Below are 57,942 nucleotides of genomic sequence, written 5' to 3'. Positions count from 1 at the left end.
TGTTAACTGCATCTTCAACAAATTAGTTAAATTCATCTGTGTTTTAAAGACAAATATGCTACTGAAACATAAATATTTCAGTTTGACAAAAAATATTGTTGTATAATTGTTTGTATATGTTGAATAGTTGTATAATTAAATTAAGTTGTATTTGAAGACCAACCTCTTCCATGAGGCTTATCATGTAACTCTCATGTGCAAACACAATGACCACACGAGCTGTAGATTTCTTTATCACATGCACAATCCTCTTCAATTCGGCTGGGTCCTTGCCCCAGGGCAAAACCTCTAAGTAGGCCAGGCAACCTCTACCAGACTGAACAAAGTCAGACTGGAAGGATCGGGCAGCATAGAGTCCATAATCATCATCACTGACCAACAGACCTGCCCAGGTCCAGCCAAAGTGGGTTAAAATCTGAATCATAGCACGCACCTAAGTGAATACAGAGTGGAGGGATTAGTGCACAGGCTGGAATAATCTGTCAGTGGAGACCCTGCTAAACTTGTTTCACATTGGACCATGTTTAATTATTGCCATTCAGCTTTGTTATCTGAGACCGAACAACACCATCAGCAACACAAAGAACATGACTGGTGTTACACAAAAGGAATATTTTTTTTTCCAGTGAAGTACAGAGATGTTGTTTCTGGGGAATGTTTAATTGCACATGCTTTCTTTGATTCATTTTCTTCTTGGTTACCTGGAAAGCGTCACTTGGGATGGTTCTAAAGAAGGATGGAAACTTTTGCCGGTCACTCAGGCAGGAACATGTGGCAAAATAACTCACCTGTGAAAGTCACAGACTGTATATACTAAAAACATTGGCTCTTTCAGTTTTTTAAAGTTAATAACTCCATGTCTGCAATTGTGACATTAAATCAAAATGATCCAACATCATTATTGGAAAGTAAGTGAAAAACTTACCATTGGTACTCTGTACAAACCTAAGACACTGGAGATGGCAATAGAACTTGTAGAGGTAGAATCACCCACAATCCCTAGGACTGGGGGGGTTCCTACACAGGTCTTGTCTAATATAAACTGCTCCTCTTGACCACTGACTAAGGACAAGGCTGCAGGGAATCCAATTCTTAGTTTGATGCAGTTATCATAAAGACTGTATCCCAGAGTCAGATTAGGTAAAAGCTTGGAGTTTCTGTTGATCTCATCAATAGCAAAGGCCATGGTCTGAGCATGCCTGAATCCTAGAAAATCAAAACTAATAAAAACATACAGCATGATACAGTAACTGTGCCAATATATACATGTTGCACAGCTGTATGTTTAGCAAACAATCAAGCTAGTTTACAAGCAACAATTATTTTCATTATTAAATATAACAGCAAAAAAGTAAAATGATTATATTATCAAAACACATCTACGAATGGGAGTGACTGTCTGGATTTTCTGCTTTTTGCTGTTTCCCTGACAGACTCACCCGTGGCAGGTAGGCTGTTGTGGCTCTGAGGTGAAAGACAGGTCAGGAAAGACAGAAAATAAGTGGATCTCAAACAGCCCACCTAGAACAACATCTCCAGCCTTGTGCATCCCATTTAGATGAAACTGGCCCTGTATCCGGCAGGAAGAGGAAGAAAGGAGGGAGGACACAGCAGAAGAAAAGTAGGAACACAACAACATGAAATACATCAGTGAGAACAAGTTGAAATCTAAAAATGCCCACATGACTTTCCCCATGTTTCCCCCCTTAGTGAGCCCAGTCATTAAGTGATATTACTATGTCTACTCCTTTTATTGACTTGCTGTGTTGTTTAATCTTGACACCACCCATCAAAGCATAAGTAAAATAAGAGGCAGGGCCTAAAATGCATTTCATTTTATTTTGTATTGAGGCAGAATTTATTTGTGCACTTTAAATAATATTTCACCTGCTTGACAACCTCTCCAACCCAAAGTTCAGTGGATGATCATAATGATAGTGGTCTACTGAAATTTGTATAGCAGTCATATTATGTGTTTATTAGTTTTTTAAATGTCATCTTAAAGGGGCCATATGTAAATTTTCAATGAAATCACTTCTAAATAAATCAAATTTTTTCTCTGTTGCTTGGAACAGCTACTATTCTGCTTTTAATGTGAAGGTATCGGGTTGGGATATGGCAACATGCGCACTCCCCAGCCTCTCTCCGACTCCAGCGACAACACCACAGCAAGGACATGAAGTCCACTAACAGCATAAAACAGCTGTCTCCCAGCACAACACAGACTCCAACACAAGCTCCATAAAGGATAAAAAACACCAATAAAGTTTTATGTGCTGTCGCCTATCAAGCTAAACTAAATCAGATAATGTCGGGTGAAAACAGTCATCATCAGAAAGGCTGACTGTTAGCTCACCGGCTAACTCCGAGGAGTTGCTTGTGTGACACACAGGAATGTGTGGTCACATTATGTGATTTTATTTTGAAAAGTCTGTAATTTCCAGGTGTTTATTGTTGTAGCAGAGCCTAATTTAGTTAATTTGATGTGCATTCATGTTAGGAGCGAAATACCGATTTTTGCCACAAGGGGGCATCACCTCCCTAGCGAGACAGCTTGGTGTGGCTTGCAGCCGACCCTCGTCTTCAGTACGACAGAAGCGAGGAAGAGAAGCACACTACCTGTTGCCTGTCTCATAATTTTCCTGTTATCTACAGGTTAGTAAGTGTCAAAAAATCCATGGGGTTTAAGAATGTTTAAGTGTAATGTATATTTTATTGCCTTGTTGTGCTCCGTTTATCTGAGCCTCTCCTTTGTTGTTTTGAAGTGTCGTGAATAGAACGTAGTCGGGGATGCTAACGCTACTTGGCATGTTAAGCTAGCTTGGCATGTTAAGCTAGCTTGGCTCACCTTGTGTATAACGTGTGTATTGAACTTGATTTTCTCGAGTGCTAATGTAAATGCTCCGTGATTGTATTCAGTTGATTAGGCTCTTGCAAAAAGCAACGGAAATAATGTTTGGTGTTTATAATGCATATTTACTGTTTCATTAAATCTAGTAGTAAAATGCTAACTTGCTTCTCATGTCGTTCACCTGTGGGTTTAGGCTATTGTATTTTGTTAGCTTTATGCTAAACATGTATTATTTCCTAGCAGCCAGGGTAGCTGGAAGCCTTTATGCAACTACTCATTCAGTTATTATAGCTGTGAGCAGCAGGCCCAAGGCATTTGGAGAACAATGTATTTTATTTTATTTCTATATGAAGACTTGTGAAGTGTGGAATGTGTGGAATATTACCATTCTAACAGAAACTGGAATTTTGTTATATTGGTTTGTCATGATGTGACCTTGAAATTGCAAAAAAAGGAGACATGTGGTGTGAAGAATGTAGTTAAAATATACATGTGTATTAAAGTACGACAGAAGCGAGGAAGAGAAGCACACTACCTGTTGCCTGTCTCATAATTTTCCTGTTATCTACAGAAAATCATAATCTGCAAACAGACCTCACGTCCGGGGCCTGTTACACTAACATTGTCCGGTGCAAAATAGCCTACTATAGTTGTAATGTTATGGCTTTCCACATTACTTCACCAGCTAACGCGATACATATTACCAGGGTTGGGGTGTAACGGATTACGGGTAACGGCATTACGTAATCAGGATGCAAAAATAAAGTAACTGTATTCCATTACAGTACAGAAAATAAAGACGTAATTAGATTACAGATACATTTTGTAAAAACGAGGATATTCACAGATATTGCTGTATAGTCAGTAATTGAATGTGGTTATGCCCCCACCACGTCTTGCAGACTCTGTGCTGACTGGTTCCAGCTCGACTGAGTACAGCGTCCGAGACCGTCAGAGGCCAGTTTGACCACTGGGAATACAGTATAAAGGTGGTTTTCTTGCTGGTTTGGTTCTTGTCACCCCGGGGAGCTGAGTCAGCGAATGACTGTGTTACGGCCTGTTCATGTCATATTCACTGGGAGGCTGCTGAATGCAGTTTCATTGCCTGCTCACACGGCGCCGCTCCCCACAATCATTCTCCACCAGGTCCCCGCTCCTGGCCTGAAAACCTCCAGTGCATGATTAAAGGTGTAAATGTAAACACACGATCCTGTGATCTGAGCTCCCAGCATGAACAGAGTAAGCTAACTTTTGTGGTACTTGGATTATGTTACTGATTACACTTTTTAACAAGTTAGTTGGAAATTGTAACGTGTTACATTTTTAAAGTAATCCTCCCAACATATTACTATCCTGTGTATCACTGGTATTGTGTCAAGTGTTTGATTTTAGCCTGCATCAATCACTCAGACCATCCGCCGCTTGGATGGTCTGAGTGACCTCAGCGGCTAGACCAGCCTGAGTCTGCCTCTCCACAATTTTAGGAGAAAAACCTAGAGAGGCTGGTCCAACACCAGCATTGTGCATATGAAGCCTCACCCTTGAGACAGAGCCCCCCAGACCATAGGTACAGGCCAGGGCTCTGTCACTGTAGGCTGCGTCACTTCTACCAGAATGACGAACGACCGTTCCCGCCTCACCTAACTGGAGGGATGAGATGGGGTGGGGGGAACACAAACTTCAGCCCTTCTGGCAATGGCGCGTTTGTAACGCGTCCATCCCCATGGGTGGGCTGTCCTGTGGCTGAATTGAGAACCACAGCGGGCAGTGGGTGTTGGCAAACAGATCCACCTCCGCTCTCCCAAAGCGAGCTCAGATCTGCTGAACCACATTGTTGTGCAGTCTCCACCCGCTCGGTTGGGGGCCAGCCCTCGACATGAGGTCAGCCACCACCGTTCTCCAAGCCTGGGACGTGAAGGGCTTTCAAAGACAGCAGGTGTTCTGATGCCCATGTCTATAGGTTCCCTGCCAGCGCCAACAGAGCCATGGATTGGACTTCGCCCTGTCTGTTGATGTATGCTCTGGAGGAAATGCCCCACCACACTAGAAACACAACCTGGAGTGGATTGTGGATGTGTGGTGTGTGGCCCCCTCGGCTCTCTTCGGGGAGCTCACTGCACTCCCCTGGCAGGTCCCTCCCCATCCAGTGAGAGACTCATCTATGAAGACTGACACGGATGAAGACACCCTGCCGAGCAGCACCCATGCTGCCAAACAGTGAGACCTGATTCGCAGGTCCTCCTGCACTAGTGTTGAAGAAACTTTGCCTCTTGAGGTCCAGATGCAGGCTGGCAAACCAACATTGTAGCCGTCGCATGTGCAGCAAGCCCAGAGGGAGCACCTGAGGCCCAACAGCAGCATCACTGACAGCGCTGCCGCAGCTGTCCCCTGCTACGGCCTGTGGACCACCAAGCGACGCACACAGATACGCTCTTGGAGTGTTGTTGTTGAGCACAATCCCCAGATACTCCGTTCCCTGCGGCGGCTGGGGGGAGCTCTCTTCCCAATTGATCGCAACCCCAGGCTGTTGAGGTGCAAAATCAACTGGGCTGTGTGGAGATCACTCAAGGCTTCAATCTCTCCATGACCATAAGGTCGTGAGTAGAAAGGAACCCTCATGCCCTTCTCGCACAACGATTGCAGTGCGATGTATCTGCTGAGTGTGTGGGGGGCTAGCGAGTAGTTGACGGGGAGCCTAATGTATTTGTAGGCTACCCCCTGAGAGGAGAAGCCTACAAATTCCCTGTTACTGTGTCACCTCGACATGAAATAGGCGTCTTTCAGGTCGATGGCGGTGACGGCTAGCTCAATGAGATGGGGTTGGTGGTGGGGAATTTGCATGATTTGCAAAATGTCCACTAGATAGCAGCAGCATACTAAGACAACGGTTCATCTTCCCATGTATTTTTCAGTTGCACTGTATTTCCTTGGTGGTAGTAGGAATTGTGGCCCATAGAAGGGAGCCAGATCTTATGCCTCCATTCCCTTTTTGAGATGCGGCTCTTTGGCTCCAAAGTGACACTTCATTTAGTACCACCTCTGCTGGTCACTGCCTAAGTTACATTCTTATTTCCTTCAAGAAATAAATCTGATATACATTTAAATAGTTTGTCAAATTGATGGTTGTTTTTTAACAAAAAGGACACCCTATTAATGATGGTATGGTTAACCCCTTGACGCCGATTGACGCAAATTCGCGTCATACCTCTTCCTTGCAGACTGCAAGCCAAGATAGCACATGGATTCCCCCAATGCCTGTTGATGCATATTCGATACGTACCTAGGAACCTTTTGCAAGCCCTGGTTTCTCGTTTATGCCTGTTGTTGCTAATTTGCATTATGCCTACACATACCTGAATTTATATCTTTTCAATGTTCTACACACAAATAAACAATCTTCACTTACTTTAACATCAGCTTGAAACCAAATGAAAACACAAATAATTTTTTTAACAATTTTTTGATTGTAAATAAATTCAGGCGTTAAGGGGTTAAAATCTTTTTCTGTCCAATTTGAAAAGATTAGAACCACGTAAAAGAAGTTAAGTATGTCATGTAAACTGCACTTCAATTAGAAGACACTTAGTTAAAGTTCCCTGTGGAAAGTTTTTGAAGTTTAACTTGGTTTTCTGACACCAAAAAAGGGCTAGAAGCACGCATACTCTTTCTCCCAGAAATGATGGATCTATGAATGTCCCACCCACCACCAGCTTTTTATTGACCATCACGATGGTTAGTTACAGAAAATATTGGACAGATTCAATCATAAGATGTTTGGGCCTTAGCCAGACACAGGCTCAGATGAGGAGTCTGTTGTGCACCAAAATCGGCGACTAGTATTCGTCTCAGAATGGTAAGTGTAGTTAGCATATTTTATATGTTTATGCTTTCAAATTGTTTACATACCAAATCTATATTGCTTGGGTACATTTGAATGGTAGATTTTAGGGACGTGTACAGACCATAGACTGTAAAAGAAGTGGACTAAGCCTTGAGTTTGACCTATTGGCTGACACCATCTAGGGTATTTTTGGAACCAGAAGTGACCATATTTGGATGACAGGGTGGAGCTGAGGAGGAATCCGCATGACAGTTCACTGTGGTAGTGGCTTGTCAATCAAAAGGTATCCTCGCCCTAAAGAATACCCTGCTTTATTGTCTATATCACTTTAAATGGGACCATAATTTACAAAATGAACTTCATGCTGTATCGAAGAAGTCTTGAAACTAGCGATTGAAACCATTAACTCATTAGGAAAGGTTTACTGAGGTAATAAATCAAATGAGGAGTAGGGTCATTGTCTCGTAGCTTTCTGTACAATCAGGCTTCTTTTTGCAACAAGTAAAGTCAAGCTCTGCTGATCATTAGAAAGAATACGTCCGAGGTTCCCTCTTGGTACAAATATCTCCTTCTTCAGTAGAGGAATGTGAAAACACCTCTTAATACACACACTTTGCACGGATACAAGTCAATAAAGTCAAGGTCTCACATTTTATGGAACATAAAGAGAAGAAAAGCACACTTTTTGAGTAGAGGGGATCTTTACGGGACACTTTTTAAGGGGTACGGATGCCATGAGTTGACAGGAATAGCCCCTGATGGCATCTAGACACTGTGTAGGTGGTGAAGGGATGAGGAGAATGGTTGAAGCGGAACTTAGATGAGCTCAGCCCATCTTGATTAGCCTAATTTCCTTGTATTCCTCCAACTTACTTGCTGGCGAGTGTTAATACTCAATAAAAGTAATTTATTTTTTTAAAAGACTGACAGTGTAACATTTGGTATTTGGAAATTCAGGAGCTGAGAGGAGCTTTTTGAATCTGGGGCTAATATACAAAAACTGGTGACTGTCCACATGCGCGCTAGACATTAAGCACATTAAGCCAATTTATTTAGTGCTTGTAGTTTAATCGGGTGTGAGGTTAACTTACAACAGGAAAAGTCACAAAGGCGATTAGCATTTGAAGTGTAAGTGCTTTTAACTTAAAAAACAGTATAAATGATTTAAGTATTCTTACACAAATGGTCCATGTGGTAAGAGATTTAATATTCAAATACACATATTTGACATCAGCCCTGCTTTCTAAATAACTTAACGTTGCTATTAATATTAACATCTCTGCCTGTGTTTTTGTATTCAATAGACAAAACAGATTCATTCTGTCTGAATAAATTAAGGGCAGTTTTTATGACTCGATGCCTCGACCCATGATTGCTTTCTTTGTGTTCCTCTCTGGTCTCATCAGGATTATGTAACATTTGGGTCCAAACAGTGATACCAAGAGACCGAAACTGGAGGCCAGGATGGCAAATACCTCCACAGCATCTGCATATTTGCCTGGTGAGCTGATGTATGCAGGAACAAAGGCCACCCACACAGCACAGAAGATCAGCATGCTGAAAGTGATGAGTTTGGCCTCATTGAAGCTATCTGGAAGATTCCTTGCTATAAATGCAATCAAAAAACTGAGGGTAGCCAGTAAGCCAATATAACCCAATAACACTGCAAAACCAACTGTGGACCCGACTACACACTCGTAAATTATCTTATCATTGTGGTATTGAGTGTTTTTATGGGGAGCTGGTGAGGAAGATACAAGCCAGGCAGTGCAGATTGCTGCCTGAATAGAAGTAAGAACAATAACTGTCCCTCTCTGCTGAACAGCACCAAACCACTTCAGACTGGATCCACCTCCTGGCTTGGAGGCCTTGAACACAGCCAGAACCACCATGGTTTTCACCAGAATGCAGGAGACAGAAAGCACAAAGCTGATCCCAAATGCTGCATGTCTCAGCTGGCATGTCCACAGCCTGGGACGTCCAATAAACAGCAGTGAGCAAAGGAAACATAGTTTAAGTGACCCCAAGAGCAGGAAACTCAGTTCTGAATTGTTGGCTCGTACTACAGGTGTGCTGCGATGATAGATGAAGATCCCTAGGACAACAGCACAGATAAATGTGCCCAGCAATGAGGCAGTTGTCAAGCAGATACCCAGAGGTTCATGGTAGGAGAGGAACTCTGTTTTCTTAGGAACACACTGGTCACGCTGGGAGCTGGACCAGAAGCTCTCTGGACAACTGCTGCACTCAGTGGAGTCTGAGAAAAAGGAGAAAACCTTGAGATACATCTTTATTTTATATCTCCAAACAGCAATGTGTTAAAGTGAATACCAACCAGTCTTATTGCTGATCTTTCCCTCAGAACAAGGAATGCAGTCAAAACAGCACACAGGTTCCCCTTTCTTTCTGGCCATGCGAGTACCTGGAGGACAGCTCTCGCTGCACACTGACCGCGGTGGCTATAAGGTGAAAACACTGCTTTACACTGCTATAATGACTTATACATAGGCCAAAAATTATGTCTGAAAAATCAGAAGCAACCTTTTTTGATTCAAAGTTCCAGAAGATTTTGTCCTCATCAATTGTGAGTTCTTCACCTTTGAAGGCTGACCTCTTAACCTCACCCACTTTCTGAAGTGTAGTTTTTCCATCAGGGAGCCACAGCCAGTTCATGATATCATAGATTGGTAAGGCATCACCATTCTCATCAAATGACACTTGATCACCAAATGGTGTGGTGAAGTTGACCTTTTCCAAGTAATACACAAGCTACAAATATCAGAATAAGGAAAACCCAACAGGACAGATGAAAATGAATTCCTCTGATTACAACAACAATTTCAACAAAGCATTTAATCTGAAGTAAAGTCATATCTGTGTCAAGATAATGTGGTCTCTGGCCTGAAAATAATATACACTGCTATCATCCAGCAGGAGGGAAAAAAAGCTTTGTGCTCTGCTCTTTAAGATTAGTAATCTCATAGCTTTGTATTTTATCCCAACCCATAAATGCTACTCTTCAAGAAATACTAAAGCATATGATTTAGTTGTATACACCAGTGTGAGTGTAAACTGATATTACACCTGCCATGGCTCCAGCCTTTGCAAATTTCCACAGCTGTGCCCACTGAAAGGCCCTCTCCCTGGTTCGCACTGCAGCATTTCATCAAGGGCATAAGCCAGAGCATACACAGCCTTGTACACATTATACTCTGGCCTGAGGTTTGAAATGTCCAAAAACTCAGTCTCACAATTCTCTAGATCTTCCTGTCCAGTGCATAATGCTCCTCCAGCTTCCACCCAACCTGCTGGAGGTGGTGCAAATCTGCACTGAAATGTGTATTCCCAAAACTGTTTCACCTGAAATGCATTAATAAAAATATTATCAGAAATCATCACAGTATATATTGTTCATGCATATTTTATCAGATTGCAAGGTTAAATTCTCACCATGCCATTTCCATAGTCATTGTTGTGTTGGTCAGGACGTATTCGTAAGAGAAATTCCCTGAGACCTGCTATTTCTCCTCTACGGATGGCGATGCCCATTGTGCCACCCAGGTAAGGCATGAGTTGGGGGGTCTGGAACACAGTACCTGCTATCCCAGCTTCACTGGCCATCCACTGCAGACCTGTCACATTCTGACTCACCACCTGCACATACCAAATATATAGTCATACAACCATGCCGCTAAAGTAGTGTCTTTAGTATTCTTCGGAATTATACACAGTTCATGTCTTGTCTTAGACATTCATACACAGGTGCACTCCTGTGTTTACACAGTTTACAAAGGGATTATAGTATGCTAAATTTTTCATAACTGGAGTTCACTGCAATTGGTTTGAGTAGGTGATTTCACTCAAAATTGGTGTTAACTGCATCTTCAACAAATTAGTTAAATTCATCTGTGTTTTAAAGACAAATATGCTACTGAAACATAAATATTTCAGTTTGACAAAAAATATTGCTGTATAATTGTTTGTATATGTTGAATAGTTGTATAATTAAATTAAGTTGTATTTGAAGACCAACCTCTTCCATGAGGCTTATCATGTAACTCTCATGTGCAAACACAATGACCACACGAGCTGTAGATTTCTTCATTACATGCACAATCCTCTTCAATTCGGCTGGGTCATTGCCCCAGGGCAAAACCTCTAAGTAGGCCAGGCAACCTCTACCAGACTGGACAAAGTCAGACTGGAAGGATCGGGCAGCATAGAGTCCATAATCATCATCACTGACCAACAGACCTGCCCAGGTCCAGCCAAAGTGGGTTAGAATCTGAATCATAGCACGCACCTAAGTGAACACAGAGTGGAGGGATTAGTGCACAGGCTGGAATAATCTGTCAGTGGAGACCCTGCTAAACATGTTTCACATTGTACCGTGTTTAATTATTGCCATTCAGGCAATTCACCTCAATGATAAATACATTAATTTTAATTCAGTTAGAAAGAATTTAACAGCTCCCCTGTTTCAGCAGCTTTTCTACTCATGTTCAAAACTTTCTGCACATTAGAAATCTCTCCCACATAGACCTATAGTGTTCTCTGACATTTGCAGAATAATATTTTGATGTATAATATTATGAGAATATAATTGACATCTAATGAAAATGAAGTCATAATATTTTAACAAAACCTACCTGCCACTCTGCCTTGCTTTACCCTGAGTTATTGCTCTGCTGACATGGCAGTTGGTTATGCCCTTTAGACCGTCTGACAGACACAGAGCCCGTCTGGGACTGTAGCTACTCCATGAGACCAGCCCGCTGCACTTCATCAGTGTCTGTGTCGCGGTCAGGTGTGTCATGTTATTCTCTGGCTACTTTGCGGCGGACTGTTAACCGTTTGTGTAGCAAATACACTGATTACTGACTAACAACAATTATATCTAAATGTTTTGATTACAATATTGCCGGTGACTATTCTGCAGTCACAGACAAGCTCTGAAACGCTCTCTCTCTCTCTCTCTCTCTCTCCTGTCGCGCTGACTCTAAGTGCAGGTATGCTGAGTAACGGTGGGGGTCAAGTCACATGAACATCAAACAAAATGTAGCAATATTATTACGTGTAGCCTCCCTTCATTGCGGGCCTGCCAGACAGACTGCTCATGGGGATTGTTGGATATTAATACGGAAAATATCTTTGATGTTGTTTTGAGTTACATTCGGGGCTACAGTCAAAACGTTCGGGCTACCTGGCAACGCCATTGTTGCCATTCAGCTTTGTCATCTGAGAGTAAATAACCTTACTAAAAACACAAACACTGCAAAAACTGAGCTCTCAAAAACAAGAAAAAAAAGCATTAAAATGTGGGAAATATTACTTAAAATAAGCAAAATTATCTGCCAACAGAACAAGAATATTTCACTTGCTGCTTAAGGACAAAAAAACTTGAAACAGGTGAAATTCTCTAACATAAAAGCTGCCTGGTAAGAAGAAATATCTTATTGGACGAAAAACAAGTAAATTTTGCCTTCAATTAAGATAATTAATCTTACCAAGATTTTAGTTTTTACAGTGAAGAACGTGACTCCTATTACACCCACAAAAATAGAATTTTAATTGCGGTACAGGGATGTTCTTTCTGATAAATGTTTAACCGCAAAGGCGTTCTTTTATGCATTTTCATTTTGCTGATTGTCACCTGAAAAGCATCACTTGGGATTGTCCGAAAGAAGGATGGAAACTTTTTCCTATCACTCAGGCAGGAACATGTGGCAAAATAACTCACCTGTGAAAGACACAGACTGTACAATCTAACAACATTGGCTCTTTCATTTTTTTTTTAAAGTTAATTACTCCATGAATTTAAATCAAAATGATTCAAAATAATTATTGGAAAGTAAAGCAAAAAACTTACCATTGGTACTCTGTACAATCCTAAGACACTGGAGATGGCAATAGAACTTGTAGAGATAGAATCACCCACAATCCCTAGGACTGGGGGGTTTCCTACACAGGTCTTGTCTAATATAAACTGCTTCTCTTGACCACTGACTAAAGACAAGGCTGCATGGAATCCAATTCTTAGTTTGATGCAGTTATCATAAAGACTGTATCCCAGAGTCACATTAGGTAGCAGGTTGGAGTTTCTGTTGATCTCATCAATAGCAAAGGCCATGGTCTGAGCCTGCCTGAATCCTAGGACATCAAAACTAATAAAAACATACAGCATGATACAGTAACTGTGCCAATATGTACATGTTGCACAGCTGTATGTTTAGCAAACAATAAAGTTTACAAGCAACTATTATTATAATTATTAAATATAACAGCAAAAAAGTGAAATGTTTAAAATGACATGCAGTATCTGATTATCAAAACACATCTACGAATGGGAGTGATTTCCTGGAGTATCTGCTTTTTGCTGTTTCCCTGACAGACTCACCCGTGGCAGGTAGGCTGTTGTGGCTCTGAGATAAAAGACAGGTCAGGAAAGGTAGAAAAGAAGTGGATCCCAAACAGCCCACCTAGAACAACATCTCCAGCCTTGTGCATCCCATTTAGATGAAACTGTCCCTGTATCCGGCAGGAGGAGGAATAAAGATGGGAGGACACAGCAGAAGAAACATAGGAATACAACAAAATGAAAAAAATGATCAAGAGAAACTTGATATCTAAAAATGCCCACATGACTTTCCCCATGTTTCCCCTCTTTCTGAGCCCAGTCATTAAGTGGTATTACTGTGTCTAACCCTTTTATTGACTTGCTGTGTTGTTTAATCTTGACACCACCCATCAGGGCATAAGCACAATAAAGGGCAGGGCCTAAAATATATTTCATTTGAGAGTTATTTTTAATTGGCGCAGAATTCATTTGAGCACTTTGAATAATTTTTCAACAAGGCCATGTTAGCAACCTCTCCAACCCAAAGTTCAGTGGATGATCATAATGATAGTGGTCTACACAAATTTGTATAGCAGTCATGTTATGTGTTTATTAGTTTATTGACTTTCCTCCTGCCCCATCCCCCCTTTCTGAGCTCCGTCATTAAGTTGTATTCCAATGTCAACCCCTTTTACTGACTTGCTGTGTTGTTTAATTTTGCACACTACCTATCATTACCTGAAGTGATGAGAAGGGAAACAGTTCTCAGAGACCACAGTAACCTCTTAGAAATATACAGCAGTCATCCGTTATTTTCATTTGGTAAATATTCTGACCCTAACTGACAAGTTAGCAGAAGTACTGAGCTCTGTGACATTAAGAAGCCACACAGACATCCAGCTCTCAACGCTCAGCCCATTCAAAAATCGCTTATTTTCAGTTTTGTTAAATTTGGGGTTTTTCTCTTTGGCAGGGGTACCCTAGTAGCTATCTGGGGTTTTAGGGCCCCAACCATGAACCACAACGTCCAGCTGGGGACCTTTCTTACATGTTGTTCTCCCCTCATTTTCTGGCAAATGTTTACTTTAATGGCACACTCCAATGCTTTTACATATCAAGTTCATATCAGACAGGTGAAAAATAATGACAGATGAACCCAATTATCTACATCATTTACTCAGACAAAGTAACTCATAGTTTAATCAGGTAACTTAGATCATGAAAAGTCATAACGGAAATAATTGCATTTGAAGTGTAACTGCTTTGTACTTTAACTACATGCTGAAATAAAAGAATAACCTTTTGTGTTTAGTATTCACAAACCTACAATCCAAGTGGAAAGAGATTTAACATTGAAATACATTTACTTGGCATCAGCCCTGCTTTTTTAATATTAATAATAATTCAATATTGCCATTACTATTAACCTATTGCCTACTGCCTGTGTTTTTGTATTATATAGACAAAAAAGATTAATTTTGTCTTTTGAAATTAAGGGCAGTTTTATGACTCGATGCCTCGACCCATGATTGCTTTCTTTGTGTTCCTCTCTGGTCTCAGCAGGATTATGTAACATTTAGGTCCAAACAGTGCCACCAAGAGACCGAAACTGGAGGCCAGGATGGCAAATACCTCCACAGCATCTGCATATTTGCCTGGTGAGCTGATGTATGCAGGGACAAAGGCCACCCACACAGCACAGAAGATCAGCATGCTGAAAGTGATGTGTTTGGCCTCATTGAAGCTATCTGGAAGATTCCTTGCTATAAATGCAATCAGAAAACTGAGGGTAGCCAGTAAGCCAATATAGCCCAGTAACACTACAAATCCAACTGTGGACCCGACTACACACTCATAAACTATTTTTTCATTGTGGTATTGAGTGTTTTTATGGGGAGCTGGTGAGGAAGATACAAGCCAGGCAGTGCAGATTGCTGCCTGAATAGAAGTAAGAACAATAACTGTCCCTCTCTGCTGCACAGCACCAAACCACTTCAGACTGGATCCACCTCCTGGCTTGGAGGCCTTGAACACAGCCAGAACCACCATGGTTTTCACCAGGATGCATGAGACACAAAGCACAAAGCTGATCCCAAATGCTGCATGTCTCAGCTGGCATGTCCACAGCCTGGGACGTCCAATAAACAGCAGTGAGCAAAGGAAACATAGTTTAAGTGACACCAAGAGCACAAAACTCAGTTCTGAATTGTTGGCTCTTACTATGGGTGTGCTGCGATAATAGATAAAGATCCCTAGTACAACATCACAGATAAATGTGCCCAGTAATGATGTGGATGTCAAGCAAATGCCAAGAGGTTCATGGTAGGAGAGGAACTCTGTTTTCTTCAGAACACAGAGGTCAAGCTGGGGGCTGGACCAGAAGTCCTCAGAACAACTGATGCACTCAGTGGAGTCTATGAAAAAGGAGAATGTCTTGAGACACATCTTTATATCATATCTCCAAACAGCAATGTGTTGAAGTGAATACTAACCAGTCTTATTGCTGATCTTTCCCTCAGAACAAGGAATGCAGTCAAAACAGCACACAGGTTCCCCTTTCTTTCTGGCCATGCGAGTACCTGGAGGACAGCTCTCACTGCACACTGACCGCGGTGGCTATAAGGTGAAAACACTGCTTTACACTGCTATAATGACTTATACAATGGGCAAAAAACATGTGTCAGAAGCAACCTTTTTTGATTCAAAGTTCCAGAAGATTTTGTCCTCATCAATTGTGAGTTCTTCACCTTTGAAGGCCGACCTCTTAACTTCACCCACTTTCTGAAGTTTAGTTCTTCCATCAGGGAGCCACAGCCAGTTCATGATATCATAGATTGGTAAGGCATCACCATTCTCATCAAACGACACTTGATCACCAAATGGTGTGGTGAAGTTGACCTTTTCCAAGTAATACACAAGCTACAAATATCAGAATAAGGGATAGAGGAAAACCAAAGAGGATGGATAAAAAATAATCCTATATAACCATAGTGAACACAGCAGTGCCTAGTGTTAAATAATCACACTGCATACTACAATTCTGAATATATGAAGATATCTCCATATACGTAGTGGCAAGATGTTGTGGTCTCTGACCTGATAATAATTTCCACTGCTATCACTCAGCTTTCTGTTTGGCTCTTTAAGATTAGTAATCTCATAGTTTTGTATAAAATCCTATACCGTAAATGCTACTCTTCAAGAAATACCAAAGCACAGGGGTAAGTGTAAACTGATATCACACCTGCCATGGCTCTAGTCTTTGCAAACTGCCACAGCTGTGCCCACTGAAAGGCCCTCTCCCTGGTTCGCACTGCAGCATTTCATCAAGGGCATTTGCCAGAGCATACACAGCCTTGTACACATTGTACTCTGGCCTGAGGTTTGAAATGTCCAAGAACTTTGTCTCCACATTCTCTAGATCTTCCTGTCCAGTGCATAATGCTCCTCCAGCTTCCACCCAACCTGCTGGAGGTGGTGCAAATCTACACTGAAATGTGTATTCCCAAAACTGCCTCACCTAAAATTCATTAAAAAATGTATGTTAACAGAAATAATCACAACATATTGCTGCTGCAATTTTTCTCAGATTGCAAGGTTAATACTACTCACCATGTTATTTCCATAGTCATTGTTGTGTTGTTTGTCTGGGCGTATTTGTAAGAGGAATTCCCTGAGACCTGCTATTTCTCCTTGACTAATGGCGATGCCCATTGTGCCACCCAGGTAAGGCATGAGGTCAGGGGTCTGGAGCACAGTCGCTGCTGTCCAGGCTTCACTGGCCATCCACTGCAGACCTGTCACATTCTGTCGCACCACCTGTGCATGATACCAAATATGTAAAATTATACTGCCATGCCACTAACATACTCTGTAGTCTGCTGAATTACACACAATTTACACAGTTCATGTCTTTTCTGTGTTTACATAGTATTATGAGCAAAGTGATGCTGCATATTGTCCATATTATCATAACTGGTGTTCAGTGTAATTTGTCTGAGTAAGTGATCTCACAATCAAGCCCCACTAACAGCACCAGTTAAATTAATTTGTCACAAACTAATGTGTTATTCTAGCATAAATTTAGTTTGACAAATAAAGCATTGTATGGTTAGTTCTATTTCAAGCCCAACCTCTTCCATGAGGTTAATCATCTGACCCTCATGTGCAAACACAATGACAACATGAGCTGTAGATTTCTTCATCACATGCACAATCCTCCTCAATTCAGCTGGGTCATTGCCCCAGGGCAAAACCTCTAAGTAGGCCAGGCAACCTCTACCAGACTGAACAAAGTCAGATTGGAAGGATCGGGCAGCATAGAGTCCATAATCATCATCACTGACCAGCAGACCTGCCCAAGTCCAGCCAAAGTGGGTTAGAATCTGAATCATAGCACGCACCTAAGTGAACACAGAGTGGAGGGATTAGTGCACAGGCTGGAATAATCTGTCAGTGGAGACCCTGCTAAACAGGTTTCACAACAGACCATGTTTATTATTGCCTCTCAGCTTTGATATCTGACAACAATCAACTCTATCAATGACACAAAATGTGACTGGTATTACACAAAAGGGATGGAGCGACACATGAGGGCTATGTTCAGGCAGTCAGCTCGAGCTGCACTGCTATATATACACACAGCACTGTAAATATCGTTATATGCTCCAGCTAAGATATTTGCTCATCACTCCCTAATATCTGTATGTAATCTGCTAAGAGTAATGAGGTTGGAGCCTGGATGCCAAACTCTCACTATGTTCTGCTACTGTAATAAACATTTCAAATGTGAGTTCTCTCACTGAAATACACATTTTATTGCAGTACAGGGATGTTCTTTCTGATAAATGTTTAACCGCAAAGGCGTTCTTTAATGGATTTTCATTTTGCTGATTGTCACCTGAAAAGCATCACTTGGGATTGTCCGAAAGAAGGATGGAAACTTTTTCCTGTCACTTAGGCAGGAACATGTGGCAAAATAACTCACCTGTGAAAGACACAGAGTGTACTTCCTAAAAACATTCTTTTTTCTTAAGGTTGATTTTTAAAGTTGGTTACATTCACATTAAAACTGAAATTATATCAAAATGATATGAATTAATTATTAAATGTTATGACGCAAAACTTACCATAGGTACTCTGTACAAACCTAAGACACTGGAGATGGCAATAGAATGGGTAGAGGAAGAATCACCCACAATCCCTAGGACTGGAGGGGTTCCTACACATGTCTCATCTAATATAAAGTGCTCCTCTTGACCACTGACTAAAGACAAGGCTGCACGGAAACCAATTTCTAGTTTGATGCAGTTATCATAAAGACTATATCCCAGAGTCACATTAGGTAGTAGGTTGGAGTTTCTGTTGATCTCATCAATAGCAAAGGCCATGGTCTGAGCCTGCCTGAATCCTAGGACATCAAAACTGAAACATAAAATACCACTGTTTATTATTGAACCGTCCAACATGATACTGTAACGGTGCAAACATGTACATGTTGCACAACTTCATATTTTGCAAACAATGAAGCCAGTTAAATAGCAACAATTAAAATAATAAAATAAAACTGTGCAACAAAGTAAAATGTTTAAAATGGCATAACTACACAATGTAATTCTTCCAGAGTAACATCTGATTATGAAAAATACATTATACTAATGGGAGTGATTTTCCTTAGGTTCTGCTTTTTGCTGTTTCCCTGACAGACTCACCCGTGGCAGGTAGGCTGTTGTGGCTCTGAGGTAAAAGACAGGTCAGGAAAAATAGAAAATAAGTGGAACTCAAACAGCCCACCTAGAACCACATCTCCAGCTTTGTGCATCCCATTTAGATGAAACTGTCCTTGTAACTGGCAGGAGGAGGAATAAAAGAGGGAGGACACAGCAGAAGAAAAGTAGGAACACAACAACATGAAATACATCAGCAAGAACAAGTTGAAAAATGCCCACATGATTTCTCTCCTGTTTGAACCCGTCATGAAGTTTTATTGGTACGTCAAGTCCTTTTATTGACTCTCAGTATCGTTAATCTTGCACACCACACCACATCAAGGCATAAGCAAAAGTAGGGCAGGGTCTAAAATTCATTTCCTTTGAGATTTATTTTGTATTGAGGCATAATTAATTTGTGCTCTTTTATATGTACGTCTACACCTTCCTGTAAAACATCTACTTGCCTTGTTGTAACATACAAATTTTTTCCCCGAATCGCTCTGCAGTTTAAAACCTGAACAGATACACATTTTTTGTACTGAGCCAAATCTGTGTGTGTGACAAGCATCCCAGATAAAACTCACCAAATGCACAAATCAGCACAAAGTTTAATCAAATGTCTACTAGGTGACAGCAGTATAGAAATATAACAGTGAATACAAAAATACAAACATATTTCAAAACTATTTTTTTCTGTATGTCTGGCAGTTGCATAGTCATGGTTTATAGAAGAAGCTTTGTGTTAAAAACTCTTCTTATAACTGTCATCTGTTTTTATGTCAATAGTTTTCCACATGGGCAGGACAGCATATATTAAATGGTGGTGGTATTAAAATTGATGAATTGTTTGATCCTGGATAATGTTCCTGTTTTTAAGGATGTGTAAGAAATTTGACATTGCTGTTTCTACACACTTGACCATCCAATTTTATCTCTTCCAATGGGAGTTATGTTGTTTATCTGAAGATTCACTAACAAATCCCATTCCATTTATATCTTTACTAACAAACACCACACAATTAATAACTTTACTAAGAAAGACCATGACATTTATATATACAAATAACTTCATTGGAATGACAGGTAGACTTGTGAATGGTCTAATGGGGACCGATGATGGGCTTGAAGGTGTCAGGGAACCAAGGGAGTGAGTCTCAAGCTGGGATCCTCACCATCTCCCAACAGGGAACTTCATGCAGCGATTGACTAGGTGGCAGTGGGCTCTTTGGATGTACTGGCTGTGGATGTTGCTGACCAGTGTTCAAGGATATGGTTAAAAGGGTGGATATGGCTCAGATGCGGAAAGACTAGAGTGACTGGAATATACTGCCCTACAAAGGCAAAAGACCTTAACTCACCAGAGTGTAGAACTGAGAAAAATGTATTTAAAGTTGTTTTGTTGTCCAGTCAAATGAATTGTAGGTAGAATATTGTAAATGTTTTTTTAATTAGTAGTTATTTGGTTACATAAAAATGTTGATCTCAAACATGACCTTTGACCCTTATTTGGAAGTTAATACACTCTTTCTTGGCATTGTCTGCAAAATAATAAGAGGTCATGCTAAGGCAAAAGGCATCAACTTCTTACTAACTAATTTGATAGCTCGCTTGGGAGCTGATCCCTATAAAAAAATCAGTTTGATGATAACATCTACATAAAATCTACTAATCTTGGTACAATTAGGGTTAATAGAATATAAACTTAATACTATGTAAATGCTAATTAATAAATAATTAATTATGTGCAGGCCTATTTGAAGGTCATTACTTATTTTATAATCCCATTTTTGTATTGATTTGAAACAAAAAAAAAGTTCAATTTATATTATTTAATGCAAAATGAGTTGACAAGAACAAATGCAAAATGCAGATTTTCTGCTCAAATTCTCTGGGTGAATGCCATAGTAGGATACTCAAGAACAACTCAAGTTATGGATTTAACCTGTTGAACACCAGCGAGTATCTAATGCTCAAAACTCATGTTGTGGATTTAACTTCTCAGAAGATGTTGTTTGTAAGTTGTTTTTTTTATGAGGTAACAAGAAGACCATTTATTTAGTTGTGAGTTGTCACTACTGAACTTGTGTGTCTGTGATTAGGCTACTTAGGAGCTGCTCGTTTGTTTACTCTGTTGTCAGTGTCACCGACTAGGCTGCATTAAAAAAAAAGCATTCATTGCGTATCTGTTATGATTACTTATAGCTGGAAAGCTATCTAGTAATTGTTTGTTTCCAATGCTTTGTTTGCACAGGTGTCATTTACACTGGGGACGCTGGGGACATGTCCTCAAAACTTTTTGAAATGGCTGATTTTGTCCCCCCCACTGTTTAAAAGCATAATTTGTTAAAAAAGTTCTGAACGTACTTATTATAAAACGACCCCAAAACGTGCAGCACCAGTCAGTAACTATAATAACTTCTTGAGACAGTTTCTTTTTGGACAGGTTTTCCGTTCTGTCCCTGTGAACATGACAAAAGAGGAGGGAAGACTAAATCACGCCTACATGTGTGTTGCCTCAGCAGGGATGATATTACAGGAGAAAAGTTGATCTCAACCCCCAAATCTGAGCCCCTATATCCCCACAACTTTTCAACATAAAGTGACGTCCTTGTTTGTTTGCATTCTGATCACATATGGGAGCAGTTTGTTTGCTCCTAGCTTGCGCTAGTTAGATAACAAGTAATTTTAATAGATAGCATAGCCTATCTATGTGTATCTTTCTTGCAGCATAATCGTTTTTACATTGATGTTGTTGTCTGCATGTCAAAGCCATCTCAACCAACATTTTCCCTCGAGAGCAATGGGCCATTCTTAAAAGCTAAATGTAACATTAGTAAAAACAATCACTTTGCTTTATACTTTAGTCAAGCTGTGTTTGTGTTAAAAATGCTTCAATGACATGTATTTATTATACACGGGCATAAAACCACAACTCCAGCATGATAAACTGTAAGTTAACTTCACTTTGAATCAAAACAAAGGCAAAGTACCTTAACAGTAGACCATTCCAGAGCGCATCAAAACAAAGGCAAAGATCAGAATACCCTAACTGATGTTACGGTACTCTGGTCTTTTGAAAGTTACGGCAAAAACAAACCACTATTTTCTCCAATAAATAACAAATTTGACTCAAGATATTTGTTCACATCATTTTCAACCAAATCAAAGTTAAGGTCTTTTGCCTTTGCACAGCAGTATATAGGTAAAATACCTGTCCTGGACAAAATTTGCAGAAGACGGTGGTGAAACCAGAAGGCTGTTTTCAAATCTGCCTGACTCTGTGGTGAAATGTGGGTCCTGTGGAAAAGCATGGTGAATTATTCTACAGTTTATGGACTGAACAGGGTTGGAAGGACTCAAATACGAATTTAAGTGGAAGAAAAATATTGGATGAGAGAGGCCAAGCTGGTCAGTCCTGCTTCATTTGAGATTGAAGAGTGTCTCGAGCTGAGCTGATAGAAGGGGATAGGTCTACCACATGAAGGGTTTGGCTGCATCAGGTGAGGAGGTTAGCTGTCAGGGGCTGATTTAGAGAATTGAATGTGATGGGTAATAATGCTGGTACAGGTATGATGTAAAGGTAGAGAAATGGTAGGCTATACAAGGTGTGAAAAGCTTTGAATCAGCTCCATCCTGAGTACATGAGTTTAGTTGAAGATGGTGGCTGAAAATAGTGGGACCATTGTTGGATATGAATCTGGATCTGGTGCCAAGGATTTGAATTTCTGAAAGGAAAAACATGACAGGACAAGTCTTCCAACCTAAACGACAACATAGGTCGTTTTAACCAACCTCCAAATACAACTCATATGAGTGTATCCTAAAAAATCTCAAAATTTAAAAATACATGATTAGACAAAACCAGCATTAATAATGTATTTTTGACAGTTTTTTATGAACATTTCTTTATTACTACTAGTTTCGTCTGGTGAGGATCACTGTTGAATGCAAAATACAGACTGAATCAGATTAACTTCTTGGAAACAGACACCTATTTCCAGGAAAAAAGCCTAAAATAACATACCCAAAATGAATCAGTAATAACTCCGCAATGATTAGGCATAGATGCATAATTCTAGTCTCTTTTGATAGGTCAGAAGCTTAAAGAGGTGGTATTATGGTTTTTGCCTTTTTCCCTCTCCTTTATTGAGTTATGTATCTTTTTTTGTGCATGTACTAGGTTTGCAAAGTGAAAAAGCCACCCCAAAGGGAGTTCCCATCTCCCACAGAAAACACTGCTCTGAACTGCCTGAAAACAGCTCGTTTGTAGTGCAGCCTTTACTTCCCTTTCTTTTGATGTCACAATGAAAATACGTGTCATAATGCTCGCTGAGCGACTAGACCGACGCCCTCAAAAACACCGGTGAGCTGCAGCACACCTCTCCTCTCCCTTCCAAACACTAGCTACCCTACAAGCAGTCAATGGACATGAAGTTGTTACTGTGATGTAAAGACGGAGCTCAGTTAAAACTTTATCGATGAAAGATACTTTTGTTACAGATTAATAACTCACCACTCTGAAACTCTTGCTCTAGTCCAAATTGCCAATCTGTGGCCTGTACTACGAAGCGGGGTAACTAGCTTATCCAGGTAACTTCAGGAGTAACTTTGTGACGTCAGGTGTAACTTCCCGGTTAACCCGTACTGCGAAAGATGGATAGGTGTTACCTGAGGTCTGTTGCCATGGCAATTTACACTGCATCTCTAAACTGTTCCGAGCAGGTTTTTGTTCGTGGTTAACTCGAGGTTACCCTGCACGTGGACTACACACCACATCTGTACCCAGTGTTAATGATGAGAAGTAGGATATTAATACACACCACTTCATAAAATATGTTTAGATTTCATCCTGATTTGTTCCACTGCGGTTGCAATGAAGTTCTGAACACAACAGCATTACATTCAGACAGCGAGCCCTGCAGCCTAGTGATTTTAGAGAGGAAATCTTAATTAATAGTTTCTTAGATGTAGCCCATCTGTAATCTATAATTGAATTCTCCTAAGTGTTTTCGCATATTTAGATAGATTATTTTACGTGTGGAGCCAGGGTGAGGGGTAATAACCAAGAAAAAAAAATCGTAGATTAATGTAGGAAATTTACAAGAAGAAACCTAACTAACCAATCTTATCCAATCTTATCCACCTTCGTAGTACCGTTTAACTCTAGTGTAGGCAGAGTTTCTCAACCCTGAGTTTGCCTGATAACCCAGAGTTAACTCTGAGTAGGTTCAATTCCCTTCGTAGTACATGCCAAAGGTCGGCAACATGTAGCCTACAGCTGAATCGAAGCTGTTTAGCGTCTTTTTGCCTACCCGCCTTTCTCTGCTTCTGATTGGCTATTACCGGCCTTTCGCTGACCTGCCTTTCTCTGCTTCTGATTGGCTAGTAGTCCTTAACTAGGAACTGCGCATGTGCAACTCCCAACAAAGATCATTTAGAGACAAGATCACTCCATAACTGAAACGAAGCCTTCAACACACAGGGTGAAAAGAGGAGCTGCAGCAATGTGCAGTATGAAAAAAATGGTGTTTTTTGAAAATTAAACGATGTAAAACCTGTTCTGGTACAACCCCTAAATAGGATTTTGAACCTGAAAATGAGCATAATACCAACTCTTTAAGGAATATGAATCATCTGTAAATGAACCTATTTATTTTTCTATGTAGTAGCCTAAGTAAATTTATTTATTTTTAATATTTCTTTATTGCTTCAAGTTTCATTTGTTGAATGCAAAATACAGACTGAATCAGATTCATTGATTGACTTCTAAAGTGAATTCTAATGTTTTGATTTTGTAGTCCCTCGACCCCTGACAGCTTTCTTTGTGTTCCTCTCTGGTCTCAGCAGGATTATGTAACATTTGGGTCCAAACAGTGCCACCAAGAGACCAAAACTGGAGGCCAGGATGGCAAATACCTCCACAGCATCAGCATATTTGCCTGGTGAGCTGATGTATGCAGGGACAAAGGCCACCCACACAGCACAGAAGATCAGCATGCTGAAAGTGATGTGTTTGGCCTCATTGAAACTATCTGGAAGATTCCTTGCTATAAATGCAATCAGAAAACTGAGGGTAGCCAGTAAGCCAATATAGCCCAGTAACACTACAAATCCAACTGTGGACCCGACTACGCACTCATAAATGATCTTATCATTGTGGTATTGAGTGTTTTTATGGGGAGCTGGCGAGGAAGATACAAGCCAGGCAGTGCAGATTGCTGCCTGAATAGAAGTAAGAACAATAACTGTCCCTCTCTGCTGCACAGCACCAAACCACTTCAAACTGGCTCCACCTCCTGGCTTGGAGGCCTTGAACACAGCTAGAACCACCATGGTTTTCACCAGGATGCATGAAACACAAAGCACAAAGCTGATCCCAAATGCTGCGTGTCTCAGCTGGCATGTCCACAGCCTGGGACGTCCGATAAACAGCAGTGAGCAAAGGAAACATAGTTTAAGTGACACCAAGAGCACAAAACTCAGTTCTGAATTGTTGGCTCTTACTATGGGTGTGCTGCGATAATAGATAAAGATCCCTAGTACAACATCACAGATAAATGTGCCCAGTAATGATGTGGATGTCAAGCAAATGCCAAGAGGTTCATGGTAGGAGAGGAACTCTGTTTTCTTCAGAACACATGACAGCAGTATACTATAATGAAACGTACAATCGTCATGCAGGCTTTAGAAATATAACTTTGAATACAAATATACAAACATGTCTTGTATTTATTTCTGTATAATGTCTGGCATTTGCATAGTCATGGTTTATAGAAGAAGCTTTTTGTTAAAAACTTTTAACTGTCTTCTGTTTTGACATCAGGGCAGGACAGCATACTGTATATTAAATGGTGGTGGTATTAAAATTGATGAATTGTTTGATCCTGGATAATGTTTCTGTTTTTAAGGATGTGTAAGAAATTTGACATTGTTGTTTCTACACACTTGACCATCCAATTTTATCTCTTATTTTATCTGTTATGGTGTTTATCTGTAGATTCACTAACAAATCCCATACCATTTATATTTTTACCTACAAACACCACACAATTAATAACTTTAATAAGAAAGACCATAACATTTATATACAAATTACTTAATTCAAATGACTGGTGAAGGGGTAAATGGGGTTGAGTACAAGGGGATGAAAGAAGGGTCTAATGGGGACCGATTATGGGTCTGAAGGCGTCAGGGAACCAAGGGATTGAGACTCAAGCTGGGATCCTCGCCATCCCCCAAAAGGAAACTTCATGTAGCGATTGACTAGGTGGGAGTTGGCTCTTTGGATGTGGTTGCTGTGGATGTAGCTGTAGTAAGCTTGTGATGACCAGTGTCCAAGGATTTTGATGGTTTGGTTAAAAGGGTGGATACGGCTCTGATGTGGAAAGACTGTAATAGTTTTGGTAAAATACCTGTCCGGGACCACATTTGTGCAGACGGTGGTGGAACCAGAAGGCTGTTTTCAAGTCTGCCCGACTTTGTGGAAAAGTGTGATGAATTATTCTACAGTTTATGGACCTGTGGATAGGTTTGGAAGGACTCAAATATGAATTTAGGTGGACGTAAAATATTGGATGAGAGAGGCCAAGATGGTCAGTCCTGCTTCGTTTGAGATTGAAGAGTGTCTGGAGTTGAGACTGATGGAAGAGGATAGGTCTACCACATGAAGGGTTTGACTGCATCAGGTGAGGAGGTTAGCTGTCAGAGGTAAGTGTTTCCAGTAGGTACAAATTCTTTTGATTAGCATACTGATTGACAAATGGAAGATGGGGGAATTGTGGTCAACAGTTCGACAAGAAAGTTAATACTGCTGATGTAAACTTGGATGGTAAACTTTCTTATTTAGAGAATTGAATGTGATAGGTAATAATGCTGGTACAGGTATGATGTAAAGGTAGGGAAATGGTAGGCTATACAAGGTGTGAAAAGCTTTGAATCAGCTCCATCCTGAGTACATGAGTTTAGTTGAAGATGGTGGCTGAAAATAGTGGGGACTGTGTTGAATATGAATCTCGATCTGGCGCCAAGGATTTGAATTTCTGAAAGGAAAAACATGACAGGGCAACAAGTCTTCCAACCTAAACGACAACATAGGTCGTTTTAACCAACCTCCAAATACAACTCATATGAGCATATCCTAAAAAATCTCAAAATGTAAAAATAAATGATCAGACAAAACAAGCATTAGTAATATATTTTTGACAGTTTTTTATGAACATTATTGCTTCAAGTTTTATCTGGTGATGATCACTGTACAAAATACAGACTGAATAAGATTAACCTCTTAGAAACAGACACCTATTTCCAGGAAAAACACCTAAAATAACATACCCAAAATGAATAAGTATTAACTCCGCAATGATTAGGCATAGATGTATAATTCTGGTCTCCTTTGATAGGTCAGCAGCTAAGGAATATGAATCAACTGTAAATGAACCTATTTTTCTATTAAAGACTAAGTGGAGATGCAATAAAGGAAAATATGATATTTTCATCCTCGCCTGGTATCTATATTTTAGCAGCAATATCTCCATCAAAACCATCATCCAACTGATTCTAATGCAACTGAATATCATTTAATACACCTGGAATACACCTGAAACTGCAAATTTGATGACAAGAAACTAATATACAACAGTTATTACATAATTTTTCAAAATCTTTTGGCCATATTTACTGTTTACTTTTATTGGGAGTTCTCTTCAAAACACTATTTCTGTCCATACTACCACATTCCAAATAACATAAAGCTTCCAAAACATTGAAATATTGATAAAAACAGTGATTATTGGTCAATATTCCTATCACCAAAAGCACTCCTGTGCTTTAAAAGCCCACAACTTCAGAACAGAGTGGGCTCTTTCTCTTCGTATTAATCAGACGAATCGTTTGATGTATTTGATGTTTGTAGCTCCTATGGGTCAGCCAGTGGACAGAGATTTGAGTGATACAAGTTACACAGCTGATCAGAGATGGAGCTGAGCTTTCTTTAGAGTGGTCGGACTGTGGATGCGATTATATGAGGGATGTCTGGATGGCAATAACTGCAGCCATGTACAGTGATTTCAGAGCAATTTATGTTGTGAAGTTAATTTATATGCTTGGTGTTGAATGTGTGTTTGGAATGGATAAAAATGGTTGGTTTGACGTTCTGGCTGAGCCTCCTAGCTTCACCGAAGTGTGTGGCATGCATAGACTGACAAAATACTAGGATCAGACATGGATTTCTCATTTGCATTTTGTGTGAAAATGAATTGTCCATGCTTAACAGTTAATTGATAAACTGACCTCTAAAGTAAATTCTAATATTATGATTTTGTAGTCCCTCGACCCATGATAGCTTTCCTTGTGTTCCTGTCTGGTCTCAGCAGGATTATGTAACATTTGGGTCCAAACAGTGCCACCAAGAGGCCGAAACTGGAGGCCAGGATGGCAAATACCTCCACTGCATCTGCATATTTGCCTGGAGAGTTGACATAAGCTGGGACAAAGGCCACCCACACAGCACAGAAGATCAGCATGCTGAAAGTGATGAGTTTGGCCTCATTGAAGTTGTCTGGAAGATTCCTTGCCAGAAATGCCAACAGGAAGCTAAGGATAGCCAGTAAGCCAATGTAACCCAATAATGCTGCAAAACCAACTGTAGACCCTACAGCACACTCATAAACTATCTTGTCATTGTGGTATTGAGTGTTTTTATGAGGCTCTGGTGAGGCAGAGACAATCCAAGCACTGCAGATTGCTGCCTGAATGCAAGTAAGAACAAAAACTGTCCCTCTCTGCTGCACAGCACCAAACCATTTGAGATTGCTTCCACCTCCTGGCTTGGAGGCCTTGAACACAGCCAGAACCACCATGGTTTTCACCAGAATGCATGAGACACAAAGCACAAAGCTGATCCCAAATGCTACATGTCTCAGCTGGCATGTCCACACACTGGGACGTCCAATAAACAGCAGTGAGCAAAGGAAACATAGTTTAAGTGACACCAAGAGCAGGAAACTCAGTTCTGAATTGTTAGTGCGCACCATTGGTGTACGGCGATGATAAGTGAAGATGCCCAGGACAACAACACAGATAAATGTGCCCAGCAAAGAGGTGGATGTCAAACAGATACCCAGAGGCTCATGGTAGGAGAGGAACTCTGTTTTCTTAGGAACACAGTGGTCACGCTGGGGACTGGACCAGAAATCCTCAGGACAAATGATGCACTCCGTGGAGTCTGACAAAAAAGGGACAATAGTGGGATAAATCTTTACAGTACATAATATCCACAAAGTAAATTAAAAATATTGAAAAATGAACATCCACCAGTCTTATTGCTGATCTTTCCCTCAGAACAAGGGATGCAGTCGAAACAGCACACAGGTTCGCCTTTCTTTGTGGCCATGCGAGTACCTGGAGGACAGCTCTCGCTGCACACTGAATGAGGTGGCTAAAGGAAGAAAAATAAATCTGTCACTCTTTAATATAATACACTGCTAAGATCAACAGTCCAAAAAGGCAACAAAAATACAGTCTGAAAATGCAGAAATTACCTCTTTCGACAGAAAGTTCCAGATGATTTTGTCTTCATCAATTGTGAGTTCTTCGCCTTTGAAGGCCGACCGCTTAACCACACCCACATTCTGAAGTTTAGTTCTTCCATCAGGGAGCCACAGCCAGTTCATGATATCATAGATTGGTAAGGCATCACCATTCTCATCAAATGACACTTGATCACCAAATGGTGTGGTGAAGTTGACCTTTTGCAAATAATGTACAAGCTGCAAATGTATGATAGAAATAATAAATTAAAGAAAACAGAAACAGACTCCATCCAAACAGAATTATTTCCTATTTTTCAAATGATTTACAATAGAATTGTGACATTTTATCTTTCTATGCAATTTATTTTATAGCATTAATCAGTCACCCCTGTTCCAAAACAAAATGGGAATGTGTTTTATCTTGCTACTTCTAGTATTAAATATTTTACTTTTGAAAGATAATAATTGAATTGTACCTTTTTTCATAAACTTTTATACTCAAAATTAAATTCAGTAAGTACCTCAAGGTGTAGCACCGGTTTAAAAACAAAAACAATTAGAGTGTAAACTGATATCACACCTGCCATGGCTCCAGGCGTTGCAAAGTGGCACAGCTGTGCCCGCTGAAAGGTCCTCTACCTGGCTCACACTGCAGCATGTCATCAAGGGCATGTGCCAGAGCATACACAGCCTTGTAAACATTGTACTCAGGCCTAAGGTTAGAAAGGTCCAAAAACTCAGTCTCCACATTTTCAATATCTTCTTGTCCAGTGCATAGTGCTCCCCCATCTTCCACCCATCCTGCTGGATCAAATTTACATTGAAATGTGTATTCCCAAAATTGTCTCACCTGAAATATATTAAAAAGTCTGTATTAACAGATATTACAATATATTACTATTGCAATTTTAGAGTGTAAAAAGTGCAATTTTAAAGTGTAAAATTGAACTCTTACCATGTTTTTCCCATTGTTGTTGTTGCCATTTTGGTCAGGACATATTTGTAAGAGGAATTTCCTGAGCCCTGGTATTTCTCCTCGACGGATGGCAATGCCCAGTGTGCCGTTTAGGTATGGCATTAGGCGAGGTGTCTGGAGCACAGTAGCCGTTGTCAAGGATTCACTTGTAATCCACTGTCGGCCTTTCACATCTTGTCTTACCACCTGTGCATTGCATTATTTAACACGTTTCAGACTTCTGTTGAAAAAATACATTGTACTCGTCTACAACAATTCCTCTGTTTGCCTTTTTATTTACTCCCATAAGCATAGATGTAAGAACATTATAAATGAAAATGTGCTTTATTAACCACAGGGTCTGCATACTGGACATCTATGTTAAAAAAGGAGTACTTGCCATCAATTCAGTTAAATAACACTACTAGCACTACGTTTTTTTCTTGTATAAAGGGTGGTTTGGGCTTTCTCAAAAAGCATTCCAACAAGCTTCAGATTGTTGTGAAATTCCCTTTATAATCTAACCAATTTTATCCAAATATTGGAATCATTTTAATATTCCCTTAATTGTTTGGAAATGGTCCTTTCATGCATTTACAGTGATGCAAACCCTCAATTGTATTCATACAACATATTTCAAGCAGTGTTATTGTCAAGCTGACTCTCTGACAAGTTGAAATATTTCACGTATGTACAGTTCACATTATCAAACATTTTTACACAATTTGACCTGAAGATGTCTAGAAGTCTAACTAGAACTCTAGAAGTCTAACTAGAACTGAAATTTGCTGTTATAAATATTTTTTGTAACTTATAGTAACTGACATGATTTTGGAAAGTGATTTCCAGTTTGGACAAACAAATGAACACATCCTGTTACAATTCTTAAAATGATGGATTTCTTATTATATTGTATTTTAATTCCAACCTCTTCCATTAGTTGAATCATGTGGATCTTGTGTGCAAACACCATGACCACACGAGCTGTTGATGTCTTGATCAAATGCACAATCCTTTTGACTTCATTTGGGTCACTGTCCCAGGGCAAAACCTCTAAGTAGGCAAGACAACCTCCACCAGACTGAGCCAGGTCAGACTGGAAGGATTGGGCAACATGGTGTCCATAGTCATCATCACTGACAATAAGGCCTACCCAAGTCCAGCCAAAGCGTTTTAGAATCTGAATCATAGCACGCACCTAAATGGATATATTGGTGTAAAGTCATTAGAGCACAGACTAGTATTCTTTTAAAGTGACATATACAAATAACTTCTAATAATTATAACTTACATACATTGTATTATTTATATACATTTCATAACAGAATCACAGTTAATTAAATACATTAAGAGTTAAGAAAAGGTTTGTTTCATAAAGGACATTTTTAATAACCTTCCTGTACTGCTGTTGAAACATATTTCTTAATTTTGTGTGTCACCTGAAATGAATCACTTGGAATTGTTCTAAAGAAGGATGGAAACCGTTGCCGATCACTCAGGCAAGAACAAGTGGCAAAGTAACTCACCTGTAAAGAAACATTTTAATGCACACAAGTTACCCATCTCATACAAGTCAGAGCCAATGTATTACTTTTAACGATGAAAATATGTGGTACATTAAAAATACAACAATACAAGATACAGAAGAAAAGAAACTTACAATGGGCATTTTGTATAAACCCAGTACATTGGAGGTGGCGATAGAAAATGTTGAGTAGTGATCTCCCACAATCGCAAGGACTGGTGGGGTTCCTAAACAGTTTTGCTGAAGCAGAAACTGCTCTTCCCGACCACTTGCCAATGATAATGCACCACTGAATCCAATAACAAGTGCACCACAGTTATCATAAAGACTGTATCCCAGAGTCACATTAGGTAGCAGATTGGAGTTCTTGTTGATCTCGTCAATAGCAAAAGCCATGGTCATGGCATGCCTGAACCCTGGAGGGTCAAAACTAAACACAACATATGACTATTAATCCCTAAAAAGGAATATGGCTCTGTGAGAACTGGTTAGATAAATACAAAAAAAATCAAAACACATGTTCATAAATATTACACAGTTGCAATAATATAGTATTTAATTTCCATATTTTGACAGTAACACTTAAACTGCCATGTTTCATATGCATTATAGCACAGCCACATTTTCTTCCTTATATAAATACTCAGAGCATACAACATAATCTTATCCATGCTGAAACTTACCCTTTGCAGCTGGGCTGTTGTGGTTCTGAGGTAAATGTCCGCTCAGGAAAGACAGAGGTGTAGTGGACCTCAAACAGCCCACCTAGAACCACGTCGCCAGGCTTGTGCATTTCATTAAGATAAAATTTTCTCCACAATTTACAAGATGTGGCAAGAGAGGCAGACGCAGAGCTTGAGTATAAAGTGAAACAAAAAAAGATATGGTATACACACAAGAGGAAATATGTGTCTAGAAATGCTCCCATAACTGCGGTCCTCCCCTCAGAACTGTTTCTATTCTTCAAACAAGGTTTCCCAATTTTATATGCAGGGCTATGTCATCCCTTTTGCATGCTCACTGACATAAATTTTTGACAACACCCATGAGGGCACAGCCTATGGGGGCAGGACATAATACACATATTAATTTAATAATGTTTAAATAACATATACAACATAATGTAAAATGCATCAAATGCAATTTTATGCACTTTTGGAGTGTTTGTTATGAACCTGCATTTCCTCAGAACTCGGACTGGACTTATGTTTATCATCATGAAGCTCTGGTAGCTCTGAGTAACTGGAGGTACTTCCATCTGACAGAAACGGGTATACTTTATTTTTCAGATTATTTCCATATATACATGTCTCTTGCCTTCCTACATTGCCCGATTACTTTTATTAAAACATAGAATCAACTCTGTAAAGGCAGTTGTGATATGATTCATAGTAAAAAACTGGATTAGCACATGCAGGCAGCACGGATTGTTTGTGCTACAGAGAGAGTTGGAGGTGAGTATAAAGTGTTTTGTAGTGAAAAAGTAGCTGCCTGCTCTGCCAGCTGCCTGCTCTCATTGGCTGGATGTGGATGCTGAGTTGGCAGTGTGAACTAGGATTTAAGCCACGATTTTAAGTCCGATTTGCAAAGTTTGTCTAGTTATGAGACCTTAATTAATATAACACCAACCTAGAACTGTCCCAAGTTGAAAAATCTATTTAATACTATTCTGTAAAAGTATTTATTTGCAGTGCTTGGACATAATATTATAAATAATATAAAATAAAATGTAATTGGACTTACCAAGTTTAAGTTTTAGAGGATTTTATTATATGCTTTAGTATTCTGCGCTAAAAGTGAGTGTGGTTAAAAATGTAAACCTTCAAAGGTCTTCCCCATGGAGAGTGGTTCCCACAAAGGTTGTCCCATCCCATTATTGCTGTTTGCTTATGCAAATGAGCCACTTATAGAAGCAAGTTATGAAACTGGGGAGAAAAAGTAAAATGATATTTTGCTTAAATCCAAAACTCTATACATGATATCGTAATGTATGAGCAATCTAGGTAAGTCACGCTTCTTTGCTTATGCAATTGCACAACCATTTAATTTTTCTCTAATTGTTTGTCTTATTTGGACATAAACATTTTCCTTAAAGGGGTAATATGTAGTTTTCAGTGGCCACTAGCAGTGCGGTTTTAAAATTGCAACCAGGTTTGTGCTTGTACGCGTGCTCGGCTCAAACTCATGAGAAAGCATAATCCGAAATACAACCACTTTCATTCAGAGATCCCGTAATAGATGCGGAAACACCGGCATGCTGCTGTGGCTTTTCACACAGACATGTTCAGGCTCTTTTACTTAAACATTCTTGGCTCAGAGGCAGGAAAAATCAAACCCCTTTTTGGCTTTGTAAAGTTATCTTTCAGCCAGCCAGCCAGCGGACATATTTGCACAATCTTCCCAGAAAATAAAGCAGTGTGAAAACAGCTATATACAGACACACCGGGAGACAGCTTCACACAACATGCTGGAAATTCAAGTAAACTCCCACTGCAACGTTACAATAATATTTTTATCAGCTTGAGGTTGAACTAATCTATGCTTGTTACATGATCATGGCACATTTAATGCATTTAGCCGACGTGAAACATTGACGTTAGCTTGCCTGTCTGCTTTTCAGTAACTAACATTCATACTATTTGTGTATCTGTCACTGGAGGCTCAGCAATGTGAGCACAGCTAAATGTATTGGATGGTAACGTAAAGGTTAGTGAGCTAGACTGAATATTATAATGAGATTGATACCACACTTTATAACTGTTAAACCTCAATAAGTAACGTTACATTAGTAAATAACTTTAGTTCTTCCACTGTGTTGTTTTCCTGTGCGTTATGTTGCATCATTGTATATTATGTGGGTCACATACGTAAGACTGAGATGGTAGAGAAGCTCTAAATTGAACGTTAGGAAGCAAACAGTGTTGGATCAGTGCTAACCTAGCTGACTGCCCCTGCCCTGCATCACAATAGGCTAGTGTAAACAAATCGCTCCACATTTGCTTGTTACATAATTTCTTGCAGGCTAAAATCAACACTTTGACATATTGTGGTACACAGGATAGTAATATGGGTTGCATTAGCTGGTGAAGAAATGTGGAAGTCACAAAGTTACAACTATGGTATTTTGAACTGTATAAAAAAAACTGGCTAGCGTGAGGCGGTGAGCTTGTTGTTACTGTGTTTTCATCCAACATAAACTGATTATCGTTTGGCCTGAGGGGGCTCCAGCACATAAACTTGATTGTTGTTTTTTATCCTTATGTGGAGTTTATGTTGGAGTTTCTGTTGGAGTCTGTGTTGTGCTGGGAGCTGGTTGTTTTATGGTGTTAGTGGACTGCATGTCGTTAGCTGCGGTGTTGTTGCTGTAGTTGGAGAGAGGCTTGGGTTGCCTTCCCATTAATAGCAGAATAGTGGCTGTTCCAAGCAACAGATAAAACAGGCATGTTGTTCATTTCTAAAAGCTACAGCCCATTGACAAAAAGGAAGTAAAAAAGTGATTTAATAATAAGTAATTTCATTTCAAAACTACATATAACCCCTTTTATGTGTCAGACTGCTTCAAATATAAATATTTTCTTAAAAGCATAAGCTCGTTCTGATGTTTTTTTTGTTGCTTTGGGGAAGGCAGTTATTTCAAAATTGAAATAGTTCTTCTTGGAACCACTTTGATCTACAAGAATTACATAAAAGTGGTTTAATTATGGCCTGAGCATGAAAGGTGCAAACTGAAGGAATTCTTGTTCTTTCTTTCTTTCTTTCTTCTGCCAATGAATTGCATTTTTTACAGCCTAAACATGCTCGAACACTCATGAAATGTTGCACACATGTCAGACGAAGTGAACTTTTACATATTATATGCGTCTCAAGCATGGACCCCACTGCAAGTTTCACCGAGGCATATGTAGATGTGACAGATACTGTATCTCATGTCCAGACGTACAACCTCGCGATGCCCTCAAGCAGCATTGGACGGACCCTTGTAGCTCAGCTGACATGGGTCTGAATTGTCTATTACTTTGGACGCTGCACAAAGGCCTTAAATGTCACTTCCTGTGTCCCCCATGTGGTTCGAGAGAAAATCCACTATTTTATTATGGGCCAGTACATGAAGTCTGTAACACCATTTTTTAAATTTAAATCACGTCATGATTGTCACAGAGTGCTTACTTCCCATTGGCAGTAGGTGGTGCTATGAATATAACTGAATATTGGCATGAAGATGTATTCAGGGAGGGATTGTTATCAAGTGTGTAAAGTTTGGTACAGATTTGAGCATGTACAGGGAAGTTACAACAACTTCATGTTTCATGGTGAACCATGGAACTTCGCCACTACACCATGGACACTCCTTTAACGAAAACTTACAAGCATCACAACATACCATCATTAATGTCTTAAGGTGTGTCTGATAGAGATTTGAAGTGGATGTTGCCAGCCTTCTAGGGGTAGTTCATTACAGCAAAGTGGATGGTGTTAGGACTGTTATCAAACATGTAAAATTTGGTACACATGTGAGCTTGTACACAAATTACAACAACTTCCTGTTTCATGGCGAATCATAAATTGTCGATGTCACACTGCGGACACGCCCTTTGATGAAAACTCACCGGTTGTATAATTTTTCATCACTAATGCCCATAGTGACCACAGAGGGAATTTGAAAACTATTAATTCTGTTTGAGGAGTTTGTTAAAATACTGAGCATCTAAATCACCAAAAGTTACCATTATATCCAAAATGGCTGACTTTCTGTTGGGTTTAGGGCATCACTCCAAAAGGCTGTTTTGTATATTTGGACATGATACATCTGCCACAGAAATTTCATATACCTAAGCTGAAGTTAAAAAGCGGACTACGTATTTATTAAGTAAATCACCCCCAACCTTGACATCCTACCTAAGCGGACTTTTTGACTTGTTTATACTAGGCCTACTTGTCACATTTAGCAATGACAGTAATAGTCTTGACCTAGCATCCATATGTGACAACTTGGGAGTGAGAATGTAAAAAATACATATGGTTCATTTTACTGTTAACTGCTGCTTTTATGACTTAGTGGTGCCTCGACCCATGATAGCTTTCTTTGTGTTCATCTCTGGTCTTAACAGGATTATGTAACATTTGGGTCCAAACAGGGCTACCAAGAGGCCAAAACTGGAGGCCAAGATGGCAAATACCTCCACTGCATCTGCATATTTGCCCGGAGAGTTTACATAAGCTGGGACAAAGGCCACCCATACAACACAGAAGATCAGCATACTGAAAGTGATGAGTTTGGCTTCATTGAAGTTGTCTGGAAGATTCCTTGCCAGAAATGCTAACAGGAAGCTAAGGATAGCCAGTAAGCCAATGTAACCCAATAACACTGCAAAACCAATTGTAGACCCTACAACACACTCATAAACTATCTTGTCATTGTGGTATTGAGTGTTTTTATGAGGAGCTGGTGAGGAAGAGACAAGCCAGGCAGTGCAGATCGCTGCCTGGATAGACACAAGAACAATAACTGTCCCTCTCTGCTGCATAGCACCAAACCACTTCAGACTTGCTCCACCTCCCGGCTTGGAGGCCTTGAACACAGCCAGAACCACCATGGTTTTCACCAGGATGCATGAGACACAAAGCACAAAGCTGATCCCAAATGCTGCGTGTCTCAGTTGGCATGTCCACAGTCTGGGACGTCCGATAAACAGTAGTGAGCACAGGAAACATAGTTTTAATGACCCCAAGAGCAGGAAACTCAGTTCTGAATTGTTGGCGCGTACCATGGGTGTGTTATGATTATAGGTATAGATACCCAGGACAACAACACTGATAAATGTGCCCAGCAATGAGGCAGTTGTTAAGCAGATACCCAGAGGCTCATGGTAGGAGAGGAACTCTGTTTTCTTAGGAACACACTGGTCACGCTGGTGGCTGGACCAGAAATCCTCAGGACATGTGGTGCACTCCGTGGAGTCTGACAAAAAAGGGAAGATGGTGAGAAACATTCTTGTTGCACAGTATATAAAAAGTAAAATAAAAATACTGAGAAATGAACACCCACCAGTCATATTGCTGATCTTTCCCTCAGAACAAGGGATGCAGTCAAAACAGCACACAGGTTCCCCTTTCTTTGTGGCCATGCGAGTACCTGGAGGACAGCTCTCGCTGCACACTGACCGCGGTGGCTATAGGGAGAAAAATAAATCTGTCAATTTATATTATTATTATTAACTGCTAAGATTTAGAGTCACAAAAGGAGATGTTTCTAAAAATGCAGAAATAACCTTGTTCAATCCAAAGTTCCAGAAGATTTTGTCTCCATCAATTGTGAGTTCTTCAACTTTGAAGGCTGACCTCTTAACCACACCTACATTCTGAACTTTACTTCTTCCATCAGGGAGCCACAGCCAGTTCATGATATCATAGATTGGTAAGGCATCACCATTCTCATCAAATGACACTTGATCACCAATTGATGTGGTGAAGTTCACCTTTTGCAAATAATGTGCAAGCTAAAAATGGATGATAGACAAAAATAAATAGATTACGAGCGGGAAAGAATCTGTCAAACCAGAGGTTTATATCGCTAAATGACTTGCAAAAATTTTTTTTTAACATTTTTAACTTGTTAAGTTCAATGTACCACTGAAATTAAAGGTCTTTTCAGACAGTAAGCGAAACTCCGCCTGTGTACCCATTTATTTCTGCAGGGTCTCACTTCACTCCCCATGTAAATAGACAGGCTCCGCGAGTAAAATGACAGGAACTTTAAGTGTATTAACCATGGAAAGGCTTCTATGCACTACTGTATCCCTGCTGGTATAACTGTATTTTGTTTAACTGTATTTTCTTTAAAGTGAGCTTAAGTTAAAACTACACATAACATTACCTGATACATACAGTCTTGCCATGCAAAAACCCTCCTGTTTATGTCCCAATAACTGAATACAGTTATTGACGGATATTTTAGGGGATCTGTCTCTCATCCAATGATTTGCACTGCATGTCACATAGAAAAAGGTTCATGACAATTCAACTCTGGCAGTGGGCAGGCATGTCTGAAAAGACAATTAAGCTGTTGTCTTGTCTAACTGGTTTATTGGTGGTGGTCAATCATCACCAAACCAAAATGGGATGTGTTTTATCCTGCTAAAAATTCTGATATGACATATGACTTTTGTAAGGATATAATGAAACCAATACCCAGCTTACCAACATCAAATTGAGTCTTTTTCATAATGTTATATAATCACAAAACTACATTCAGTAAGTACCTCAAGGTGTAGCACCGGTTTAAAAACAAAAACAGTTATGCTGTAAACTGATATCACACCTGCCATGGCTCCAGTCTTTGCAAAGTAGCACAGCTGTGACCATCGAAAGGTCCTCTACCTGGCTCACACTGCAGCATGTCATCAAGGGCATGTGCCAGAGCATACACAGCCTTGTAAACATTGTACTCTGGCCTGAGGTTAGAAAGATCCAAAAACTCCGTCTCCACATTCTCTAGATCTTCCTGTCCAGTGCATAGTGCTCCCCCAGCTTCCACCCATCCTGCTGGAGGTGGTGCAAATCTACATTGAAATGTGGATTCCCAAAACTGCCTCACCTGAAATAAAGTATATGAAGTTTATATTGACAGAAATATAATCATTTATTACTATTATTATTATTTGTTTATTTCTTATAGTAAAATTAAACTGTTACCATGTCACTTCCATAGTCTTCATTGCCATTTTGGTCAGGATGTATTCGTAAAAGGAATTCCCTGAGCCCTGGAATTTCTCCTTGTCGGATGGCAATGCCCAGCGTGCCGCTCAGGTAGGGCATTAGGTGGGGTGTCTGGAGCACAGCAGCTGTTGCCCAAGCTTCGCTTGCAATCCACTGCTGGCCTGTCACATTTTGCCTCATCACCTGTGCATTGAATTATACTGTATAACATATGTTTCAGACTTCTCTTGAAAAAATACATTTGGGCTTTGCATCAAATAGTAATTAATTATGAAACAATTACTATGTCTATTCTTGTCATATAGCACAGATGTAGGGTTTGTATATTGAAATCTTTTTTTTTAAAAAGCAGATACTACTGTGTTTTCCTATAAAATTGAATTGGTTTGGACAAACATAATAATTCATCATGTTACATTTGTTAATATCATGGATTTCTAAATGATATTAAATTTTAATTCAAACCTCCTCCATTAGATGAATAGTGTGGATCTCATGTGCAAACACCATGACCACACGAGCTGTTGATGTTTTTATCAAATGCACAATCCTCTTGATTTCATTTGGGTCACTGTCCCAGGGCAAAACCTCTAAGTAGGCCAAACAACCTACGCCAGACTGAGCCAGGTCAGATTTAAAGGACTGAGCAACATGGTGTCCATAGTCATCATCAGTGACCAGAAGGCCTACCCAATTCCAGCCAAAGTATTTTAGAATCTGAATCACAGCACGTACCTAAATAGATATATTTGTGTGAAGGGATTAGTGGACAGACAAGTACATTCTTTTAAAATTATATGTACTAATAACTTCAATTATTGCATCTTATATAAATTAAATTATTTACATATGTACACAAAGGAATCAAAGTTTATTTATCCCATTAAGAAAAAAGAAGAGGTTTGTTTCACCAGGGACAATTTCTACAGGATTTTTGTACTGCCTGAAACAGATGTATTTTTTCAGCTGTCAACTTGGAAATATGATTCACCTGGAAGGCATCACTTGGGATTGTTCTAAAGAAGGATGGAAACCGTTGCCGATCACTCAGGCAGGAACACGTGGCAAAATAACTCACCTACATAGAAACATACAGTTTAAATTTAAGTTACCCATCTCACTTATGTCAGACCCAGTAAAAACAGTTTAATATTTCACAATGTATCACTTTTAAAGATTACATAAATTTATATACAGTATATAAAAAACAACATTACACCAAATAGAGGATAGGAAACTTACAATGGGCATTTTGTATAAACCTAGTACATTGGAGGTGGCAATAGAAAATGTAGAGTAGGAATCACCCACAATCCCTAGGACTGGTGGGGTCCCTAAACAGTTCTGCTGAAGAAGAAACTGCTCCTCCCGACCACTTGCCAGAGATAACGCGCCACTGAATCCAATAACAAGTGCACCACAGTTATCATAAAGACTGTATCCCAGAGTCACATTAGGTAGCAGATTGGAGTTGTTGTTGATCTCATCTATAGCAAAGGCCATTGTCATGGTATCTCTGAATCCTAGAGTGTCAAAGCTAACACACAAAACATCACTATTAACCACTAAAAAGGAATATGGCACAATGAGAACTGAGCTATACAAAAAATCTACCTAAACCTATGTTGTTTACAGGTTTAACAATTTTCAATAACCTTTCTAAGCAGTGTTATACTATTTTAAACGTATCACTAAAACCTTCATGAAAAGCTACATTACTCATTTTTCATAAGCACAACAGTGACATATTCTTCCTTACCATGAATACTCTGAGCATCCAACATAATTTGAACTGATCCATGCTGACACTTACCCTGTGCAGCTGGGCTGTTGTGGCTCTGAGGTAAATGTTCGCTCAGTGAAGACAGAGGTGTAGTGGACCTCAAACAGCCCACCCAGAACCACATCGCCAGGTTTGTGCATTTCATTAAGATGAAACTTTCGCCATAATTTACAAGATGAGTGAAGAGAGGAAGATGCAGAGCATAAAGAGGTAGAAGCGAAAAACAAGATATTGTACACACACCAGAGAAAATATGCGTTAAGAAAAGCTCCCATAACTACCCTCCTTTCGTCACAACTGTTTCAATTCTTTAAACAAGTGTACTTAAAGACAGCTAGATTTTCAAAGCATCTAAGTGAAAAAATCCCACACCCTCCCTTTAATCCACCCTCCAAAGCCACTCCCCTAAAACACACTTTGGTTGCACAGGCAGAGTGCATGCAGGTAGGTAGGTATACATGCAGGTAGGCATTGCTTATTGCAGTCCTGCAATAGCCACAAAGACCTGATTATGTTTTCTTTTCATCATGGGATGACGGCACTCAGCTCTATGGCTTCCACAGTAATGCTGATGCTCGACAACACCGAACTAGCCTCACGCACATCAGATAGACCATCCTCCATAGCAACTGGGCTCCCCACTCAGTCATCAGGCTCTAGCACCGGTCGACACTAGCCAAAGAAGTGTGGTGGTAGAGTCTAAGATTGCGGCCTGTGACAGCTTGAAGGAGGGTAACAGAGTAAGGGATGCCTGCACATGTGAAATATGCCTGAAATGGTTTAAAGCCCAGTTAATTTATTAAAGGAGAAAATACTAGGGAAGTAATTCAAACCAGCTTCAAACTAGAAACTGCTGGGTTAGAGATCTTCCACCTAAGGCAGTTTCAAGCATCTGGTCCAGACCAAATGAGTGCATAAAAATTTTAAGACAGTGGCACATATGTTTTGTCTACAGAGGAACCTTTCTCAATCTTGAAATTAAGATTCACGTGGGAATGGGAACAGAGGCAGAAGAAAACAATTCTACAGATACTCACTGTAACCTAAATACTGGCATGGCCTTGTGGACAGTATAATAGCAAAGAATGTTATAGAGTATAAGTACACAAAGGTAGATACAGATGATTAGGATCATGCATTTAAGTCTTAAATCCACAATTTAAGACGCAATGTTTTAGCTGCTTTTCAGGTGGTAATGTAAAATCAACCTGGATAAGTCAGTGCTTCTTGGCTTATGCAATGGTGCATCCGGTCAAGTTTTCTCTAATTGTTTGTCTTATTTGGATATATAAACAATTTCCTTAATGCATCGGACTTGTTTAAATCAAATATGAATATTTTCTTAAAAGCATAAGCTCGACTGCTGTTTATTGCTGTTAGCTGGTTGAGTCAGGTAGAAACTGAAGCAAAGTCTGTCAAAGTATCTCAAGTGTTCAGGCAAATATGGAAAATAATAAATACACTTGTGTTATTAAATTACATTATTGCTTACAGTTTCTTCTAAATTAAGTCTTACGGATGTAGAGATGGGGACTCGAGTTTTAGACTTGGACTAACACACACAGTGACTTGACTTGAGACTTGTCCTCAAAAGACTTCAGACTTGACTCGGACTCAAGATTCAGGACTCGTGAATGTTTATTTTTTAGGAAATGTCTGAAGAGCTTGCTGTTATTCCCCTTCTTGCGTTACCTATAACCTACCTACGTAACACATACTACGTATCTGCTACGCAGGGCCACACTTGAGGACAAGCAACACCGGCAGCTTCTGTGCCATTCATCATAAAGTTTGGCTTCATAAAGTTGTGGTAGTGGTGCAGTGGATAAGACTCATGGCTTTGGTGTGAGAGATCCGGCTTCAATTCCCACATAGACATGTCCACCGATGTGTCCCTGAGCAAGACACTTAACCCCTAGTTGCTCCAGAGGCGTGCGACCTCTGACATAACAAAAGAAGTGCTGAATGCAAAATTAGGTTAGTCAATATGTTTAGCTCAGCATTGGCCATCTAACGTTAGCTTGCTTCTTGCTTTAGCTACGACCTATGAGAGGTGACTATTGATTGTTATGAACAGTAATTAACTTTGCACCTCTAAAACGAGAGACAGGTGCGTCATAGGGGAACAAAAAAGTCAAACGTAGCAAAGGAAAACTCCCGCACACTGTCTAACTCGCAAAGAATATATTGACACAATGTTTCGGTACTAGACCTTCTTCAGCTGATTGTTATGTAAAGATGAATGAGCGTTTGTTTGCTTACCATACTTGTGGTGGTCGATTAACGTAATCATTTATGTCCCGCTGGCTGCCATCACGTTAATTATTAACGTTGGCTTCTAACAGGTTACAGGTTAATTGTTGATCATGTAACTTAACAGTTTTATTTAAAGTTACACTGGGTTTGAGATTCTGGGGGTGTATTGACTTACAGTAGTTACATTTTTTCTCGATTGCTTGAAGTGATGCCTCTTTTTCTCGAAACTCTAAACACAAATTTAGAGGCGGCTGTGGTTCAGGAGGTAGAGCGGGTTGGCCGTTAATCAGAAGGTTGGCGGTTCAATCCTGACTCCCCCAGGCTGCATATCGAAGTGTCCTTGGGCAAGATACTGAACCCCGGCTGTTCTGCCAGTGTATGAATGTGTGTGAATGTTAGTTTCTGTTTGAGCACTTAGGCTCAGTGTGTGAATGGTGAATGCAGATGGAGTGTAAAAGCGCTTTGAGTGGTCAAAAAGACTAGAAAGGTACAAGTACGGAGCATTTACAAATCCACAACTACCCAATTCCCCAAATGTCCTATATTCAGGTCAAAATGAAGCTTTCCACTCAAAACCATTCAATCTCGCTGAAAAACCAAACATTGCCTTCAGACATAACACACAAGCCCTCAAAAACACACACTACAACACAGTCTTACACACTGGTGAGATAAATTCAAAACAATACTACAAAACTGGTTATTAGTAATGTTCAAAAACTCAAAAACCAAAAGAATAACAAATATAAACAACTGTTCATCTCCCTCCTCTTCCTCCACCTCCTCCTCCTCCCACCTCGTCCGCCCTCCTCCTGTTCTGACTCCTCCTACTCCTCATCTTACTCCTATCCTATCTCCTCCCCCAACTCCTACTGTTCCTCTTACTTCACCTCTTACTCCTCTCCATACTGCTCTTCCTCCTCCTTCTCCTCTCTGTTGTCCTCTGTGTCTTCCTTCAGATTTCTCTGGATCTATTGTTCCAAAACTGAATGAACTGACTCTGGCCCTTTTATCTATCTACTGAAGGTTCTGATTGGTGTGTTACCAATTTTGACTGTCTGTGTTTCCACCTGGATGGTTGTGTGCTAATTGAGATCACCCTATGCTTACTTAAGTGAACAATATTGAATGTTCGTGTTTTCTCAATGACCGCATGGTGTAGGGAATAGGAAATGAATGGTTATGGTTTTGAAATTTTAGTTCAATAGCCTGGTTATAGTGTTGAGAAAAACTGTAATAAGCTGTCATTAATTGCATTGCACATTACATGGTTTTGCTCTGTAAGTGAAAAACAGGTTACAATTACAGAATTCCTTATAGCTATGCAGTTTTATAAGCAGCCTGGTTTGAACGCAGCAGTTGATACAACATTCATTATAACCACAAGTGAAATGAGACTTGACTTGGATCTTGCTCAGAGACTTGAGACTTGACTTGGACTTTAGCTCAAAGACTTGTGAGCATGTTCTGAAGTGCAAAAGCAGGTTAGGTATTTATTATATTACATTACATTTCAAAGGCAGATTCTCCTCTTAATGAAGGCAAAATCAACATGTTCTCACTCCCAACTCATCACACAACAACATTTGGTCCAGACTCCTTGGCGTTACTTTTTAACGTGACAGAAGCAGTGTCAAGTTACACAGAGCAGATCACACCTGGCAGGAAGTTGGACATAGAAATGGCATAGAGAAACGGCATAGAGAAACCTGTCAATTTTATTAATAAAACAGTCTGTGCAAACTCACAAACGTACATCAACAATAAACACAATTAAAACGGACAAAAAAAGAAACCATTTAACTAACCTTCTTTCTTAATATTAGAAATAAAATAAAAAAATGACCAAGTCAACAAAATCTAGTCAGGTCAACAAAACCAGACAGGCAAAATGCTCCGCTTCTGGAACACTCCCTGTGTGGTATGAAGTAGTGCAGAGGACAGAATGAAAAAACAGGTCACATGATCAGGGTGATCAAACCAACCCAACCCAACCTCCTCCCTAAGCAGATATTTTGACTTAATTATACTACGCCTACTTGTTGCGTTGAACAATGACCATAATAATCTTGAGCTAGCATCCATATGTGATAACTTGGGAGTGAGAATGTGCAAAATACAAATGGATTACACAAGTTGATCAGTTTATTGTTACTGCTGCTTTTATGACTTAGTGGTTCCTCGAGACATGATAGCTTTCTTTGTGTTTCTCTCTGGTCTCAGCAGGATTATGTAACATTTGGGTCCAAACAGTGCCACCAAGAGACCGAAACTGGAGGCCAGGATGGCAAATACCTCCACTGCATCTGCATATTTGCCCGGAGAGTTTACATAAGCTGGGACAAAGGCCACCCACACCGCACAGAAGATCAGCATACTGAAAGTGATGAGTTTGGCTTCATTGAAGTTGTCTGGAAGATTCCTTGCCAGAAATGCTAACAGGAAGCTAAGGATAGCCAGTAAGCCAATGTAACCCAGTAACACTGCAAAACCAATTGTGGACCCTACAACACACTCATAAACTATCTTGTCATTGTGGTATTGAGTGTTTTTATGAGGAGCTGGTGAGGAAGAGACAAGCCAGGCAGTGCAGATCGCTGCCTGGATAGATATAAGAACCATAACTATCCCTCTCTGCTGCACAGCACCAAACCACTTCAGACTTGCTCCACCTCCTGGCTTGGAGGCCTTGAACACAGCCAGAACCACCATGGTTTTCACCAGGATGCATGAGACAGAAAGCACAAAGCTGATCCCAAATGCTGCATGTCTCAGCTGGCATGTCCACAGCCTGGGACGTCCAATAAACAGCAGTGAGCAAAGGAAACATAGTTTAAGTGACACCAAGAGCAGGAAACTCAGTTCTGAATTGTTGGCTCGAACCATGGGTGTGTTACGATGATAGGTGAAGATACCCAGGACAACAAGACAGATAAATGTGCCCAGCAATGAGGCAGTTGTCAAGCAGACACCCAGAGGCTCATAGTAGGAGAGGAACTCTGTTTTCTTAGGAACACAGTGATCCTGCTGGGGGCTGGGCCAGAAGTCCTCAGGACAAGTGGTGCACTCCGTGGAGTCTGACAAAAAGGGAAGATGGTGAGATTTATTCTTACTATACAGTATATAATATCCATTAAGAGAAAAATAAGTACTGAAACATGAACACCCACCAGTCATATTGCTGATCTTTCCCTCAGAACAAGGGATGCAGTCAAAACAGCACACAGGTTCCCCTTTCTTTCTGGCCATGCGAGTACCTGGAGGACAGCTCTCGCTGCACACTGACCGCGGTGGCTATAGGGAGAAAATATCTGTCATTGTATATTACTATAAACTATAAAAATTCAGAAAAAGGAGAAGTGGTTAAAAAAGTAAAAATAACCTTATTCGATTCAAAGTTCCAGAAGATTTTGTCTTCATCAATTGTGAGTTCTTCAAGTTTGAAGGCCGACCTCTTAACCACACCCACTTTCTGAACTTTAGTTCTTCCATCAGGGAGCCACTGCCAGTTCATGATATCATAGACTGGTAAGGCATCACCATTCTCATCAAATGACACTTGATCACCAATTGATGTGGTGAAGTTCACCTTTTGCAAATAATGTAAAAGCTACAATTGGATGATAGACAAAAATAAATTGATTACGAGAGGGAAAGACTCCGTCAAACCAGAGGCCTATATTGTTAAAGACTTGCAACAAAATGTAACATTTTTATCTTTCTAAGTTCTATGTACCCCTGAAATTCACAGTCTTTTCAGACAGTAAGCAACACTGTGTACCTGCTTATTTCTGTAGGGTCTCACTGTACTCCCCATGTAAATAGACAGGCAGACAAGTGCTCTAGGTGCTTTATGCATAGTAACCACGGCAATAGTGTCTACACACTACTGCATCCCTGCGGGTGCAACTGTATATTCTTTATAGTGCAGCTTAAATTCAAACTACACATAACATTACATGATATGTCCAGTCTTGCACCAATACTCTGCCATGGAAAAGCCCCCTGTTTATGTCCCAATAACTGTTAAGAAAACAGTTATATATTTCAGGGGACTCACAAACCTCAAGGATCTGTCTCTCATCTAATGATTTGCACTGCACGTCACATAAAAAAATCTATGCAGTGGGCGGGTGTGCTACTAAGCATGTCAAACATACCCCATCTCAAGACCATCAAGCTGCTGTTTAGTCTAACTGGTTTATTAGCAATGGTCAATCCTCACTTTTACGAAACAAAATGGGCATGTGTTTTATCCTGCTATTTTTAGTATGACATATTTGACTTTTGTAGAAAAAAGTTCAATACAATTCAACTCTGGCAGTGGGCAGGCATTTCTGAAAAGACCATTAAGCTGTTGTGATGTCTAACTGGTTTATTGGTGGTGGTCAATCATCACCAAACCAAAATGGGATGTGTTTTATCCTGCTATTTCTGATATGACATTTGACTTTTGTAAGAAAATAATGAAATCAATACCAAGCTTACCAACATCAAAATGAATCTTTTTCATAATGATATATAATCACAAAACTACATTCAGTAAGTATCTCAAGGTGTAACACCGGTTTTAAAACAAAAACCATTAGAGTGTAAACTGATATCACACCTGCCATGGCTCCAGTCTTTGCAAAGTAGCACAGCTGTGCCCGCTGAAAGGTCCTCTACCTGGCTCACACTGCAGCATGTCATCAAGGGCATGTGCCAGAGCATACACAGCCTTGTAAACATTGTACTCAGGCCTGAGGTTAGAAAGATCAAAAAACTCAGTCTCCAAATTCTCTAGATCTTCCTGTCCAGTGCATAGTGCTCCCCCAGCTTCCACCCATCCTGCTGGAGGTGGTGCAAATATACACTGAAAGGTGTATTCCCAAAACTGCCTCACCTGAAATACAGTATAATATTTACAGAAATATATTATTATTGTTGTTGTTGTTGTTATCATTATTTATTTATTTATTTATTTATTTTAGATCAGAGATCAAGATTAAACTGTTACCATGTCATTTCCAAAGTTATTGTTGTCATTTTGGTCAGGATGTATTCGTAAAAGGAATTCCCTGAGCCCTGGAATTTCTCCTTGTCGGATGGCAATGCCCAGCGTGCCACTCAGATATGGCATAAGGCGTGGTGTCTGGAGCACAGCAGCTGCTGTCCAAGCTTCGCTTGCAATCCACTGCCGGCCTATGACATTCTGCCTCACAACCTGTACATTGAATTATACTGCATAACACACCTTTCAGACTTCTGTCATAAAAAAGTGCAAGACGCCCAATTTAACATAGATATATTGAAATCTATTTTTAAAAAGGAGCAGATACTAAAAATAAGCACTGCTGTGTTTGTAATGTAACGTGTGGTTTGGTTTCAATCAAAATGTATAACTGAAATTTACAGCTGGCCTTCCATTTATAATCTAACCAATTTGATTTAATTATTAGAATATTTTGGTATCCTTCTATACAGATGGAAAGTCATCACCCAGCTAAATCTTCTACATGTTGCAATTATTTGACATGAAGACGATCCAACTGGAACTGAAATTTCTGTTGTAAATCATTCGTTTGATCTATTGATTGATGAAAATGACAACTGACACGATTTTGGTTAAGGAATTTAGGTTTGAACAAACAAATAAGCAAACAGAATAACTCGTCATGTTAAGTTTCTCAATGTCACGGATTTCTAAATAATATAAAATTTTAATTCCAACCTCATCCATTAGTTGAATCAAGTGAATCTTTTGTGCAAACACCATGACCACACGAGCAGCTGATGTCTTTATCAAATGCACAATCCTCTTGAGTTCATTTGGGTCACTGTCCCAGGGCAAAACCTCTAAGTAGGCCAGACAACCTCCACCAGACTGAGCCAGGTCAGATTGAAAGGATTGGGCAACATGGTGTCCATAGTCATCATCACTGATCAGAAGGCCTACCCAAGTCCAGCCAAAGTGTTTTAGAATCTGAATCATAGCACGGACCTACGTGGATAATTTGGTGTGAAAGGATTAGTGCACAGACAATTATATTCTTTAATAATTACATGTACACCTAACTTTAATTATTGCATCTTACATAAGTTATATTATTTACATAACGAATCACAGTTAATTAATCTTATTAAGAAAAAGGAAAAGGTTGTTATGACAATGGACGATTTAGACAAGATTTTCATACTGCCTGAAACAGATGTATTTTGCAGTTGTCAACTTGGAAATACGATTCACCTGGAAAGCATCACTTGGGATTGTTCTAAAGAAGGATGGAAACTGTTGCCGATCACTCAGGCAGGAACACGTGGCAAAATAACTCACCTACAGAGAAACATACAGTTTAAATTCAAGTTAACCATCTCATTCATGTCAGACCCAGTAAAAATAGTTTCATATTTCAACAATGTATCACTTTTAAAGATGGCATTAATTCACATACAGTATATAAAAATACAACAAAACAAAAGATAGAGGATAGGAAACTTACAATGGGCATTTTGTATAAACCTAGTACACTCGAGGTGGCAATAGAAAATGTCGAGTAGGAATCACCCACAATCCCTAGGACTGGTGGGGTCCCTAAACAGTTCTGCTGAAGAAGAAACTGCTCCTCCCGACCACTTGCCAGAGATAACGCGCCACTGAATCCAATAACAAGTGCACCACAGTTATCATAAAGACTGTATCCCAGAGTCACATTAGGTAGCAGATTGGAGTTGTTGTTGATCTCATCTATAGCAAAGGCCATTGTCATGGTATCTCTGAATCCTAGAGTGTCAAAGCTAACACACAAACATCACTATTAACCACTAAAAAGGAATATGGCTCTGTGAGAACTGGGTAGTTATAAAATAACAACAACAAAAAAAAACACATTAACATATTACAGTTGTAATAATATACTTTTCCCAGCAGTATGATATTTTAAAAGTATCATTAAAACCATGAAAAGATATATTACTCATTTTTCATAAAAACAGTGACATTTCCTTTCTTACCATGAATATACTGAGCATACAGCATAATCTACACTGATCCATGCTGAAACTTACCCTTTGCAGCTGGGCTGTTGTGGCTCTGAGGTAAATGTTCGCTCAGTGAAGACAGAGGTGTAGTGGACCTCAAACAGCCCACCCAGAACCACATCACCAGGTTTATGCATTTCATTAAGATGAAACTTTCTCCATAATTTACAAGATGAGGGAAGAGAGGAAGATGCAGAGCAGAAAGAGGAGGAAGAGTAAAACAACAACAAGGTATGATACACACACCAGGGGAAATATGTATTAAGAAAAGCTCCCATAACTACACTTCTCCCTTCACAAGTTTTTCTATTCTTCAAACAAGGTAACTTAAAGCTGAAGTATGTAACGATTGAGAAACTGACAAGAGACAGCTAGATTTTGAAAGTATCCAACTGAAAAAATCCTACCCCTGGCTTTAAGCCACCTTCCAAAGCCACTCCCCCAAAACACATTTTCACGTGCTCTGAGTGCACGGGCAGAGCATGTGCAGGCGTAGGTCAACATGCAGGTGAAATAAATAATTACTTTCCCTAGCATTAATTTTTTTACAGTTGTAAGGATATAGTGAGAAAGATGAAGTGACTCCTCTTAGTGCTCCTAATGGAATTTACAAGAGGAAGGTCCCGAAGTGCTTTACAAGAGTAAAAAAATATTTCAAAGAAAGACAAAGAAAGAAAAACAGTAAACAAACAACAATAAAACATAAGCAACAACAGACCTTAAAAACACACAAGATTACAAACACTTGAGCTGAGGCAAAGACTACAGTCTTCACCTTTTTAAAGGCGTCAACAGAGACCACAAAATACCACTTCACGGGCATGATCGCCTTTTGTTTTTTAAGTGTGCTTTTTTTAGTGAAGTGAGTGCGACGAATGACCTGTAAGACCTGGTCAGAACACCTAAGTGACCTACTGTTGATATAAAGGTGTAGCAGGTCAATGATGTACAGAGGTGCCTGACCATGCAGGGATCTATAAGATGAGTCATCCTGCTGGACCTGGTCAACAGCCTTACAGCAGCATTCTGGACCATTTGTAGATGGTCCAGGGATGACTTGCAGGTGAAAAGGAAATTGCATTAGTAGACTGACTTAAAAGCAAGAATCATCATCTGTAGCTGAAGTTGTGATACAACAGGCCTAAGTTTAGCAATGCTTCTTAATAGGGACAGGCACCTTTTTCCAGGAAAAAACACCTAAAATAACACACCCAAAATGAAGCAGGAATAACTCCTCAACCATTTGGCCTAGATGCATATTGCATTCTGGTCTCCTTTGAAAGGTCAGAAGCTAAGCAATATAAATCCATTGTATACTGATATATTTATTTTACCATTACAGAGTACATGGAGATGCAATAAAGAAAAAATATGATATTTTCATCCTCACCTATTAAAAAAAAGCTATATTTTAATGCAATAAACCATCAAAACCATCATAAGGAAGCTTATAATGCAACTGAATATCTTCTAATACACCTAGAATGCAATTGTAAATGTAAATCTGATGAAAATAAACTAAAATACAACAGTTATCATACAACCTTTTTTAAAAATATACCAGGCGAATGTCCATATTTTGGCAATATATACTGTTAAAATGTTGACTTTTATTGTATATGTATAACACTTTTTCTGTCCATACAACCAAGCCAGTAGATGGAGAACGGAACATCCCACAGTGATGGGGGCTTGAGCAGACCTTTCATTTGGTACTATGTCTATGTATCGCCAACGGGTCGGCCACAAAATGGTGAGAAACACTATGTGTTCTCAAGCGGCACGTTTCCTCACTGCAGAAAAGACGAGAGCAGGCAGGCAGCTCCCAGGTATTGTGCAATAATCAAGACGGCGCCCGCTGAGACTCGGAGCAACAAAATAGGTGGATTTTGGACTTAAAACAGCGGGAAAAAAAAATTTCAGTCAGTGATTTCGCCCACAGTCCGGCTGCCCCCGGTACCGTCTGTTTTCAACAGGCTAAATGGACTAAATAATGATTTGATGGTCAAAGTACATAGTCTGATCAAATAACAACAAGATTTGACTGTAAAGCTGAAGAAAGGGACTCAATACACTGAGCAACCATGTAAACTATGCAATCTGAAGTAACAATAAGAACCCCAGTCTTGCATTGTGCTGTAAAATGTTGTCAGCCATCCAGTCCGTAACGGCAGTGAGACAATTGTGTCAGTTTTTCAGTGTGATCAGACTTAAAAGAAACATACAGCTGGATATCATCAGTGTAACAGTGATAAGAAATACATTTGCTAATAGTATGACCTATGGGAAGCATAAACAAAGGAAATCATATAGGGCCCAAAGCAGAACCCTGAGGCATACCAGAGGAGAGAGCAGAAGTTTCAGACCCGTAGGGACCAGGCACAGTAAAACTCCTATCCAAGAGATAGGAGGAGCACCAGTCCAGGGTGCTCCCAGAGACAACCACCACTGCCTAAGCCCTTGAATCAGGATGCTGTGTTCTACAGTATTAATAGCTGCACTAAGATCCAGCAGCACCAAAACAGAGCATTCACCCACATCAGAGGACATCATGATGTCACTGGAGACCCTGCGAAGAGCTGACAAACCAGACTGGAATTTATCTAAAATGTTGTGTGCAGTCAAAATGGAAGTGAGCTGTTTGGCAACAACTTTCTCAAAATGTCTGAGATAAAATACAGCCTAGATATAGGCCTATAGTGTTTTGGGAAGGAATGGATCAAGGTTAGCTTTATTTCAGAAGAGGCCACACAACCTCTTGCTTTTAGCAAACTGGGACAAAACGGGATTTCAGGGAGCTATTGTGTAAAATGTTGCGTTTGGGTCCGTTCTGAAACCGTAACAGTAAAATGTGCAGGTAAATCTAAGCAGTCCAAAATTGATGGCCAAGTTGGATAAGAAGAAAAGGGAGTAGAAGAGGGGATGATGCTAGCCATGACATCTCTAATCTTGTCCACATAGAAAGAGAGAGTTACTGCAATCCTGATTTGAACACAGCAGGAGGTGCAGGAGTGGCAGTGATGTTTATGGCATCAAAAAGAACATTAGGGTTGTGTTTGCTGGAAGAAATTAGCATTTTCACATTTGTACTGGCAGCAGGTACTTATGCACAAAGTCGCCAGCTTGCTGGTCCCCCCAAACCATGGACGTGTTCCCGAGACAACTGCTCCAACCACTGGGGGCTCAACTTAGTTGAGAATTGGGCTGTAAACAGTATTTAAGTGATGCATTTTGATATTCAAATTCCAATAAGGGCGTTTTCCTCTGTTAATGTGGAGTGCTTTGTTGTAAATTCGTACCTTCCCTAGATGCCAGCAGGGGGGTGACATAGAAATTATGGGTTCCCCAGGTAGTGACGTCAAGTCTGCGATTCCTTTGTTTGTGCTCCTTTTTTAAAGGTTCAGTGTGTAACATTTCTAAGGATCTATTGGCAGAAATGCAATAAAAAGATCCGTAACTATGTTTTCAGTGGCGTGTAAAGACCTTTCATAATAAACCATTATGTTTTGTTATGTCCTTGAGCCCAAACTTGGACTTTTTTGGTTTGAGTCTTAGTTTTACTTGTCTGGCTCAATCCAAGACTTTCTTCAGGTTATGTGATGTTCCTCTGCCACCTTGCAACCAATGATGATGTCATCCACAATTATGGCGCATGGGTATCCCGCAAAGATTTGTTCCATGCCTCTTTGGAAAACCTCAGAGGCTGTGTGGATGCAAAAGGGCATCCTCAGGAACTTGAATCTGCCGAAAGTAGTGAATGTTGTGCGGAGAGATGAGACATCATCCAGTTTGATTTGCCAGAAAGAGCTTTTTGCATCGAGTACAGAGAATATAGTAGCGCCTGACATCTGTGCTGCCACCTCTGCGCATGCGATAGTGGGGGCGCAGGTTTTTTGGATCTATACAGTACACATGCGAACGTCATCAGTCTCTTTTTAATGTGTGGCCACCATGTTGGAGACCCATTCTGTGGGTTCGTCCACAGGTTCAATAACTCCCAGAGCTTGCATTCTCTGGAGCTCTTGTTTCACTTTTTTCTGCATCGCTGCAGGGACACGCAAGTATGTTACAGGTAAATCACCAACTTCATTTCTGAATAAGTCTGCATATTCTTGAAATATTCTAGGTGACAGAGTTTGGCCCTGAACTGTATCTATGTGATACAATTCTCTGCTGAAGCACTCGGCAGGCGGTCCATGTTCTGAGCTGTGAGCGCAAGACTGGACTCAAGGAGGTAGACTCAGTGTTTTACATTGATGATGCTTGGTGCTCAAACGCAGTCAGGATGGACTCTGTTTCCCAAATGTCAGACTGTTTATTGTGAAGACAAAACTTTCATATTATCATCTGGTTGCTGCTGTTTACATTCACCCCAGATGCAAATTCAAATAATGCACTGTGGAATGTATGGGGTGTGTACGTGTATGTATATATGTATATAAAAAACTGTATTGTTTTATATAAACTACCTTGCACCTTGAAGGTGACCAGCTTCCTCCTGCAGGCCTAGGATGGATTGTACGTTTACTTTCACCACTTGGAATTGCAGGTTGCATGGCTGTTTACTTGGCCTACAACATGAAGTCACTGCCCCCATTGGTTTGATCTTAGCTTCCCCAAATGCTACGAGTTTGACTTGCTTGAGTGGCTTATTCAGCTCTTTAGTGTGCCTAATGACTTTGTATGTGTCTAGGCAGATCACATTACACTTGGCCCTGTGTCCACTTTTACCTTCAGGTCTTTGTCATTAACAGTCATGGTGCAATCTCCTTCTTTTTTGTAGCTTTTTTCAGTTTCCGCACGGTTTATGTCTTGATCACCATGTAACGACAGGCCCTCAATAGTGAATGTGTCATCACGATCAGACTCTGTTTCTGCTAATTCACCTGCCTGTTTGATTTGCTCTGTTAATCGGCATTGCTGTTTATAGTGGTTGTGCTTTCTGCAGTTGTGACATTGTTGTCCAAAAGCCGGGCACTGTTCCCGTTTAGCTGGGTGGGTGCCTCCACAATTTCTGCAGCCTGATATTGTTGTTGGTGGCTTTTCATATTTCGTTGTGTATTTTATTTTTCCCTTTAACTTGCTACTGCATTTCACCTGTATTGTGTCTACACTGGCAGTTGTCACATGTTTTGGTATAGAGAAGGCTTTACTGTTTTCTGTGAGTTCTCTTATTTGGCAGATGCGAACAGCTTTAGCGAGTGTGAGGTCAGTTTCTTTGAGCAGGCCGCATCTGACGCTGTCGTTGCTGATACCACAAACAAGTCTGTCTCGAATGAGCCTATGAATGAGTTATTCCAGAAACATGGTCACGTCAAGGGAAATCCCTCTTCTGACACCATGTTGTTTAACTCACTCAGAGTCGTGGTGAAGGCGAATGACTTTTATTCACATGAACGTTAATAGCCAACAAGAGGATACCGTGAGTCCTGTCAGGTAATCTAGTGCCGAAACACTCAAATCCTGTTCTCCCAATCTCCCGAGACCCAAGCCAAATACAGCAACACTCTAGGGTCCAAACACATAAACAAAGCTGTCTACACAAAGGGTTGAGAGTTTGATCCTACCATGTGACAACTTTTTTTTGTATCTGCTCAACAAATGGATTCTGCAGCGAATGTTTTCTCAGATCACGACATGCGTTGCACTGTTTTTGTTTCAGTGTTTGATTCGGTGTTGGCTTTTGCAATTCCCCAGTATCTCCAGGCAGAGGACATTTAGGGGAATTACAGGTGTGTCAAGCAGGTTACAGACTCTTAATGTCCTTCAGAATTTTTCAAACTTCAACTCCAAATACAGCATTGCAGTAAACAAGCTTCTCACACTTTTATTTTGTAGGCAAAACCCCCAAAAAGGAAGTGATAATGTGAGTAACTATTGCTGTCATGACTGACGTCTATTTCAGCAACGCTATCAAAGTATTTATTTATTTATATTTTTTGTTGCTATCAAAGCACCATTATCTGACCACAGGCCAGATATTATTGCTGGCAGGCAGTTTTATCAAGCATACACAATCACAGAGAGAATGAATGTGTTTCCCTTATCAGTGTTTGTATAAAATTTATCTAATGTGTGGTTTATAATGGACTATGGTGCAGAAACAGTGACAATGTTACACACTCTTGGCTTACATTTTCCATGTTATCTGTCAGTGGCCATATCACAATAACATATGGTTTTACTGAATAAATAAGTAAATATAAATTCTTAAAGAGGTGGTATAATGCTTTTTGGCTTTTACTTCGCCTTTATTGAGTTACATATCTTTTTTGTGCATGTAATAGGTTTGCAAAGTGAAAAAGCCCAAAGTCCACCTGTGACAACACAGGGATGAAAGCAAAATGCACGTCATATAACTCTCGCTAGTCCAGCGCCCTCAAAAACACCAGTGGAAAAACACTGAGCTGCAGCACACACCTCTCCTCTCCCTTCCAAATACTAGCTATGGTCCAGGCAGTCAATGGACATAAAGTTGTTACTGTGATGTAGAGACAGAACTCAGTCATAACTTTATGGATGAAAGATGCATTAGTTACAGATTAATAACTCCCCCTTCTCTGCTTCTGATTGGCTAGAAGTCCTTAACTAGGAACTGCGCATGTGCAACTCCCAAGATCATGTAGAGGCAAGATGTATCACTCCATAGCTAAAACGAAGCATTCAACACAGGGTAAAAAGAGACTGATATATTTCAAGTGTTCATTCCTTTTAATTTATAATTGATGATTATAACTGACAACTAATGAAAACCCCAAAATCAGTATCTCAGAAAATTTGAATATTGTGAAAAGGTTCAATATTGAAGACACCTGGTACCACACTCTAATCAGCTAAATAACTCAAAACACATGCAAAGGCCTTTGAATGGTCTCTCAGTCTAGTTCTGTAGGCTACACAGTCATGGGGAAGACTGCTGACTTGACAGCTGTCCAAAAGACGACCATTGACACCTTGCACAAGGAGGGCAAGACACAAAAGGTCACTGCTAAAGAGGCTGGCTGTTCACAGAGCTCTGTGTCCAAGCACATTAATAGAGAGGCCAAGGGAAGGAAAAGATGTGGAAGAAAAAAGTGTACAAGCAATAGGGATAACCGCACCCTGGAGAGGATTGTGAAACAAATCCCATTCAAAAATGTGGGGGAGATTCACAAAGAGTGGACTGCAGCTGGAGTCAGTGCTTCAAGAACCACCACGCACAGACGTATGCAAGACATGGGTTTCAGCTGTCGCATTCCTTGTGTCAAGCCACTCTTGAATAAGACACAGCGTCAGAAGCGTCTCGTCCGGGCTAAAGACAAAAAGGACTGGACTGCTGCTGAGTGGTCCAAAGTTATGTTCTCTGATGAAAGTAAATTTTGCATTTCCTTTGGAAATCAAGGTCCCAGAGTCTGGAGGAAGAGAGGAGAGGCACAGAA

General features: G+C 40.1%; 7 protein-coding genes across 9 annotated transcripts in view; all 7 read right to left on the bottom strand.

Moving 5' to 3' along the window:
• The window catches only part of LOC123985823 (extracellular calcium-sensing receptor-like), a 5,144-nt gene extending 3,580 nt beyond the window's left edge, over window positions 1-1,564 (bottom strand). The window contains exons 1-4 of the mRNA XM_046073730.1: window positions 1,440-1,564; window positions 926-1,220; window positions 702-788; window positions 164-433 (exon numbers count right to left, since the gene is read on the bottom strand). Of these exons, the coding sequence (XP_045929686.1) occupies window positions 164-433; window positions 702-788; window positions 926-1,220; window positions 1,440-1,549 (762 nt within the window). The 5' untranslated portion in view covers window positions 1,550-1,564. The remainder of the gene's footprint in view (window positions 1-163; window positions 434-701; window positions 789-925; window positions 1,221-1,439) is intronic.
• Window positions 1,565-7,877: 6,313 nt separating this feature from the next.
• On the bottom strand, window positions 7,878-13,426 carry LOC123985962 (extracellular calcium-sensing receptor-like). Its single transcript, XM_046073976.1, has 9 exons — window positions 13,090-13,426; window positions 12,562-12,856; window positions 12,346-12,432; window positions 10,726-10,995; window positions 10,143-10,346; window positions 9,777-10,052; window positions 9,234-9,461; window positions 9,028-9,151; window positions 7,878-8,949 (listed from the first exon to the last, which is right to left on the bottom strand). Exons 1-9 carry the CDS (start codon window positions 13,371-13,373, stop codon window positions 8,039-8,041), a joined length of 2,679 nt encoding a protein of 892 aa, XP_045929932.1. The 5' UTR covers window positions 13,374-13,426; the 3' UTR covers window positions 7,878-8,038.
• A 927-nt stretch (window positions 13,427-14,353) lies between these two features.
• On the bottom strand, window positions 14,354-19,213 carry LOC123985961 (extracellular calcium-sensing receptor-like). Of its 3 annotated transcripts, XM_046073975.1 has the most exons (10): window positions 18,741-19,213; window positions 18,159-18,453; window positions 17,930-18,016; window positions 17,163-17,432; window positions 16,642-16,848; window positions 16,274-16,549; window positions 15,721-15,948; window positions 15,522-15,645; window positions 15,250-15,443; window positions 14,806-15,157 (listed from the first exon to the last, which is right to left on the bottom strand). In XM_046073975.1, exons 1-10 carry the CDS (start codon window positions 19,004-19,006, stop codon window positions 14,918-14,920), a joined length of 2,187 nt encoding a protein of 728 aa, XP_045929931.1. In that variant the 5' UTR covers window positions 19,007-19,213; the 3' UTR covers window positions 14,806-14,917. The 3 variants fall into 3 exon arrangements, with proteins under 3 accessions (XP_045929928.1, XP_045929930.1, XP_045929931.1); XM_046073972.1 differs by having other exon boundaries at window positions 14,354-15,443; XM_046073974.1 differs by having other exon boundaries at window positions 14,354-15,443; window positions 17,376-17,432.
• Window positions 19,214-24,518: 5,305 nt separating this feature from the next.
• LOC123985332 (extracellular calcium-sensing receptor-like) lies at window positions 24,519-26,405 on the bottom strand. Its single transcript, XM_046072813.1, has 2 exons — window positions 26,401-26,405; window positions 24,519-25,392 (listed from the first exon to the last, which is right to left on the bottom strand). The coding sequence occupies exons 1-2, from the start codon at window positions 26,403-26,405 to the stop codon at window positions 24,519-24,521; spliced, it is 879 nt and encodes a 292-aa protein (XP_045928769.1).
• Window positions 26,406-28,048: 1,643 nt separating this feature from the next.
• Window positions 28,049-32,557, bottom strand: LOC123985331 (extracellular calcium-sensing receptor-like). The gene is made up of 9 exons (XM_046072812.1): window positions 32,433-32,557; window positions 31,885-32,179; window positions 31,664-31,750; window positions 31,153-31,422; window positions 30,225-30,431; window positions 29,850-30,119; window positions 29,279-29,506; window positions 29,052-29,175; window positions 28,049-28,962 (listed from the first exon to the last, which is right to left on the bottom strand). Exons 1-9 carry the CDS (start codon window positions 32,540-32,542, stop codon window positions 28,049-28,051), a joined length of 2,505 nt encoding a protein of 834 aa, XP_045928768.1. The 5' UTR covers window positions 32,543-32,557.
• Window positions 32,558-36,794: 4,237 nt separating this feature from the next.
• Window positions 36,795-41,403, bottom strand: LOC123985329 (extracellular calcium-sensing receptor-like). Its single transcript, XM_046072811.1, has 9 exons — window positions 41,279-41,403; window positions 40,708-41,002; window positions 40,457-40,543; window positions 39,931-40,200; window positions 39,442-39,648; window positions 39,068-39,343; window positions 38,019-38,246; window positions 37,796-37,919; window positions 36,795-37,708 (listed from the first exon to the last, which is right to left on the bottom strand). Exons 1-9 carry the CDS (start codon window positions 41,386-41,388, stop codon window positions 36,795-36,797), a joined length of 2,511 nt encoding a protein of 836 aa, XP_045928767.1. The 5' UTR covers window positions 41,389-41,403.
• Window positions 41,404-45,667: 4,264 nt separating this feature from the next.
• Window positions 45,668-50,676, bottom strand: LOC123985328 (extracellular calcium-sensing receptor-like). Its single transcript, XM_046072810.1, has 9 exons — window positions 50,552-50,676; window positions 49,987-50,281; window positions 49,734-49,820; window positions 49,218-49,487; window positions 48,504-48,710; window positions 48,114-48,389; window positions 46,887-47,114; window positions 46,675-46,798; window positions 45,668-46,581 (listed from the first exon to the last, which is right to left on the bottom strand). Exons 1-9 carry the CDS (start codon window positions 50,659-50,661, stop codon window positions 45,668-45,670), a joined length of 2,511 nt encoding a protein of 836 aa, XP_045928766.1. The 5' UTR covers window positions 50,662-50,676.
• Window positions 50,677-57,942: the final 7,266 nt, after the last annotated feature.

Source organism: Micropterus dolomieu, linkage group LG17 (assembly GCF_021292245.1).
Source record: "Micropterus dolomieu isolate WLL.071019.BEF.003 ecotype Adirondacks linkage group LG17, ASM2129224v1, whole genome shotgun sequence".
Taxonomy (NCBI): domain Eukaryota; kingdom Metazoa; phylum Chordata; class Actinopteri; order Centrarchiformes; family Centrarchidae; genus Micropterus; species Micropterus dolomieu.
Note: the sequence above shows the minus strand (reverse complement) of the source record. Positions and strands in the feature narration are given on the sequence as shown.

What these genes read in the sequence shown, in the direction of transcription:
- LOC123985962 (XM_046073976.1), bottom strand. Translation starts at nt 13,373, where the DNA reads ATGACTGGGCTCAGAAAGAGGGGAAACATGGGGAAAGTCATGTGGGCA. An exon ending in CAACAGCCTACCTGCCACGG is followed by an intron (nt 12,857 to 13,089) that starts GTGAGTCTGTCA and finishes TGTTTTTATTAG; the next exon opens with TTTTGATGTCCTAGGATTCA. An exon ending in TCCCAAGTGATGCTTTTCAG is followed by an intron (nt 10,996 to 12,345) that starts GTGACAATCAGC and finishes GTGTTCACTTAG; the next exon opens with GTGCGTGCTATGATTCAGAT.
- LOC123985331 (XM_046072812.1), bottom strand. Translation starts at nt 32,542, where the DNA reads ATGCACAAGCCTGGCGACGTGGTTCTAGGTGGGCTGTTTGAGGTCCAC. An exon ending in AACGCCTGGAGCCATGGCAG is followed by an intron (nt 29,507 to 29,849) that starts GTGTGATATCAG and finishes ATACATTTGCAG; the next exon opens with CTTGTACATTATTTGCAAAA. An exon ending in AAAGATCAGCAATAAGACTG is followed by an intron (nt 28,963 to 29,051) that starts GTGGATGTTCAT and finishes CTTTTTTGTCAG; the next exon opens with ACTCCACGGAGTGCATCATT.
- LOC123985961 (XM_046073972.1), bottom strand. Translation starts at nt 19,006, where the DNA reads ATGACGGGTTCAAACAGGAGAGAAATCATGTGGGCATTTTTCAACTTG. An exon ending in CAACAGCCTACCTGCCACGG is followed by an intron (nt 18,454 to 18,740) that starts GTGAGTCTGTCA and finishes TTTATGTTTCAG; the next exon opens with TTTTGATGTCCTAGGATTCA. An exon ending in AAAGACTAGAGCCATGGCAG is followed by an intron (nt 15,949 to 16,273) that starts GTGTGATATCAG and finishes TGATATTTGTAG; the next exon opens with CTTGTGTATTACTTGGAAAA.
- LOC123985328 (XM_046072810.1), bottom strand. Translation starts at nt 50,661, where the DNA reads ATGCATAAACCTGGTGATGTGGTTCTGGGTGGGCTGTTTGAGGTCCAC. An exon ending in TGATTCAACTAATGGATGAG is followed by an intron (nt 48,711 to 49,217) that starts GTTGGAATTAAA and finishes TTCAATGTACAG; the next exon opens with GTTGTGAGGCAGAATGTCAT. An exon ending in AAAGATCAGCAATATGACTG is followed by an intron (nt 46,582 to 46,674) that starts GTGGGTGTTCAT and finishes CCTTTTTGTCAG; the next exon opens with ACTCCACGGAGTGCACCACT.
- LOC123985329 (XM_046072811.1), bottom strand. Translation starts at nt 41,388, where the DNA reads ATGCACAAACCTGGCGATGTGGTTCTGGGTGGGCTGTTTGAGGTCCAC. An exon ending in CAACAGCCCAGCTGCACAGG is followed by an intron (nt 41,003 to 41,278) that starts GTAAGTGTCAGC and finishes TTTGTGTGTTAG; the next exon opens with CTTTGACACTCTAGGATTCA. An exon ending in TCCCAAGTGATGCCTTCCAG is followed by an intron (nt 40,201 to 40,456) that starts GTGAATCATATT and finishes ATATCTATTTAG; the next exon opens with GTACGTGCTGTGATTCAGAT.